The sequence below is a fragment of the Oryx dammah genome, unplaced genomic scaffold (assembly GCF_014754425.2).
Source record: "Oryx dammah isolate SB20612 unplaced genomic scaffold, SCBI_Odam_1.1 HiC_scaffold_12, whole genome shotgun sequence".
NCBI classification, from domain to species: Eukaryota; Metazoa; Chordata; class Mammalia; order Artiodactyla; family Bovidae; genus Oryx; species Oryx dammah.
Window position 1 is genome coordinate 45,668,696 of NW_024070196.1, and position 72,089 is coordinate 45,740,784.

Below are 72,089 nucleotides of genomic sequence, written 5' to 3' on the forward strand. Positions count from 1 at the left end.
TAGTTTTTCTTCACTTTCTGCCATAAGGCAAATTGTTTCGAGTACTTTACCTAATACCCAAAAACTATCCCATTTTCCTTCTAGTTTCTGAGCCAGGAGCTCTCTTCAGCCTTGTGTGTGTGCTGAGCTTTGTTCCCTCTCATCCTTCTGGGTGGTTCTTTCCCTGCCTTGGATGGTTCCCCACACATGCCCATGTAGGACTCTACCCTCTCATTCTAGCTGTTTCTTCTCCCTTGACCCCCAAGTCCACCTCCTCAATTTGAGGTCAGCTGGGCTCCTCCTCCTCAGCCTCCCTGGCCACAGCCTGGAAACTCTCTCCAGGCAGTAAACTGGCGTGTTTGAAGGGCTCATCTCATATGTTCTCTATCCTTCTGAGATCATTGTTTTTCACTGCTTGAAATTCAAAATCTTAAAAACCCACTGTTGTACCTATTTTGTCCAACTTTTCCTTTGTTTCAGGTGTCTGTGTAGAGGGGTGGGGGCAGAAATCCCATCTCTATCACTTTCTTTGAGACTCCTCAGTGCAGGGGATTCCCTGGTGGTCCAGTGGTTCAGACTCTGCCCTTCCATTGCAGGTGGTACAGGCCCAATCCCTGGTTGGGGAGCTCAATGTGGCCAAAACTAAAAAAAATAAAATAAGAAATAAAGTCTTCTCATTACACATAAATACATACTCTTTAAGCCACTTTTCAATTTTCTGTCATGTGCAATAGGGAAAAAAAATACCCAGGCAAATACAGCTACCCATCTTCAACTGTTACATTCCACTTTGTTAAAGTGTCTTCAGTCATGTCAACTGAAGATTCACCCAGCTAACCAAATATCTTTTTAAAATGTCAATACTTCTAGCAAGAGTGAAGAGCTATCAACTCTTCCTCATATGAATGCAAATGGTTTCTGACTGCTTCCCACCTGATAGCTGCCGAAGATTAGCCAGACCGAAAACAGAAAGTTGGTGTGTGGGGGGAAGAAAAGAAATGGTCTGAAATTTGGAGAGGGAGTAGAGTAAACTTTGGGAGAAAAACACACCTGGGTGGGAAGAAGGAAGAGCTTTGTTCTGTGCAGAAACATTGATGAAAAGTATTTAAAAGGAGAGCCCCAACATGCCCAATTATTAGGCTCCATCATATGAACCTGCCATTTTGTAGGTCAAAAGATAAGCTATTGGACTTCCGTGGTAGTCCAAAGGTTAAGACTTTGCACTTCCAATGCAGGTTTGCCCCCTAGTTGGAGAACTAAGATCCTACATGCTGCGTGTCACACCCCAAAAAATAACAATAAGATAAGCTATCAGTAACGCTGCACTGTGCAACAAAATACTTACTTCAAAACTTTGCAATGAGCAGACTGGCTTGCTGCTCCCAGGATGGAGAACAAAGGCTGGTACAGTTTAGCCATCCTGTGAGCCACTTTATTTAGTTATTCCCCCATGGTTCTGACATGGGGATAAAGGCATCAATGGAGCCTGGGGCAAAGCTCGGAAAGGGTGGTCAAGGGGTGCATTTGTGCAGAGACCTGAGTGTCAGAAAGGAGCCAGTCATGCATAAACCTTTCAGGCAAATGGGATGGAAAGAAGGGTAAGCGCTGCATGGGACAGAGAACGATGATGTGCCTGGAGCAATGAGGACAGTCAGTGCCGATTAACTGAAGAGCCAAGATAAGACTTCACATTTTATTCTCAGAGACATCAGACATCACCAGGAGTAACTAAGTCCCATGGTTTGCCCTCTTTCAAAAATAACTCTATGACCTGATTAAGTAAGACATTCCCTAACTAGGAAATTAACTCTGTATTTCTCATGCCCCTATTACATATGACCTGATATTTAAGGTTGGGTGAATATGAGACTTCTTTTCAGAAACAGAAATCTGCTCCCAAGTTGGAGAGTAACTCTCTTAGTTTAAATAAAGCAGAGAGAAAGACCCTCCTCTTCCTAGAATATGTCACTATTTAATGACCTATGAGACAGAGGCCAAACTTGACCACGGGCTCTTAAAAGATGAGAGCGTGTGGACTTGGACTTGTCTGGTGGCACAGTGGATAAGAATTCGCCTGCCAATGCAGGGGACATGGGTTTGATCCCTGATCCAGGAAGATTCCCGGGGCCTCGGAGCAATTAAGCCCATGGGCCACAACTACTGAGCCCACGCTCTGGGAGCCTGCATGCCACAACTGCCAAGCCCTCATGCCACAACTCCTGAAGCCCCTGTCCACAGCAAGAGAAGCCACCACAATGAGAAGCCCTCACACTGCCACCAAGAGTAGCCCCCACTCGTCGCAACTAGAGAAAACCCAAGCAAAGCAACAAAGACCCAGGGCAACCAAATATAAATCTATTAATTAAAAATTAAAAAAAAAGATGAGAGAGACAATGTGTGTATGTCAAACATTCTAGCAGAGAAACTGAGAATTTCAGAGAGAGTGCAGTCATGTACTGAGCAGATAACACTGCTCCGTTTCTTCTTTCTATTCATTTCTGAGAAGAGGAAGCTGCCTATTGCACCACACTCCTAAACTGCAGTACTGGGGGCGGGGGGGGGCGTTTCTATCTGCATCAAAAAGATCAGGTACCACAAGGACCACACTGATGACTTGTCTTCTCTAAAAGCCATTCAGATCTTCCCACATCAGCGCCCTCAACATTTCAAGACCACTTGACATTTAGGGCCTTAAGTACAAGGTCAAAGTCAGTAGACAAAATTCTGGTATAATTCCAGGCTAGAGAAAATAGGAAAGAATTCTCATTTCATTTTAAGAAGACAGCACACACAGGGAGCTGTATTCAATATCCTGTGATAAACCATAATGAAAAAGAATATATATATATCACCAACTCACTTTGCTATAGAACAGAAATTAATACAACACTGTAAATCAACTATACTTCAATAAAATAAAAATTTTAAATGGTAATTTTGGGAAGCAGTGGAGATGTTAACTAACTGCTGTGGTTATTGTTTTACCATACACACAAGAATCAAATCATCAAGTTGCAACCTTAAAATTACACCATGCTATGTATCAATTATATCTCATTAAAGCTGGAAAAAATGAAAACACTACCATCTGGGAACTGTTTAAAAATACCTCATAAATATTTAGAGTTAACACAAAATAAATTTGCACATTATATAGAAAGTGACAACTTTGAAACAAGAAGCAATGAAAACTAACGAAAGCATTAAACAAAAATATTTAGTTTAACACAGATGTAGAGAACAAATTTATGGGTACCAAGGTGGGGGAGGGGGGCTGAACTGGAAGGTTGGCAATGACATATATATATACTATTATGTATAAAATAGATAGCTAATGAGAACCTACTGATTATCACAGGGAACTCTACTCAGTGCTCTAAGATGACCCAAATGGGAAGGAAATCTAAAAAAAAAAGAGGGGATATATATGTATATATATAGCTGATTCATCTTGCTGTGTAGCAGAAACCAACATAACATTGTACAGTGATTATATTCCAGTAAAAATTACTTTAAATAAAAAAGTCTAACATAATTTTTAACTAATGAAAATTAATTTGTAAATGTCTAAGCTGAAGCTGAAGTTAAAGAAATTAGAAAAAGCTTTTAAAAATTCAAGGAAAGAAGAAAGGAATTAATAAAAAAGAAACGAAACTTTAAGAAACATACAAGTGTGAGAGCTATCTTAAAAATCCAAGAACTTATGCCTTTTAAATAATCTAAGAAAAATAAAAGCCTGCTCAAATGTAAAATAAGAAATGATAAAGGAGAATTAATTGCAGAGAAAGAAAATTAAAGAGAACTGGAGGGAATAATTTGTTTAAATCTATGCAAATAAGCTAGAAGAACTAAATGAAAAATTTATTGTTCAAAGAAAATGTAATCTAACAAAACTGCTTTCATAAGAATTGTTATTTTAGCTTAGAAAATGATGGGAAAATACCCTTAAACAACCTCCATTGAATATAGTTCCAGAGGATAAACCAATGCAACAGGGACTCTCTCATTCATTGCTGGCAGAATGCAAAATGGTATAGTACTGTAGAACACAGTCTGACCGTTTCTTACAAAATTAATCATCCTTTCATCATGAAATCCACCAATCACACTCCTTGGTATTTACCCAATTGTGTGTGTGCTCAATTGCTCAGTTGTGTCCAACTCTGCAACCCCATGGACTATAGCACGCAAGTTTCCTCTGTCTATGGGATTATCTCAGGCAAGAATACTGGAGTGGGTTACCATTGGTTCAATCCCTGGTCAGGGAACTAAAATCCCACAAGCCAAGAGGCACGTCCAAAATATATTTTTGTTAATTAAAAATGATGTCCTATTTGCCTCCTTAGTACAGTAGGCAGCACATCAGTCTCATAAAAAAAAGCTGTCCTCCAGTAGGTGGATGGATACTCTGTGGTCCATAGACAATGGAGTGTTATTCAGTGCCAAAAAGCAATGAGTCATCCACTCATGAAAAGACACGGAGGAGCCTTAAATGCTTATTACTAACTGAAAAAGCCAATCTGAAAAGACTGCCTGCTGTAGTTGCATTCTCACTGGTAGTAAGAGAACTGCAAATTAAAACCACGAGGAATCACCTTTTTTCACTGATCATAATGGCAAAATTACAAAAGTTGAATAACACACACAGTGTTACTGAAACTACAGGAGAACAAGAACTCAGTTTTGCCAGGGGGAATGTACCCTGGAAGAACCACTAGAGAAGGCAGGTAAGGAACAGCTATCAGAGTTAATCTGTGACCACAATTCCACCCCTAGGAATTTACTCTGCAGATATATATGCACACACACAAAATAACAAACACACAAGGATATACTTACTGCAGTGTTTGTCATAGTAAAATATCATAAACAACCCAGATATCTTCAACGGGAGACTAGTTAAAGAAATTCTGAGGAGTCTATACAGCTGCAGTGGGATGCAACTACTTAAAGAGACAGAGAGAGAGATCTTGGGATTGCCCTAGATGTCCAGCAGTTAGCACTCCATGCTTCTCTTACAGGGGCAAGCATTCAATCCCTGCTCAGGGGACTAAAATCCCACATGTCACACTATGTGGCCGAGAAAGAGAGGGTGAGAGAGAGATATCCATACCCAATGTGAAGAGATCTCCTAGTCATATTGGTAGGTGGGAAAAGGGCAGACACATATTGTGTAAGTAACCTAACTTTTGTGTTTTTCAACAGTAGAAAGATAACAGTATATATTATGTGTTTATAAAAACAAATCATGGGAGGTTAGATAAGACACCAAAGGGCATGGCAACCCACTCCAATATTCCTGCCTGGAGAATCCCGTGGACAGCAAGCCTGGCATGGAGCTTCAAAGAGTCAGACACGACTGATGTGACTTAGCACAAATCTGTTATCCCCTGGGGTGAGGCAGAAAAGGCCAGGATGGGGAGTTTTCACTAGGATGCCTTTTAATGTGGCTTGATTTTTGGACCAAATAAATGCATTATACTTGCCTTGTTCAAATCATTAAAGGTATTAACAGTTCATTAAGTTTGTATACACCCTGTACGGTATATGGAACATTATCCTACCAGTTTGTCACCATTGGTTACTGGGTAGGAGGAGGATGGAAGGAAAAAAATGGTCATCCTGTTTTAAAGTGCCAGAGAAAACGAACATGTAGTGACATGAACCATGAGGCCAGGAAAAGTGCTTGTCTCAGACCATGTGACTTCAGATGGCATATATGTATATGTACATATATACAGTCTTATTTTTATATAATTAACATCTACTATTGTGTAATCATTTTTCATTTTATAGAAAATGTTCAACAAGTCAAAAATATAATTTCTCAAAAAGAAAAACCAAGCAAGATTTTACATCACAGAAAGAAATCTTTAGCCCTTCTTTACAAGAAAAATCTGCATATCAGAAATGCGGATGTTTTCTTTTAAAAAGAGAATTTTTGTTTTATCCTAGAAGACACTTTATCATATTCTAAGGTACAAATAACACACTCCAAATTCAGTTGTATTTATGTCTTATCCTGTACTTTTTTTAGTATCAGTTCAGTTGCTCTTTACGACCCCATGGACTGCAGCACACAAGGCCTCCCTCTCCATCACCAACTCCCGGAGTTTACTCAAACTCATGTCCATTGAGTCAGTGATGCCATCCAACCATCTCATCCTCTGTCGTCCCCTTTTCCTCCCACCTTCAATCTTTCCCAGCATCAGGGTCTTTTCAAATGAGTCAGTTCTTTGCATCAGGTGGCCGAAGTATTGGAGTTTCAGCTTCAATATCAGTCCTTCCAATGAATAAACAGGACTGATTTCCTTTAGGACGGACTGGTTGGATATCCTTGCAGTCCAAGGGACTCTCAAGAGTCTTCTCCAACACCACAGTTCAAAAGCATCACTTCTTTGGTGCCCAGCCTTCTTTATAGACCAACTCTCACATCCATGCATGACTACTGGTAAAACCATCTAGCCTTGACTAGATGGACCTTTGTTGGCAAAGTGATGTCTCTGCTTTTCAATATTTTTTCTAGGTTGGTCATAAGTTTTCTTCCAAGGAGTAAGCATCTTTTAGTTTCATGGCTGCAGTCACCATCTGCAGTGATTTTAGAGCCCCCAAAAATAAAGTCTCTCACTGTTTCCACTGTTTCCCCATCCATTTGCCATGAAGCGATGGAACCAGATGCCATGATTTTAGTTTTCTGAATGTTGAGCTTTAAGCCAACTTTTTCACTCTCCTCTTTCACTTTCATCAAGAAGCTCTTTAGCTTTTCTTCACTTTCTGCCATAAGGGTGGTGTCATCTGCATATCTGATGAGTACGTTTTTACTCTCTTAAAAAGAAATCCTCAGGACTAGTATGCTTGACATTGTTTCAAGGTTCAAAAACATTATTGAGATACTTATGTGGTCATGAAATAATGTCTACTGTGAAACAATGGTTTATAAATGCACTCATTAATTCTTAAGACTAGATGATGCTTGATAGGGTTCATTAAATGATTCCCTTAACTTTTTTGTATGTTTGGAAATTTTTCCAAAATAGAAAAGGTTAAAATTTTACAATATAAAATGAGTTAGTAGATGTACGGGCTTCTAGGGTGGCTCAGCTGGTAAAGAATCTGCCTGCAATGTCAGAGACCCCAGTTCATGATTCCTGGGTTGGGAAGTTCCCCCAGAGAAGGGAGAGGCTACCCTCTCCAGTATTCCTGGGCTCCCCTGGTATTCTTGGGCTTCAGACAGTAAAGAACCCCCCTGCAATGCGAGAGACCTGGGTTCGATCCCTGGGTTGGGAAGATCCCCTGGAGGAGGGCATGGCAACCCACACCAGTATTCTTGCATGGAGAATCCCCATGGACAGAGGAGGCTGGCAGGCTACAGTCCATGGGGTCGCAAAGAGTCAGAGATGACTGAGCAACTAAGCACTGCACAGCACAGTTGATGAAAATGATTCAGGAGTAAAATTGCTGAGATGTATTCCAGCTCTGTGTGATTTGAGAATCACGAGGAAAATTCACTGTGCTCTTCTTACATCAGCAGTTCTCTTAAAAAGAAAGTAATTTCTCACAGTTTTCCCTGAAGTCTAAGAGACACGATACTTTTGCTTTCTTTCATAAGAATAAAATTTTTAATGGATGACAAATAAGTATATGTCGATTCTTGTCATTGTGGGAACTAAACTGCATTATGAAATGTTCGGGAAAACTTGTACAGTGTGAGGACATGGTGAATTGCAGTCTTTCTCTTTGTCAGGCTGGCCGCTCCTACCCTTACGGTAACCATCGCAACCCAGATGATTGGTGAGAATGGAAGAAAGAAATCAATTCTACAGAGGAAAAAATTGGGGTCCATAGTCTTCTTGTGGTCTGAGCCTCCGTCTCTTTCACTCAAAAGTACTTTCTGTTTTCCACTTCCCCAAATCACTTTCTGCGCAAAATGACTTACAGTAAAGGCCTATGAAATCAGTCAATAATATAAATTGGCAAGGAACAGTGGCAAAGTTGAGAATGTTCATTGTGTATTATGACTCAAAATTAAGCAGACATTGCACAGCAAAGGAAATTGTCAACAAATTGAAAAGACAACCTACAGAAGGGAAGAACATATTTGCTAACAATGCAACTGACAAAGGATTAATTTCCAAAATATACAAGTAGCTCTAAAACTCATATATTGAAAACAATCTAATCAAAAATGGGCAGAAGACCTAAAGAGACATTTCTCCAAAGGAGAGCTACAGATGGCCAACAGGCATATGAGAAAATGCTCACCATCACTAATAATTAGAGAAACGCACATCAAAGCTACAATGAGATATCACCTCACACTGGCAGAAGGGCCATCATCAAAAGTCTACAAATAGTAAATGTTGGAGAGGGAGTGGAAAAAAGGGAACCCTCCTACACTGTTGGTGGGAGTGTAAATTTGTGAAACCACCTTGGAGAGCAGTATGAAGGTTCCTTTAAAAACTAAAAGTAGTTACCATATGATCCAGCAATCCCACTCCAGGGCATACATCCAGAGAAAACTTCAATTTGAAAAAAACACATGCACTGCACCCATACAGCGTTCACAGCGGCACTATTTACAATCACCAAGACATGTAAACAACCTAAGTGTCCATCCATAGATGAATGGATAAAGAAAGGCTTCACAGGTGGCCCAGTGGCAAAGAACCTGCCTGCCAGTGCAGGAGGTGCAAGAAACCTGGGCTCCATCCCTGGGCCGGGAAGATCCCCCAGAAGAGGAAATGGTCACCCACTCCAGTATGCTTGCCTGGAGAATCCCATGGACAGAGGAGCCTGGCGGGCTTACAGTCCACGGGGTCACAAAGATTTGGACACAGCTGAACGACTGAGCACACACACACATCCCAGGTGGTTCTGTGGTTAAGAATCCGCCTGTCACTGCAGGAGACGTGGGTTCAGTACCTTATCCGGGAGGATACCACACGCCAAGGAGCAACTAGGCCTGTGCGCTGTAACTACTGAGCCCACATGCAAAACTACTGAAGCCCGAGCACTCTGGAGCCCATACTCTGCAGCAAGAGAAGCCACTGCAATGAGAAGCCCATGCACCGCACCTAGAAAGGGGCTCGTACAGCAAGGAAGGCTCAGCGCAGCCAAAAATAAATAAATATTTTTATAATTTAGATATAAAAAAAGAATCTGACAGAATTTGACCTGCTAAAATTACAGAAGAGAAATCAACAGGGGTGATAAGTGCTCCAGAAGGGAATGAAAGACTAATCAAGGTCTTGGATATTTTTACCAAAAAAAAATTATGACTACGCTGTGAAAATTAGTGTGAATTGAAGTATGGACTATAACTACCATATAGATTGTATTCCTCCTGAATTAACAGTCCATTTTTGGAGAATTTGCACATAATTTCAATTACAAACTCAGTGGCATTAAATAGAAAATCTGTCATAATTTTGAAGTTCATTTTTCAAAATAAAGTCCTAATCATTTTTCACTCTTCACTCTGAAATGTTGATCCTTGTTTTAAATAGATTTATTTCAAGTGATTACTTTTAATACTTATCATCCTCAGACGATGAGGGCATAAATCAAAGAGCTTTATTAAATTAGAGTACTTTAAGGATTTCATATTACCAAATATTTGGTGATTTAATCATAAAAGGATCACTAACCAGCAAAATCTGCATCTTTCTCCACATCTCAGTGATAATATTGATAACAAAATCACCACTCCAAGCCTGTCCCCTTCAAACTCATACAATATCTCAGTTGTCTGACATAAAAAGCCAGATTTGATTTGGATTTCAAGGTCAGGCCAGGCCCCACGTGCTTAACCTACACAAATACCTTTTCCTCTGTGCTGGCTTCTTGTTAAAATAAAAGATAAAGGGACTTCCCTGGCAGCCACGCGGTTAAGACTCTGCACTGCCAATGCAGGGGGACATGAGTTCATTCACTGGGTGAGGAACTATGATCCCACATGCGACGCAGTGCAGCCAAAAAGATTTTTAAAAATAAAAGAAAAAGTCCTAAAATAAAGTTGAGAGTCCCACTATTTCAAACTCGTCTCAATTTCTATAAAATTAAAATGACAAGAAATTTAAAAACCTGAAGATCTACAGATTTCTATGTTGCATGAAGTGAAGCGAAGTGAAGTCACTCAGTCGTGTCCGACTCTTTGCGACCCCGTGGACTGTAGCCTGCCAGGCTTCTCTGTCCATGGGATCCTCCAGGCAAGAATACTGGAGTGGGACGCCATTTCCTTCTCCAGGGGATCTTCCCAACCCAGGGATCAAACCTGGGTCTCCTGCATTGCAGGCAGACACTTTATCCTCTGGGCCACCTATGTTGCATAAACACTGTATAAATTGAGTGAAAAAATACTGAGTCCTCTCCAGACACACATATACACACACTCATACACACAATCACACATACACACAACACACACATTCATATACACTCTCAAATGGAAGTACTGCTAAAGCAGATACATTTCCTGTCTCATTCACAGGTAATGATGATTTAAAACCATGAAGTATGACTTACAATAAGAATTCACAAATGCAGACACCTACAAACCCATTCTGGGGCTAGGTGCAAACAAATACGCATAAATTTGTTGGCAGCAGGAGCTGTGACAACCTGGAGAACCCATCCCATCCATGTGGGAATGGGGTGGCTCCAGATCTTTTCAGATCTGGAAGTGAAAATCTAAATTTGCATGCAAAATTTTACAAGATGTATACCTTTTACCAATGATTGTGGCCAAAACAGAATATATTGCCAGTAGGAACAAAAATGGATTAAGACCCCTAAAGAGAGAAATTTGGCAGTATCTAGCAGAATTGAATGTGCCTTTACCCTTTGACCCCCAAGCCCACTTCTAGTTCCCAGCTGCAAAAGTTCAAGAACTTAATATCCTCGAAAGACTTTCTTTCAAAACACAGGAATAACCCTCATGTCCATCAAAAGGGTCTGTGAATGCATCTTGCATTGCTATGTAACATAATATATACCTTGTTGTTTAGTCATTTGCGACCCCATGGACCGTAGCCCTCCAGGCTCCTCTGTCTGTGAGATTCTTGCCTCTTCCCAGGCAAGACTTCTGGAATGAGTTGCCTTTTCCTTCTCCAGGTTATCTTCCCAGATCAGGGCTCAAACCAGAGTCTCCTGCATTGGCAGGCACATTCTTTACCACTGAGCCATGTGGCAAGCCCGGTATATACCTATGCAGCGTAAAAATGAATGTGAACATCTACTGCTGTGGAGTGTGTCCAGGATACATTACTTATTTTATTTATTTTAATTTTGGCTGTGCTGGGTCTTTGTCGCCCCAAGGGCTCCTTGCAGCACGTAGAGGCTTCTCTATTGCAGCGCAAGGGCTCTAGACCACAGGGGCTCAGGAGTCGTGGTTTGAGGGCGTAGCTTCCCTGCAGCACATGGGATTTTAGTTCCTGAACCAGGGATTGAACCAGAGTCCCCTGGATTGCAAAGCAGATTTTTAACCACTGGACCATGAGGAAAGTCCCCAGAATATATTACTTCAAGTTCAGAAAAGTATATATAGTATGAAAACTTTTGTGTAAGGAAGGTAAAATATAAATTACATAGAACACACTCAAATACAACCATACACATACATGGGCTTAATTTATATATATATATATATATATATATATGTACATTTTTCTTTTCCAAAGAAACAGTGGAAGGGTAAACCAAAAACAAATAAACTAATTACCTGTGAGGAGGGCGATCAGCAGAAATAAATCTTGACTTCTCCATGTAACTTGGTTTTGGTTCTAGGTTTAGAACCATAAATGTTTCTTCCTCTTTTTTAAAAAAAAAAAAAGGCTTAAAAATCCTTTTCAAAACCTGAAATAAACAAACCTAACTCTGGACCAAGTTGATGGCATAACCAAGAAAAGAAGCATTATTTCAAGTGATTTTGAAACACTGTATTTTGACCCCATACTGTTAGTGGGAGAGAAAACACATACTCAGAAGGAACTTGTAAACTACATTCAGCGTGATTCTCGTAAGTGGTGATACTGGCAGTGGTATAAAGGATTAATTTAACATAGTTAGAAACCAAGATTTCAGCATAACAAGATGTAACTATAAAATCAAAGAAAAGTACATTCTAAATGTTTACTTGAAAATGAACTGATTTTTTTCCCTTTCAAAAAAGACTTATTTCCTATCTTTGTCAACTGAAAGGCTAGAAACAATGACAAATTAGTAACCACAAACAGTCCTAGCACCCAGATTCTGGGCTCCAAGAAACATCTCTCTAAGACTTCCTGGAGAAATCTCTGAGGTCTGAAGCAGGAAATGAATGGGAGAACCCTGAGATAGCTTGTTTCATCTCAAGCAAAACTGCTATTAAAAGAGAGAAGGGGGGCTTCCCTCGTGGTCCAGTGGTTACGATTCCGCGCTCCCACTGCAGGGGGCAAGGGTTCGACCCCTGTCTGAGAACTAAGGTCCCACATGCCATGCGGTGCAGCCACCCCCTCCAAAATAAATGTTTCTAATTCTTAAAAATTAAAATTTTTAAAAAGAGAGAAAAAGGTCCTATCAAAATGACACAGGGACTAACCTGATGGGGTCCCCACTGGACAAAGATAGTACAGTTTGACCATCAAAAACGAAAATAAGGGGTACTTCCCTGGCAGTCCCAGTGGTTAGGATTCCACACTTTCACTGCAGGGGGCACAGGTTTGATCCCTGATCAGGGAACTAAGATCCTGCTTGCTCTGCAGTCTAAATAAATAAATAAATCACAAATAAATAAATTCTTTATGGAACTTCTCTGTGGTCCAGTGGTTAAGACTTCTCCTTGCAAGGCAAGGAATGGATGTTCAATACCTGGTCAAGGAACTAAGGTTCCACATGCCATTAGGTATGGCAAAAAAGAAAAAAGAAAGTTATACAATCTACTGAAGCATACAAAATATATTAAAATATATATGTAGCTAAAAATACTGCAAAGAAAAGAAAATCTCATTGGTCACTTGTGTGGGTTGCTAGTGTCAGTCAAATCATTAGTTAGAAAATCGATAGAAGGCAGGACTCAGGTATTTATTCTGTTTATCCAACATGGGCCATGTTTTAGGACAACCAAACAGTAGATGGAGAAGGCAATGGCACCCCACTCCAGTACTCTTGCCTGGAAAATCCCATGGACAGAGGAGCCTGGTGGGCTGCAGTCCATGGGGTCGCCAAGAGTCAGACACAACTGAGCAACTTCACTTTCACTTTTCACTTTCATGCATTGGAGAAAGAAATGGCAACCCACTCCAGTGCTCTTGCCTGGAGAATCCCAGGGACGGGGGAGCCTGGTGGGCTGCCGTCTATGGGGTCACACAGAGTCGGACCCGACTGAAGCGACTTAGCAGCAGCAGCAGCAGTAGCAGCAAACAGTAGATGAAGAAAAGATATTCCTGATAAAGAGTCAGCCAACAGATGTAGAAGTGATAGAAAAATAGGAGACTGCCATTTTGTCATCTGAATGAACCAATGAATCCAGAACTCATCAACGACTGCTAAAGCCATCAGATCAGAGACTGAGGCAGAACCCTTATCAATTAGATTTTCATCACAGAAGTTTTCATACCTGTGCCAAGGCAGACTTCCAAAAACCATATCACAGTAAAAAAAATTAACCGTAATTCCTTCTGTTCATCAAATATATAATCGATGATAGAATTTTTTGGATTGTCTACCAAATACATGTTTTTTTAAGAGTTTGTCAAAATCCAGATCCAAACACGGACGACAGATCACTTCCTATTCATGTTGATCTTGAGTGTCTATTAAGCTACAATTTCTCCCCTCTTTTTTTCTAGAAGGAAGTTGTTCTGTTTGGTTTTCCATATTCTGGATTTTGCAGACTTGTTCTGAATAGTGTGATTTTTTAATATTTAGTTAGTTATTTGGCTGTGCCAGGTCTTAGTTGCAGCACGCAGGATCTAATTCCCTGACCATAGAGCAAACCTGGGCCCTCTGCACTGGAGCGTGGAATTTTAGCCACTGGACCATCAGAGAAGTCCCTGAAGAGTTTGATTTGACATATTTCTCTGATTCCATATTTCTATAAATTGGTGGTTACACTTAAGAGCTTGATTTGACTCTTGAAGCTTATCTTTTGGGCAGCAATATTTCACAGGTGGGACTTTGGATAATAATATTGGCCATAATGGCATAGTTTTACTCTGTCTCTCTGCATATAAAAACAGAGAAACTAGGGTAGCAAAAACAAAAAATATTACACCATCTCAAAAAAACAAAGAAACAAGAAACCAAGTGGGGGACAAACCACTGGTGTCTGGATGACCCATTTAGTACCAGCACCTCTGACAGAAAAAGGAAAAGAAAAGGCAACAGTGGAACTTCCCTGGTGGTCCAGTGACTAAGACTCCACACTCCCAGCACAGGAGGCCAGGTTTGATCCCTAGTCAGGGAACCAGATCCTGCATGCTGCAACTAAAGATCCCACAAGCCACAACTAAGACCTAGAGCAACCAAAAAAAAAAAAGGCAGCAGGGCCACTGCAGGGTCTGAAGCAGAATCCCAAAGCAGTCAACAAGCTCTTCACCGAGGAGCAGAAAGCTGGCCAGTTTGAGAGCAGCAACTGAGAGACATCCTACACGGTAGAAGGTGGTGCTTCAGGGACCACCAGAAGCTCGAGCATCTTTATCTCGTGAATACAGGAAATTAGCAAGCATCTAAGCTGGACATTCATACCCTTCAAACTCCATGTGTTGCAACCCTAACCCTCAGGGTGGCTGTATTTGGAGAAGGAGCCTACAGGAAGGCTTCTGAAAGTTCAGGACACTAAACTCCCAAAAAGAAGCGAGAGAAAGAGATTATGGTAGAAACTCATATAAGACAGTTTCTGAAAGCGAAAGAAGAAGATAAGTAAATAATGTACAATGAAATGATGCCAGAAAAATACCTCTAGAAAAGATTAAAACTATAACCTTAATATTTCAAAATGAGCAAAAATTATGAAAATAATGTAAGATATCAAATAAATAAATCTACCCCCAAAGAGAAGTTTGACGTTTCCTTTTTAAAAATTTTTATTTAAGTATAGCTGATTTACAATGTTGTGTTAATTTCTGCTGTACAGCAAAGTGATTCTGTTACACACACACACACACACATTTGTTTTCAGATTCTTTTCCATTATGGCTTATCACAGGATATTGAATATAATAGTTCCCTGTGCTACACAGTATATGACTTTGTTGTTCATCAGTCCTGTATATAATAGTTTACATCTGCTAACCCCAAACTCCCAATTCATCCCTCCCTCACTGCCCTCCCCCTTGGTAATCAGTCTGTTGTCTGTTTCATAGATATGTTCATTTGCATCGTATTTTAGATTCATATATAAGTGATATCATATTTGTCTTTCGCTTTCTGGCTTACTTCACTTAGTACGATAATCCCTAGGTCTATCCAAGTTACTGCAAATGGGACAATGCCTTTTTAAGACACAATGATTTTCATAAACTGCAAACAGATAACCCCCTGCCCATTTCTAAGGAAAAAAAAGGTTCAAACCATATATATACAAAAATGTTCATGCAGTTATAAAAAAAAATGTGAATATGTTGGTTCCTAGCAATTATTTGAAAAGTACATAGTCATTTTTAATACAATGTATGACAGGGTAAATGATCACCCCCAAAGCCATCCCGCACCTCTGACAGAACCCTAGATTTGTTCTGGATCTAAGTCAGTCCCATTTCTTTCCAAGTACCCTCTTTTGTATCTCCCACAGCAGAGCAAAAGGCTCTGAGGGACTCCACTTGTGTGCTCCAAACCCAGGCTCTGAATCAGCAGTGAGTCATAGGAACAGTGTTTCTAATGCCAGTGAGGGTGGGGACAGGAACATTGCTTCTGGAGTCACACATCAGGGGCAAAGGGTCTAGATGAAAGCCTAGAGGAAGTGATGGTCAGAGAAAGTGATGACTGAGGTGGGAACCAGAGAAGTTTTTTGGTTTTGTTCTGTTTTTTAAGTTTTATTATTTATTTATTTGCGGCTGCGCTTGGTCTTCGTTGCCGCGCGGGCTCTTCTCCAGTTTTCGTGCGTGGGGCTTACTCTCTAGTTGCTGTGTGTGGGCTTCTCATTTCAGTGTCTGCTTTTGTTCCTGAGCACAGGCTCTAGGCTCACAGGCTTCAGTACCTGCCGCACGAGCTCAGCAGTTGCAGCTCTAGAGCACAGGCCCAATAGTTGTGGCACGCCAGCTTAGTTGCTCCGGCATGTGGGATCTTCCCTGGCGAAGGATCGAACTTGTGTCTCCTGCATGGGCAGGTGGATTCTTTACGACTGAGCCACCAGCAAAGTCCTGGTTTTGGGCCGCACTACACTGTGTGCGGGATCTCACTTCCCTGACCAGGGAATGAACCTGCTCCTCCTGCAGTGGAAGCACAGTTTCAATCGTTGGGCCACCAGGGAAGTCCCAGGAACTAGAGTTTTAAGTCACCATTTTATGAGTAGTTCTGTGTTATAACAAAATTTACCTGCTAACACAATCCCATCCCATAAGTATAGGGGAAATCATGAAAACTCAGGGAACAAGACTCCTCAAATTTCCTAGCTACTCATTCTTCTTCAGTCTGCTCAGTGGAGAAGGAACAGGCCACCTCGGCCCCACTATTTAATTACTGGCAATTATTAATAAAAGGTACAAATACACCTGTAATGGCAAAACTACTGGCAAAAGGAAACTAGTGAGCTCCCCCCCTTTTTTTTTTTTTTTTTTTTTGCAATTTAAGCTTTCAACTTCCTATCCTCATGGCAGTTTTCTTTGATTTGCTCTACTTTTCTCCTAGATCTTCTCCCTATAAACCCAATCCCATCACCAGTCAATATTTTCTGAGCTCTGACCGGAGCATAACACAATATGAATATTTAAAAAGGAGGTAAAAGTATACATCTCACTTTGAGTATCTCTGGAATTCAAGTATCTCTAAAAACACAAAATATGAATTCACAGAACATGTGGCAGCAAGGAAACTATTTCATTAAATGTGTTTAATTCAGCAGGGACTATTATATGTGCATCTTGCATCACGTCAGACACTGGGGATACAAAGTTGAGGATAATATGGCAAAACAAATGCAAAAGATTCTTAAATTAATTTTTTATTTTCCACCCATCTGCAAAACTTGAAATTTAGAGGGACTTCCCTGGTGGTCCAGTGACTAAGACTCTGCCTTCCCGATGAAGGGGGCCTGGGTTTGACCCCGTCAGGGAACTAGATCCCACATGCTTCAACCAAGAAGTTGTATGCCCAAACTAAAGATCCCACATACTACAACTAAGGCCCAGTGCAGACAGACAACTTTTTAAGTTAAAATTTAGAAACATGAAAGTTTTAGTAGTACACGGAGATGAAAGGACATGTGAGTTCAGTGCATTTGCAAATAAGAGCCAGACTCATTCTGAAAACCAAAAGATGAGCAAAGAAACATAATCTGACCAAATGGAATAATGTGTCTGACAAAGGGATGGCCTGTCCATGCTGTGGGTTACTAGGTAATTATTGAAAGTGGCGTAAAACCACCTCATGTAGAAAAGCCCCTAGGAGAAAGTGGAAAACGGTCATGAAACATTATTATAGTATAATCCCACTCTTTGAGGAAACATTTGAAATATCAACAAAATGTTGACAACAGTTACCTCCAAAGAGTAAGTGGAAAATGTGGTGGCTGTGTATGTTTTAACTGTTTAAATCCCTAAACTTTTAATACAGAAAGTATGACATTTTTCCCTTTGGGGGAAATGAAAAAGCAAATGTTACTCACCCCCAGACTGCCCATCAGTTCACTTTACCAGTGTTGTCTAGAACACTCTTCCTAACAGTTTGGTTTCCCATTTTTCATGCCTGCTGCTGCTGCTGCTGCTGCTAAGTCACTTCAGTTGTGTCCGACTCTGTGCGACCCCATAGACGGCAGCCCAACAGGCTCCCCCGTCCCTGGGATTCTCCAGGCAAGAACACTGGAGTGAGTTGCCATTTCTTTCTCCAATGCATGAAAGTGAAAAGTGAAAGGGAAGTCGCTCAGTCGTGTCTGACTCTTCGCGACCCCATGGACTGCAGCCTACCAGGCTCCTCCGTCCATGGGATTTTCCAGGCAAGAGTACTGGAGTGGGTGCCATCGCCTTCTCCATTTCCATGCCTAGAAGACCACCATACATCAATCTCTCCTAACCAATAGCTGTGTCTGCAAACTAACCGGCCTTGAAGTCATAACTTCAAATAGGTTCAAGTGTCACCCTTACTGCTTGGGAAACACCTTAATTTTTCACCCCTTCCTCTTAAGAAGAAAACTTATTTACAAAGGATATGGAATTAACCTGTGTCCATTGACAGATGAATGAATAAGGAAAATGTAGTGTGTACACTACATATACATATATACAATGGAAAATTGTTTAGCCTTAAAAAAAGATGGAAATCCTGTCATTTACAACATTAATGAGCTGCAAGGACATTATGCTCAGTGAAGTAAGCCAAAGACAGAAAAACAAGTAGTATACGGCAATAGTCCTATGTGGAAGATAAAAAAGTTGAACTCAAAAGCGGAGTAAGAAGGTGGTTGCCAGGGTAAAGGAGTGGTGCAGGAGGGGGAGATGGAGAAGTGCTGGTCAAAGGGCACAAAGTTTCAGTTATGCTGGATAAATGAGGTCTGGAGACCCAAGGTACAGTATGGTGACTATACTTCTTAATACTGTATTAAGATTGAAATGTGCTAACAGAGTAATCTGAAATGTTACTAGACACAAAAAATAACTCTAAGGTGATGGATTTGTTGAATAGCTTGACTGTGTTAACCATTTCATATGGTGTATCAAAACATCACACAGCACACCATAAATACAATTTGTGTCAATTATGTTTCAGTGAAGTTAGGGAAAGAAAATGGTTAACAAAAAGATGCCTGGAATTCCTTGTGGATATTTACTATTTTCGCTGAGATGCTCCCTGTATGAACATGTTGTAACCATGTCGTCACCCTCCATTTTCTGAAATACTGCAGCAGAAAGTCGAGTGGACTTGAGTGGGGCAAGGCTGGATTGTCACAGGGCCCTGGGCACCCACTGCTGCTGCCAATAGAATTTCTAAAAGGCCACTCTGACCCTTCTCCAGTGGCTCTGTGTTGTGTTCTGAGTGTGGACTCTATGAACGGGCTTGAAAACCCCTATGAGCCTCCAGCCACCCTGCATCCTGGGCCTCCACTGCCCACTCTAGCCACATCCTCTGCCCTGGAGTTTTGCTCCCTTTGCCTCAAGTACTTTTCTCTCAGGATACCTTCAGATCACAGGCCTCCCTTCCAGGTCTCAGAGATTCTTGTCATGCTTTCAAGGCATTGTCTAAGCTTCCATCTTAACACTCACTACAGTCATGACATTTCTGCAGATGCCTGACTGCCCATTTCCCAAAATGAAAGCTGCAAGGCCAGCATTACACCCCAGGGCCTGGAGCCCAGAATCTAGGGAGTGAACTGCCCATGTTAGAAAGATACTGCTTATCTGGAATGGCATCTACTTTGCTTCTTAAAGGCAAGGAACTGAAAACTCAATGCAAGGATCTTCTTCCACCTAGGATCTAACAAATCTATCGTTTAACAGAAATGTCCTAATCTAACGACTCATATCTGGCAAAGTTCCTGACGGAGCACTTTCCCCACTCCTTTAAGGAAACAACCTGGAATAAATGGATAAAAGGTAATGCAAACTACAAATACCAAGAGGGAAATACTTCAATACCAGACTGTAATGGCATAAAATCCTCCCTGCCACTTCCCACCCCATTCCCAACAATCCCACCCCTCATCTCCAACCCCTGAATTCCTTTCCTCCTCAGGGATGAGAGATTTAAGACACTCAAGTGAGCAAGATGGGGTTTCCCTGGTGGCTCAGATGGTAAAGAATCCACCTGCAATGATGGAGACTGGGGTTCAATCCCTGGGTTGGAAAAGATCCCCTGGAAGGCATGGCAACCCACATTATTCCTGCCTGGAGAATTCCCATGGTCGGAGTAACCTGGCGTGCTACAGTCCCTGGGGTTGCAGAGTTAAACACGACTGAGCAACTAAGCACAGCACAGCACAGCACAGCACAGCAAGACATAATCCTTGCCCTCACGACAATTAGACTAGTAAGAGAGACTATGTCAAATGCAAATTTACTGTTCTGACCAGAGCTGAGGCAGCTCAGGGACACGGCCACAGCAGGGACCCTTCTTGCTGTTCACCTGAGTAGGGTCTGACTCTGCAATCCTATCAACTGCAGTACACCAGGCTTCTTTCACCATCACCCACTTTGCTCAAACTCACATCCATTAAGTCAGTGATGCTATCCAACCATCTCACCCTGTCATCCACTTCTCCTGCCCTCAACCTTTCCCAGCATTACTGTCTTTTCCAGCGAGTTGGCTCTTCACATCAGGCGGCCAAAGTGTTCAGTCCTTCCAATGAATATTCAGGGTTGATTTCCTTTAGGATTGACTGGTTTGATCTTGCAGTCCAAGGGACTCTTTTCAAGAGTCCTCCACAATTCAAATCTGTCAAGGGACACTTGAGCCAATTTAACACCCCATGAGTGAGCTATAAAGGAACTGCGGCACTAATCAAGTATACTTCAGTAGGTACAGGTTCTGGAAACAAACTAAAGCCTGGAATGACAGGGACCTAGCAGGCAAAGCTGCCAAGGCTAACTCAGAGCCCTAACTAGAGAAAAGATACAAACAGCCAGGGTCTTTTCATCCCCCTAACAGCTTTAAGTTTGCAGGTCAACACACACAGCATTTTGTTAGCAGTGCTTGCCTGACACATGATTTTAGGATGAGTCCCAAGTTGTTCTACCAAGGAGGATTGCCTGCAGCCCCAACACAAGTGAAGGCATCTTCAAAAGGCATGGCCAGTTTCAGATGTACAACTAGCAAGTCAAACCAATTTTAACCCATGTGCTCATTACTATTTCTTGAAGTCATTTTTTCTTTGCAAAAAACAAATTCTCACTATGAGAATCTGATGCACAAGATCAGCCAGAAAATTGGTCTTTGCAAGTCTAACGCATTTTTGGAAATCTCTGCCCTTTCCTAGATACTCTGAGATCAACAGGACCAAAAGGGTTTCTTAAAAATTGGCCAAGACACATCACAAAACTGCTTTCAGAAACACTTCATGTTTACTTTTACCAGTTTTGTTTTAATAAGCTAATACCAACTTGGCTTTCAATTGCAGGCTCCTCCCATTACACACCAGATTTGAAATTGAAGGGAAAATTTCCCCATTTGTGTGAACTAGACAGAGAAATGCATTCCCCACAAAGTAATTAACACCAGATGATCCAGAAAATCCAGGCAAAGTAGAAGCAATATATTTTGCAATTTTCTTCCAAGAATGACTCAAATTCTCTCCCACCTCCAAGTAGCTCCCAAAATCTTACTGTTACATTTAGGCTTCAGAGTGTTAGTCATACTGGCATTCTACATAAGGTTACAAATACATATCCCTCATGTATCTCAATGAAGATTTCATCTGATCATGGAAACTTTCTATCTGTTAAAGTCTGGTTTTGAACTGAATATAGCATAGCATATACATCAATTCAAATCTGTAAGTCAATCTATTAATATTTATTCAATATTTTAACAAATTAAAATGTATCCAATTTTATCCTTTAGTCTGTTTTTCCATATACTTAAAAGGGATTCTTCCCTACTTTTAGGTAGCAAAGTAATCATTTAAGAATAATTGGACATCTAAAGAACTTTGGTAAACTGAACTATAGTACAGTAGTACTTACAAGAGGAAAATAGCTCGTCTTGATTTCTAATTGCTACAGTATGGTGTCAGTGAGATCAAACTCAGGCAAGACAGACCCAATTCATGTTTACATGTGAAACCATACAAGTTAAGTGGTTAATCTACTCAAAGTCTGGCAGTCTGTTCACATCATTGAGAGGCTTACCTAAGACCTACTTTTCTGCTGCATCATCCTGAGGTGTTCTTGCACCACCCAGAAAAATTCTTTGGGGAGAGAAAAATCATCAAAGCTGTGATATATCCATTGAAATCCTTAATCTTTGATAACCTTTAAAGCTTGGGAGTACTTAACAGCAGCTAAACATGGAACATCTTCTAGAATGCCAACTTTACATTAAAAATGTAACATCAAAAAACAAAAAAGTAAATGCACAATTATATTCATATTTAACAGATGAGATGTCCCTCAAGTTCCTGCAACCATCTGTATGATGTCACTGGACTTTGACAAGCTCTACATTAGAAAATGGTTACTTCTACCATAAAATGCAAATATAATTAAAGTATCTGTTTAAAACATCTGAAACAGGTACCACCTTTGACAGGTCACATAAATCTCATCCCTAGGTGACACTACCTAAGCCCAAAGGCAGGTGGGGTGTTATTTTAGCCTAACTATTGATAGTATTTACACCTCTTATCAAATACAATACTGTTGACTTGTCATTACATTTGTGTGAAATGATTCAAGTATACAGAAAATTAGAAGCATTTAACCTAACTGACTTCAAGTTAAGTGGTAATAGCAAAGGCAATTCAAATAGTAACATGGCACAGCTTTCCCTGGTAGCGGTTTTAAAATGCTCATTTAAACAAGGGATGAGTTCACTTGCTTAGATATTTGAAATACAACTTTATTCTGATTCTAAACGAAAAGGAATGGGAATGACAGTAACAAACAAGATTCCACCCCTCAATATTGTCATGTGACTATAGCAGTCTTATATTTGAAACTCAAGGAGGAAACAACTGTGTTCCAAAACACCTAAATATGCAGGTCCAAAAAATGAAGGTATTTTTTTTTAAACTGCCACATTCACTCCAAAGCCCATCCATCTCCTTCAGCATCCAAAGATTAAGCACATGTTCTGCTTAGCTATATAATAAAGTGGCAAACACGCTGCACCACTGACATCACAGGACAGTTGCCTATAAAACTAGACTTCTGACGCTGGGCCCCAGCTTCACTTTCTCACAGGTCATCATCTTCATCCGGGAGAGCAGTTGTCTGAGCAACCTAGACAAAGAGATGGAAATGTTACAATGCTCCAGATGAAAAGCACCAGGAATCTAAAAGCACTCATCGCTGAGACATAAACACCATACCTCTAAATCGTGCTCGTACTGTGCTGCCAAGGCTGGGTCCATGACCACCTCTGGCGGGGCAAGAGCAGGCATGGCGACAAACTCCAAGTTAGGGTCTCCAATCAGTTTTCTAGCAAGCCAGAGGAAGGGCTTTTCAAAGTTGTAGTTACTTTTGGCAGAAATGTCATAGTACTGTTTAAAAGAATGGTAAATTAATTTTAAAAACCCACACATCAGAAACATCAATAAATCACTTTAATGGACTAACATCATAATTTTAACTAAAGGATTATAATTCTATAAGCTTTAAAAAACTTACCTGAAGATTCTTCTTTCGGTGGAAGACAATTGACTTTGCCTTAACCTTTCTGTCCTTAATATCCACTTTGTTGCCACACAACACAATTGGGATGTTCTCACACACTCGTACCAGATCTCTATGCCAGTTAGGCACATTCTTGTAAGTAACTCTTGATGTTACGTCAAACATTATAATGGCACACTGAGCTGAAAGAAAGATTTACAGTGATCAGTACATGCCTACAAATTTACTACATCAAGAAAAATGCTTACCATATTTATCTTTCCATCTGCAATACTTCAAAAACTGTCTCAGCCTCAGAATGTATCTAAAGTCGATCAATGATAAACCACCATTTCAGAATTCACCTCCCATATTCTGAATATCTAGAAATCTATCCTTTGAAAAACACAGCCATGATAAAGCTGGTAAGCAAAATATATTATGGATTTTTAACTAACGAATTTGGGGCTAGGGAAGGGAGAAGACCCTTGCATTTATACGTACTCAAGTAAAAGCAAAAGACATGGAAAGATTCCCAACAATTTTCATCAAATGAGCAAGAGTGTTAGATGAGTATTTTCTGTGCAACTTTTTTGCTCGGTATAACAAGCATTTGTTTCCTTTGCCTTTTTAAATATAAAATCAAGCATAAAAAAAAAAAACAACCTCTGCAAAACCTAGTACAATTAAAGAAATTGTTGTAACAAGTTTTTGAGAGGTCTTACAACAGCATTTTACAAGATACAAAGCCTAACTCCTCTGGCCCAGTATCAAATGGGTCGTTGTTGTCTTAGTCTCTAAGTGATGTCTGACTCTTTTGCAACCCCATGGACTAGCCCACCAGGATCCTCTGTCCATGGGAACTCCCAGGCAAGAAAACTGGACTGGTTTGCCATTTCCTTCCTGACCCAGGGATGGAACTTGTGTCTCCTGCATTGGCAAGAGAGTCCTTTACGACTAAGCCACCAAGGAAGCACATCAAATGGTTCACTATCTTTTTAATGGAGTGCACAAGAAATAATTATTGACAATCACCAAAACATATGCCCAAACATAAACTCTCAAATACTGAAGCTGTAGCAACAACTGTCTGTTGCTTATTATCTTCAAGTTAAGAGCCTCAACTTAAACTATACAGTGTATTTCAAAACAGTGCCAATCATGACACAAGCATGCAATCAATCAAATGGCACAAGACAACTTTCACAAAATTTTCTTCCCCTCAAATGGTCAACTCCCTGGAGTCAGTACATGTTTTGAACTGAAATGAATCACACAATTTCCAAATCAGTCAGTATTACCAACGTCTTTACCTGAGAAGATCTATTCCTAAGTAACCTTGGAGACTAAGGTACAAATCCTCTCAAAAACTTGTTACAAATCAGATACCTACCTTGTATATAATAACCATCTCTCAGTCCACCAAATTTCTCCTGACCAGCTGTATCCCATACATTGAACTTAATAGGTCCTCTGTTGGTATGGAACACAAGAGGATGGACCTCAACACCCAAGGTAGCTGGAACACAGGAACTGCAAGTTAGTCAAAGAACTCAAACATTTTACACACATGTCCACAAATGGTTCCCCCCACATACCTACATACTTCTTCTCAAATTCACCAGTCAGATGACGCTTCACGAATGTAGTTTTTCCAGTACCACCATCACCAACCAAAACAAGCTGTCGGAAACCAAATTTTTGAAATAAACACCAAAACATGTAACACTTCAGGACCCCAGGATTATGACGCTGTTAAGATTTTCTGGACAATTTAACTTACACAACAGAAGTTTATGTACTACCTAAGTACATTTACAACAAAGACTCTTAATCAAGCGGCCCTGTCCCATCTAACGAACGACTCCAATCAGCGAAACTTTCTGAGCCCTGCTTCCCTGTCCGCAGGGTGGGGCCAGCACCCCCATCTCGTTATCGGGGGACCGAAGGCACTGCCGCAGCACGAGCACGTTGGCTGACGAAGCAGGCCGTCCGCACGCACTTGCGGTCATAAAGGAGATACGGCAAGTAAGACGGTCTGGAACAGAGTGCCCCCCAAAACTGCCTCTCCTTCAGAGCCCTTCGGGTTCACTGCAGCACACCCCCAACTCACGAGCGTTACCTACTTTGAACTGAACTTGGGGTTCTCCTTGGGCAGCCATCGCGATGTTACTGCGAGCAAAGGAGAAAGAAATAAGGCCCGCTGCACGGTGGCGCGGGCCGGGGGCCGCATGGCCAGACCCGCCCCACGTGCCCAGGCCCACAAAGGCCTCCACCGAGGAGCCCGGCCGCCCGCACCCGACCTCGTACTCCCAGTACACACACATGAGGGTGGGCGGGGGCCGAGAGTGCGATGGCGATGGTGGCATCGCTCTCCGGCCGGACTCCGCGGCCGCCAGATCGTGGCGCGCACCCGCTCGAAGCGGAGACCGGGCGGAGCGGAGGCCCGCTCGGCGTGGAGGCAGACGCACGGAAAGCGCCTGGTCACCGCCAGCGGCCAGGCCGCGCCGTCCTGTCCGCCCCACGGCCGCCCTTCGGCCCTCCGCCCGGCCGCATCTCCCCTCCTCCCAAGCGGCCGGTACGCCGGCCACCCCTCCGCACCGACAGTCCGCCCGACCCACCGCAGCTCGCGTCCCGGCGCCCTCACGGCCTCCGCGGCAGGGGAAAGAGGAGAACTCTCCGCCCAGAGGACTCGCTAAACCGCCTCCTCATGGCCGCCTCCCGCCGCTGCCTAGACCCCCCAACACCCGCCCCCGCCCCAGCCCCACGGCCCCCGCCCCGGCCCCGCTACCTTCCAGAAGCGTCTCCGCGCCCGTCTGACTGAGGGCTGGAAAGATGGCGGAAGCGCAATTCAAATGCCCGGAGACGCAGCCGACGCCGGCGCGCGCCGAGAGAGGGCGGGGCAACGGCGCCGCGCCGCTCCCACGTGGCCCGACGCGCGCGCGCACGCAGGCCGCCCAGGCTTCGGCGGCCTCACCCGTCGGCCTGGCGCGTAAGGGAAAGGCTCTCGGCGCACTGAGCGAGGGAGGCAACGCGGTCGCGCGCACGCACGCCGGCCCACGAGGCCATGTGCGCCAGCCCGGGGGCGGGTTCGCGCGCGCGCATGCGCGGACTGCGACGCGGCGCGCCCTGCTGCCACCGCGGGAACAGAACTGGGAGGAGAGGCCGAGGCCCCCTTGGGCGGGAAACTCGCGGGGTGGCCCACACAAAGGCCCTGCCCCCGCGTACAAACACGGCACGCAGGCCCGGGGCGGGCGCCATGTTGGGGTGCGGGTCGCTCCATCCCGGCGCCCCCGTATCAGGCTGGAACTTACCAGAAGTAGAAAGCCAATCACCTTTTCTTTAGGACATCTAAGTGGTCAGCAGCTTTTGTGGCCTTATTCTGCAAAAAGGATAATGAAATTTAGTGTGTCCAACCTTTCAGCTCTTTTCATCTTAGTAACAAACAGGGATGCAATCAATGACTAGGTTCCAGACGCTAACAGGGATAAGGCTATCAAGCGTCCAGACAACTGACCACGCATAAAACTTAACAATTTGCTGGGGCCACCTCTCATCTTCGTCAGAAATAGGAAGTGAGACTACCTCAAGTTCAACAAGTATGGGTTTATTAACATTCCTTTGCATTCAGCAAGATGGCTGAATGCAGTCCTCCAATCTCACAGCGTAAATATAAGGCCAGCTTTTGGCATTTGTCTGGATAGCCACAGATTCTTTTCCTTTTTTAAAGGATGTGAGGCACAACCTGATGACTATAGTTAATGCTAGAGTTTATTTATTTGTTTATTTCATGCTGCAGCCTCCAAAATAAATAACTCTTAGTTCCCACCAAGGGATTGAACCCCTACCCCCTGCATTTGAAGAGCAGAAGCTTAACCACTGGACCAGCAGGGAAGTCCCACCCACAGATATGTTTTTTTAAGGTATAAAATTTTTAAATTCATTTAGTTTTTAATTGAAGGATAATTGCTTTACAATATTGTGTTGGTTTTTGCCATAATCATCATGAACCAACCATAGATATACATATATTCTGTCCCCCTTCAATCTCCCTCGCACCTCCCATCCCATCCCACCCCACCTTCTAGGTTGTCACGGAGCCAGGGTGTGAGTTCCCTGAGTCATACTGCAAATTCCCACTGGCTATCTGTTTTACATATGGTGTGTATATGTTTCCATGCTACTCTCTCCATTCGTCCCTGGCTCTCTTCTTCCAACTCCCCCCATTCCGTGTGGATGAGTCTGTTCTCTATGCCATCTGCAGATTCTTTTTTTATTATTATTAATTTATTTTTTATTGAAGGATAATTGTTTTACAGATTTTTGTTGTTCAGTATCAAACCTCAACATGAATCAGCCCAGATTCTTAAACTACCTTGTTGGTTCCCCACCCGCCCCCACCTCCGCTCCTCCCCAACCAAGCATCCATGGCTGACAGTAAAAGCAGGCAGCTAATGGCCCCATCAGGATAGTTAAGTTCCCCAGAAAAGATTCCCCCATGGGGACTCTTCCCAGAGCAAAGAGAACCCAAATGACCAAGGAGATAGCCACGTAGTACTGAGCACGTTTGCTAGCAGGTCTGCTGGGAATCTAAGTGACGCAAATTGGGCACAACACATCTGAGAACCTGCCTGCTGGGAACTCAAATCCAAGTGCCCCCAAGGACCCTCAGAACCTGCTGCTGGTGGGCATATAGATTGGTTTGGCCACTTGGGAGGATACAAGCTGGTAAAACACACATAAATGTCCATGGCTTTATTTCCATTTTTAGGGAGATGTCCTAGACTTCAGTTCACACACATGCCCAAAGAAACAAGTATCAGGAGGCTCACTGAAACGTTTTCTGTAATTGTTGTTGTCTAGTTGCTCAGTCGTGGCTGATTCTTTGAGACCCCATGTACTGCAGCACACCAGGCTTCCCTGTCCTTCACCATGTCCCAGAACTTGCTCAAACTCATGTGCAACGAGTTGGTGATGCCATCCAACCATCTCATCCTTTGTCATCCTCTTCTCTTCCTGCCTTTGCTCTTTCCCAGCATCAGGGTCTTTTCCAACATGTCGGCTCTTTGCATCAGGTGGCCACAGATTGGAGCTTCAGCTTTAGCATCAGTCCCTCCAATGAATATCCAGGATTGATTTCCTTTAGGATTGACTGATTTGATCTTGCAGTCCAAGGGACTCTCAAGAGTCTTTCTCTCTTATAATAACAAAAGATGAAACTTAAGTATGTGTCCATCAATAGGAAAATTTATAAATAAAATATATCTGTACTATGGGTTTACTGTACAGAAAGTCATTGAATCAACAGGGTTAGGTAGATCTCAAAAAGCTAATGCTAAGAAAAGCAAGTTGAAGGAAGATGTGATGATAGCTATATAAAGTCTTTATTTAATTTTATAGAGGCTATACATATATATTATAACATTGTTTAGGTAAGTTTTTTACAAACACATAAACCATTAGCTCTTGGACATATGTACATTAGTTTTTTATTTTATTTTTTTAATTGACTGCAAGGATATAGACCGAGTTCCAATGGCTATTGCTTCATAGTGGTAAAAAGGAATATAATGGAATTTGGCCAGAGAGGTCAAAGAAGATTTTAACTTTATTTACAGTGTTCTATTTTTTCTTTCTAAAAAGTGATTGAAACAAGTATAAAAGCCTATTAACCATTATATAATTCTGGGTGGTGAGAACATCATGTTTATACCTTTTGTTATTAAAAAAAAAAAAAAAACTTCTGACAAAAAAGCTAAAGGGAAGTTTGCCAAACCAGGAGTATTAGCTCTTCTTGAACTCGCCACCTAGACAGAGTTCCCAGGTGATTTGTTTGTTTGCATTTTACAGAGGTACTTTCTTGTCTTGGTCACCCAGTGTGGATTGCAAGCCCATGCTTAACCTCCAGTTAATTGTTGTCAATACAAAATTGCTGTCAAACACAAAAAAAAAAGTTACAAAAACCATACAAGAAATTTCAGCATCTATTACCTCTGGTTTCCCCAGATGTTAATATTGTTTAGTTGATCATTTGTCTTTATCATCCTAACCTTCTATCAGTGTGTGTGTGTATATATATATATATATCGTACATACATGATTTTTCTATAGATTATATATGTATATATGTATGTATATATATATATATGATTTTTTTCCACTGCAATGTTTGAGAGTAAATAGCACACAGAACACCCCTCTATGTCTATTGTTTAGAACCTCAGGATGGGACTTCCCTGGTGGTCCAGGATACAACTCTGCACTCCTAATACAGGGGGCCCAGGTCCTGGTCAGGGAACTATAGATTCTGCATGCTGCAGTTAAGACCCAATGCAGTCAAATAAATACATAAATAAATATAAGCAAATAGATAAATATGCCTGCTTTCTCCTCAGAAGGCAGGCTGTAGTTTAAAAAACAAAACTAAAGGATATTCTGTTATATAACTGCTGCACACTTAGCAAAATTAGTAAATTCAGATTGTTACAATTCTATTATCTAATGTACAGGACTTAATTGGCACTTGTCTCCCTCCTGCCCTTACCTAGTACAGTACCCTTCAGGATCACACATTATGTTGACCTGTCCAGTCTCTTTTTAACTGAAATATAGTTGATTTACAATATCGTGTTAATTTCTGCTGTACAACAAAGTGATCCCATATATATATATATATATATATATATATATTCTTTTCCATTATGATTTATCATAGGATATGGACTATAGTTCTCTGTGCTTACAGTTGGACCTTGTTTTGCACATATGTGTGTGTGTTTTGTTTTTGTTTTGGCCATGCCACACGGCTTGCAGGATCTTAGTTTCCTAATCAGGGATTGACGCTGGGCCTTCAGCAGTGAAAGCCCACAGTCCTAATCACTAGATTCCAGGGAATTCCCCAGATGGACCTTGTTGTTGATCCATTCCAACCTCCCACTCCATCCATCCCCCAGCCCCCTTCCCCTTGGCTGCCACCAGTCTGTTCTCTGTGTGCGGGACTCTGTTTCCATTTCATGGATATGTTCATTTGTGTCCTATTTTAGATTCCACTTGTAAGTGATTTCACATGGTATCTGTCTCTCTTTCTGTCTAGTCTCTTTTAATCTAGGGCAGTACCTTCCTCTTTGTCTCTTGCTGGGTATTTAATAGTCCGGTTACTTTGTAGACTCCCTCCATTTGGATGTGTCTCATATTCCCTCAGGACTAAGATTCAGGGTATGCAGTTTGGGTCAGGACACCCTAGCAGTGATGCTATGTTCTTCCCAGTGCATCCTATCAAGAGGTACAGAACAATCTTCTGAAAACATCAGACCATCCTTCTCCCTTCTTAATCTCTGTAACCCTTTCTTATCTGTTATACTCAGATACATGAAGTACATGGCCAGGCCCTATATGACCTAAGTTGTGCCTACCCCTCTAGCCCATCTCAAGCCTGTCATTGTAATCCCACAATAGCCACACAAACCTTTCAGAACCTTATCTTGGCCAAGTTCATTCCTACCCCAGGGCCTTTGCACTTACTCATCCTCTGCCTAAAATGCTCTGTCTCCACATCTTTGCCTGACTGGTTCATTCTTACTCTTCAGGTCACAGCTCAAATGTCACCTCCAAGAGGCCCACTCTGATCACCCTTTCAAATGAGGTCCCACCACACCAGCCATTCCCCATCTCAGGCACTGTTCTATTTTCCCCAGAACACTTACCACTACTGAAAATACCTTGCTTAATTATTCACATGCTTGCTTTTCTAAAAATCTTCCTTTCCCTCACTAGAATAAGCTAAGTTCCTCATTTGTCACCATATTCCAGGCATGTTACATAGTGACTGGCACTGAATGGGAACATAGTAAATATTTGTTGAATTATTGAGTGCTCTGAATTCTATCTGAATACAGAGTCATCAGAAACAGCAGCGTTATAATGTAATAAAAATAATAGTAACATAAATGTAAAACTTCAGTTCAGTCGCTCAGTTGTCTCCAACTCTTTGCGACCCCATGAATTGCAGCACTCCAGGCCTCCCTGTCCATCACCAACTCCCAGAGTTCACCCAAACTCATGTCCATCGAGTCGGTGATGCCTTCTAGCCATCTCATCCTCTGTTGTCCCCTTCTCCCGTCCCCAATCCCTTCCAGCATCAGAATCGTTTCTAATGAGTCAACTCTTCGCATGAGGTGGCCAGAGTATTGGAGTTTCAGCTTTAGCATCAGTCCTTCCAAAGAACACCCAGGACTGATCTCCTTTAGAATGGACTGGTTGGATCTCCTTGCAGTCCAAGGGACTCTCAAGAGTCTTCTCCAACACCACAGTTCAAAAGCATCAATTCTTCGGCTCTCAGCTTTCTTCACAGTCCAACTCTCACATCCATACATGACCACTGGAAAAACCATAGCCTTGACTAGATGGACCTTTGTTGGCAAAGTAGTGTCTCTGCTTTTGAATATGCTATCTAGGTTGGTCATAACTTTTCTTCCAAGGAGTAAGTGTCTTTTAATTTAATGGCTGCAGTCAACATCTGCAGTGATTTGGGAGCTCCCAAAAATAAAGTCAGCCACTGTTTCCACTGTTTCCCCATCTATTTCCCATGAAGTGATGGGACCAGATGCCATGATCTTCGTTTTCTGAATGTTGAGCTTTAAGCCAACATTTTCACTCTCCTCTTTCACTTTCATCAAGAGGCTTTTTAGTTCTTCTTCACTTTCTTCCATAACGGTGGTGTCATCTGCATATCTGAGGTTATTGATATTTCTCCTGGCAATCTTTATTCCAGCTTGTGCTTCTTCCAGCCCAGCATTTCTCATGATGTACTCTGCATATAAGTTAAATAAGCAGGGTGACAATATACTGCCTTGACATACTCCTTTTCCTATTTGGAACCAGTGTGTTGTTTCATGTCCAGTTCTAACTGTTGCTTCCTAATCTGCATATAGGTTTCTCAAGAGGCAGGTCAGGTGGTCTGGTATTCCCATATCTTTCAGAATTTCCCACAGTTAATTGTGATCCACACAGTCAAAGGCTTTGGCATAGTAAATAAAGCAGAAATAGATGTTTTCCTGGAACTCTCTTCCTTTTCCCATGATCCAGCAGATGATGGCAATTTGATCTCTGGTTCCTCTGCCTGTTCTAAAACCAGCTTAAACATCTGAGAGTTCACGGTTCACGTATAGCTGAAGCCTGGCTTGAAGAGTCAATCCCTGGTCAGGGAACTGAAATCCCAAAATCTGAGTGGTCAAAAAAAAAAAAAAAGTGATGGTTTTAAAATAAGTCCACAATCCTTTGATACTCCTCCTTTCAAAAGCTTAAACTAATTCCCCTTTCCTGGAGTTTGGGCCCAGCTTAGTGACTCACTTCTAGCTGAACTTAGTGACTCACTTCTCACCAATGCAGGGTGTCACAATAGACAGTGTAACCTGACTTAACTCACTGAGGCTCTGTGGCTTCCACCTTGCTGTCTGGGGACACTCACTCTGGAGGAAGACAGTCGCCACATCTGGAGACACGCACGACCCTATGGGGGCTTCCCATAGGTGGCTTCTCATGGTGGCTCAGTGGTCAAGAATCCACCTGTCAATGCAGGAGGCACAGGGTAGGTGGATTTGATCTTTGGGTGAAGAAGATCCCCTAGAGAAGGAAATGGCGACCCACTCCAGTATTCTTGCTTTGGAAGTCCCATGAACAGCAGAGCCTGACGGGCTATATAGTCCATGGGGATCACAAAGAGTCAGACACGACTTCGTGACTAAACAACAGTGCTGTGGACAGATACATGTGACAAGGAGTTGAGCGTCCCTGCAAAGAGCTGGTCGGAACTTGCTGGCCTGTAAGGGAGCCATCAGGGGAGTGGATCTTTCAGCCCCAGTCAGGGCTATGTCTTACCTGCAATTTCTTGAGCCTTAGATCAGAACCCCCCAGTGAAATCACTCCTGAATTCCTGGAAACTGTGTGAGATAGTACTGTGCATTGTTGCTTCAAGCTATTAACTTCTAGGGCAATTTGCTCTGCCGTGGTAGATAACTAATACAAAATGTGAGGACTGTTCATGTATAAATCCAGACAGCTGGTTTCTTTTGAACATCAAGATAGGAAAGCACTGGGCCTGACTTCTTGTATGGCCGCACCAATTGGAGGTAAATACCACCACTCTCCACGGATGCAGTGGGCGTTGACATTTGTCTCGGATCCTGCCATTCCCCATCATGTCTCAGACTTGAGGCCTGGGGTCACTTGTCTTCTGACACCAAGCCTGCACTATTCACTGAATGATCTGCTGGTACCTTGACATGTTTGAATTCACAACCTCTCATTTATCACTTTTTTTTTTTTTGCCACACTGAGGCATGCAGAATCTTAGTTCCCTGACCGGGGATGGAACCTGCAACTCCTGCAGTGGAAGTGCAGAATCTTAACCACTGGACCACCAGGGAAGTTCCCACAACCTCTCATTCAGTGAGTCTAAGACAGTGATAAGCAAATACCCAGATTCATTCACTCATTTAGCTGATATTTATTGAGCACCACGAGGGATCAGGCACTCCCTGAGGACAGGAGCAGTGAACAATACAGACCCAAAGGATCCGGGGTTCATGGAGTTTTCATCCTAGAAGGCAGAAACAGGACATGTGAGAAACTATATGTCAAGTAGTGAGACGTGTGATGTGATCACTGCTCGAGTGAGATATAATATCTATCAATGTCTGTCCATCCATCCATCCATTCATCTATTTCTCTCTATATATGTATATTATTACATATATATATATATTTTAAGGAAATATACAATTTTGCTTATTTATTTAGTTTTGGCTGTGCTGAGTCTTTGTTGCTGTGCCAGTTGTTCTCTAGTTGTAGCAAACTGTGGCTACTCTTGGTTGCAGGGCACGGGCTTCTCATTGCAGTGACTTCTCTGGTTGCAGAGCATGGGTTCTACAGCATGAGGGCTTCAGTAGTTCCGGTGCACAGGCTCAGTTGCTCCTTGGCACATGGGATCTTCTTGGATCAGGGACAGAACCCGTGTTTCCTGCATTGACAAGCAGTTTCTTTACCACTGAGCCACCAGGATTGCCCAATAGATAGATAGATAGAGAGAGAGAGAGAGATACTTAGATCTCTCAGTATGTATATTTAGATCTCTAGGTATTTATATTTACCTCTAGATACTGATGAGCAGGTAAAGAAGACATGGATGCCAGAGAAAGGGGGTAGCAGTGAGGCAGCGTGACTGACAGGCCTTTCCTAAGACAGCGACATTTGAGAGGAAGCCGAAGAAGGTAAGGGAAGGAACCACAGAGATGTTTGTGGGAAGGGAATTCCTGGGGAGGGCGTTGAAGGCGGAGGCGCTGAGGTGGAGGCCCACTTGGTGCTGTCAGGGCAGCCAGCAGACAAGAGGCTGGAGGAGACCAGCTCAGAGAGAACAGGAGGGGCTCACCCTTGATGGTATTTCTGTGTAAATTCAGGGTCTCCACAGGAGTGCAAAGGGGCCTCTTGTGCCAGGAATAATGGTGGTTTCTTGCAAGGAGAACTTTAAAAGCTGCCTTTTGGCAGTCCACAGTAGGACAGAGCCCTGTCTGTGAAGAAGGCTTTTATTTTGTGTCCCATGTCACTTTAGGAGGGTGTAGTCTGAGGAAGGAGGATAGAAAATGCTGAAAGAAAACAGAAGTGTATAGAAGGACATAACAGAGCTTCTCAGGAGCTGAGACAGGCCTGGGACATTTTAGGCCTATCTATCTATCTATCTATCCATTTTATCTATCTGATCTATCTGTCCATCTATTTTATCTATCTATCTATCCATTCACATCCACCTATTTCTCTCTCTCTAGATCTCTAAGTATTTATATCTAGCTCTAGATATAGGTAGATATCTAGTATCTATTATATACAGTTGGCCATGAACAACACGGGTTTGAGCTGCATAGATAACGTTTATACACAACTTTTTTTCAATAGTAAAAGCTGCAACCATGTGTTATCACTTATATGTGGAATCTAAAATATGACCCACATGAATTTATCTACGAAACAGAAACAGACTCAGACATAGGGAACAGACTTGGGGTTGCCAAGGGGGAGGGGGTGGGGGGGACAGCTTGGGAGTTTGGGAATTAGCAGATGCAAACTATTACATATAAAATAGATAAACAACAGGGTCCTACTGTATAGCCCTGGGAACTACATTCAATATCCTGTGATAAACCAGAATGGAAGCGAATATGAGAAGGTGTATGTGTATATGTGTCACTGGATCACTTTGTTGTACAGTGAACATTAACATAACATTGTGAATCAACTGTGCAGCATAAAATTTTAAAAAAGTGCAGTGCTACGTGAATCCACAGATACGGAGGAACCATGGAAATGGAGGATTATGCAAGTTACACTTAGGATCTTCTACTTCGTAGAGGGTGGGTGACCCGAATCTCCACTTTGTTCAAGGGTCAATTGTATATATGTATACACACACACACACACACACACACACATACACATGTATAGTATCGTATCTATACAGTATCTATATCTATGCATGCGTACATGCTAAGCTGCTTTAGTCGTGTCGACTCTTTGTGATCCTATGGACCATAGCCTGCCAGGCTCGCCTGTCCATGGGATTCCCCAAGCAGGAATACTGGAGTGGGGTACCATACCCTCCTGCAGGGTATCTTCCTGACCCAGGGATCAAACCTGCATTTCTTGTATCTCCTGCATTGGCAGGCAGGTTCTTTACCACTAGTGCCACCTGGGAAGCCCCATCTATATCTATACATTTACACATGTGGATATATAGGAATATAATTTTTAAAATGCATATGAAAAATTCTAGCATATATGCTTTCCAGCATATATTTAACAGTATATATATTTAAAATTTCAGTACTTTTTTTTGGTTTTAAAAATTGTAGTACTTTTTAAACGTTTTATTTATTTAGTTATTTTTGGCCGCGCTGAGTCTTTGTTGCTGCATGCAGGCTTTCTCTAGTTGCACAAAGCGGGGACTACCCTTCATTGAGGTGGTCAGGTTTCCCCTTGTGATTACTTCTCTTGTTTTGGAGCGTGAGCTCAGCAGTTGTGGCGCACGGGCTTAGTTGCCCCACAGCATGTGGGATCTTTCTGGGTCAGCGATCAAACCTGTGTCCCCTGCACATTGGCAGGTGGATTCTTCCCTGGACCACCAGGGAAGCCTGTGGTACATTTTGAGTACTTACTTTGAACAAACTAAGTCTTATAAGACAGAGTAATCACTAATGTAGCATTCCTGTGCTATTTATAAGATAACTACAGAGTGTATGGATTTCCTAGGGCTGCTATAACAAAATATCAACTAGGTGCCTAAAATGAACAGAAATGTAGTCTCTCACGGTTCTGGAAGCCTGAAATCAAGGTGCTGACAGGACTGTGCTCTCTGGAGCTTCCAGGGGAGACTCCATTCCAGGCTCTTGTCTTGGCTACTGGTACTGCTGGCATCTTTGGGGTCCCTCCATTTGCAGATGCAGCCCTGGCACCATGTGGCATCATCCCTGTGTCCCTGCCTGCCTGTGTGTCTGTGTCCTCATCTCCTCCTCTGATAAGGACCCACCCTAGGCCTCCTCTTGAATACATCTGCAAAATGTCTTTGAATACGTCTGCAAAAACCCTGTTTCCAAATAAGTTCATATTCACAGGTACAGGGGTTAGGCATACCTTTCTTGGAGTGGGGCACAATTCAATCCTTAACATAGAGTTTATAAAACATTGTGAATGTGTAGTGTGCTTTGGGGAATAGATCAGTGCAGGGGTTAATAGTCAGCTACCTGTAAGTTTAGATTTATTTTCTTTTTGTTTTAATAGACTGTAATTTTATTTCTCATCTTTTTTTATTATTAAAAACATAAACCTTATTTTCCTTAAGCAAACATGAACTGTCTTGTATATTAGCATTTTATAGATTGGTGAACATAAATATCAGTTTTAATTTTTTAAAAACATTTTCTTTTTATAGAGAATATCTCAGGTGGCACCAAATATATTTATTAATAGTCCAAAATCTCTTTAGTTTCTCTGTAAGAGGAACTTAGTGTTCAGTAATTAATGTTTCAAAATCTTATTTTATTTGGAAATGACCTAGCTATTTAATAAACTTTTATCATCATTTAGTTTAGTACAACCCTAGAAATTTAAGTTACTCCAGTCTTCAGAGGTTATTTTGGATAGACATTTCTAAACTATAATTATTTTTAATAGAGTTTATCTAAAAGTTTTCATCTCATTTATATATATTTATATATATAAACAGTTGCTTTCTTTGTTGACAAATTTAGTTTACCTTAAACCTAGGCACGATAAAAGTATTACACAATGTTGATGACTTAAGACATGTCTTAAGTAGATTAGCAAACAAACATGTGAAATGAAAAATATTCAAACAAACATTAATGTTAGATATTTAATATTTAATATTTTTCATTTCACATGAACCTGAATTTAAATAGAGTTCATTTATAAATTAACCTCATATTATCCAAAAACAAAGACACACACTGAGACACAGATAAATTTAGACAGAGAGAGATCTCATAGTTTTCCACTTGAAATTTAAAATGTCACTTTGCCCCTTCTTTTTTTTTTTCTTGGTTTGAGTTCTACCAATTTGTTCATGGCTGGAGTCCCAGATAGAGTGGTCTGTGTGTCCCAAAGACATGATAAGAGTTAACTTCAGGTTTTTCCCCAGGCCTGTTTTTGTTTCTCAAGCAGAATTGGAGCTCCAAAAAAGTATTTTAACGAGCCAACTTTTTCCTAATTGCACGTGCAAGAACAGGTTTTGTAATCTCAAAAAAGATTTTATTTTAAACAGTTTTCTCCGGAGTCTAAAGAATATCATGGGCATTCAGTGTCAAAATGTCATCTCTCTTTTTTGTAGTCATAGTTTCATAGTTAAAAATTAAACTAGAGAATGTTCAAATTGGTTCTGATGACAGGGGTAGCCTGGCTGATAAGATGTTGTCCCAGCAGGGATTGTCTCTCTGGGGAGGTGAGGTCTTCTTTTAAAATAAAGAAAGCCTGTCCTTTAACCTCTATTTTCTCCCAGGCTCTTGTGCAGTGTCACCTCACCTGTTCCGTAGCCTCATCTTCCATAAGGACTTGATCTTGAGTTCTCCCCCAGTCTCCACTGTCTATCAGTTGATCTAAAGAAATGGAGATTTGCCTGGCTTGGTCATGAGCCACCGTAATCAAATGGGAACCCTCAGGTCGTCCCTGCTCTATTCCCAAGGTAAAAGGAGAATTTACTCCACAATTCAAACAGCTTGCTTAAGTTCCTTTAGTGTTTTGAAGGGGATCTGTTTGTGTACAGCCTCATACACCCCATTGGGATTATCAGGATCTGTCCCAGGAGCTATCCGTTCATGTATTGTCACTGGAATGCCATAGTCCTAGCCTCCAAGTCACCCTCCTGTCGAGCCTGACAAATACCTTTCTGAAGGGTTGACAGAACTGCTGTCTGTCCTAAGGAAGGAGAAGCCTGAGCCGCGCCAGTGGTTAAGACAGGAGAAAGAGGAAAAGGAAGCAGAGGAAATTGTCTTCCCTAAGCAAAGGCACAGAAGGAACTGCAACTTTTAGAGCCTCCTGTGTTTTTTTCTACCCCCTCCACCTCTGCATATTCAGGTCCTCCCTTTGATGGGGTTTCAGGTTCATCCTTATTTCCTTTTGAGCTTTCTGAGGTCTGAAGAGGTTCTAAAATAGATTTTATCAGTGCCCAAGTTGACCAGATAGATACAGGCAAGGGCACTTCTTTGCAAAGAAGTTTCTCTGATTCACTATCTACCTTCTCCCATGTTCCTAAATCTAAGTACCAGGAGAAGGGAACCACGAGCAATGTTTCTCAATGGTTTATAAAAGCTCCAATAGCCGGCCCTCATTTATTTTTGTTCCCCTCACTTTCAGAACCTGCCTTAAGAGCCATATATATGGCCAGTATTGTTCCGAGCTATCTGAATTTCCCATGCTTAACCCCCGTTTCAGTGCCTGAGAGAGTATTACTTACCGCAGAGGGGGATTTTCAGAGGCCTTACCCGACTCATCTTCAGAACCTTATGCCAATATTTCAGCTTCAGTTTCCCTTAATATTTTAGCTTCAGTTTTGCTTGATATTTCAACTTCAGTTTAGCTCTTGGCGATCGTTCGCTTTCAAGCCCCATGTTGGGCGCCACTTCCTGTGGCCAGCAGAGCAGGTAGAGATTGAAAGTGGTCGATGCACAGTTTGGGGAAAAGAAACTAGAGACAGAATTAAAGTTTTAAAGATGGGACCAGGAGACTCAAGACCTCTCGGATCAAGAGCCCTGTTTCTCGGACCCGCATCACTTTTATTTAGTGTCTTGGCAAGCAGAAAGTATCTGTTGTGTTACGATGACATCAGCCTTCTGTGCCCTCAGTCACATCTCCCATTTTATTGATTACTTTAAACTATTTCTGTTATTTTCTTCTACAAGGGGTATCACCTAGCTGAAGGTCATAGACCTGCATATGCCTTGGAAAAACATCTTGGTGTGTGCACAAGCAGCATTCTGAATTTGCGCTGACCTGGCATTCCAAGGTCCACACTATGTTTTTCCTTAGCTTAGCATGGCATGAAGACTGACTGATCAACCTGATATACTTTTATTTGGGTTATGCTGTATTTCTATATTTTGCTTTTATTCTTTTCCCATGGTGATTTTCTCGTGGCTTAGCCAGAGCAACAGGGGGCTATTAACCCCTGCAAATCAGCTTGGGGCACAAGCTCAGGGGTGTGTGATGAGTGTTTTCTTCTACTGATGCTGACAGCATATATCAAGACTGCCTGGATGTATCCTCCTCACCCGGATGGAAGCTGGGGAAGGAGCAGGACTCTGTGTCTTCCTACATCACTCTCTGTCTTACACAATAGTCATGACACGGGTAAATCTCAGATTGTTCAAATCTCCCACTCCTAATAGTCATTTGTTTTTAAGCTTTTTCCCCACTGAAACAATGCGGCAGTTAATATCCTTAGACATATCTCTTTACATCCTGGGGCTCTTGTTGTTATGGAACTTTTCATTTTATTAAAGATCAATTATTTTTGGTTGTGCTGGGTCTTCACTGCTATGTGGGCTTGTCTCTAGTTGTGGCGCGCGGGAGCTACTCCCTAGTTGCTCTAATTCTCATTGCAGTGGTTTCTTTGGTTGTGGAGTGCAGGCTCTAGGGTGTGGGCTCAGTAATAGTGGCGTGTGGGCTTAGCTGTCCTGTGGCATGTGGGATCTGGGAGTGGAACCTGCATCCCCTGCACTGACAGGCAGATTCTTTACCACTGAGCTACCAGGGAAGCCCTGTTTTATTTTATGTATTTTGGTTGTGTTTGCAGCTTGTAGGATCTTAGTTCCCCAACCAGGGATTGAAATCAGGCGCTCAGGAATGAAAGTGTGGAGTCCTAACTGGAATCCTAACTGTTGGGCCACCTGTTATGGAACTGGAGAGTCCTCAAGAGGAATTGCTAGGTCAAAGGAATGTGTATTTTCTATTTTCCCTAGAAGTTGGCAACATAGTGTTGAACTGTAGTTTTCATTTGTTTTTCCTGATTATTAGTGATATGCATATCTTTTTCATCCTCATGTGCCATTTTAGCCTTATAGTTCAAAATGTGTCTCCTCAGGAGTAATCTGATGATAGCATTACAAGTTTTGTCTTTTTTTCTCTTGGATAATATCCATATGAAATGTTCTGAGTCATGATCTGTGACATATTTCATCCTATTTCCTTTCCATTCACATAAGCGAATATATTAAATAACTCTTTGAAGTATAAGCCAAGAGTATGCATAGTAGGCAGAATAATGGCCCCAGAGATGTCCATGTGCTGATTCCAGGAACCTACTGTGATGATGTTAGATGAAACTTTGCAGGTATGATCAATGATAGGGACCTTGAGATGGAGAGACCATCCAGATGGGCCTCCTCTGATCACAGGAGTCCAACAAAGTGGAGAACTGGCTGAGGTCAGAGTAAAACCTGTGATAGTAGAAGACAGGTCAGAGCGATGTGACATTGCTGGTTTTGAAGATAGAGGAAGGGGCTGTGAACCAAGGAGTGTGGGCGCCTCTAAGAAATGGAAAAAGATTCTCTCTTAGCATCTCCAGAAAATGCTGATTTTAGCCCAGTGAGATGCGTAGCCCCTGTGGCCATAAAATAACAAGTCTGTGTTATTTTAAACCACAAATATTGTGGTAATTTGTTAGGGCAGCCGTAGGATTCGAAAACAATATGGGACATCATAAGCCTGTTTCCAGATACTGTATTCAGCTCCATTTTTTAAAGGGTAGCCTGTTTCTAAACTTTGCATAATGATAAATTAAATGAGGCTGTTGCAATTCCAAATACCTTAAAAGATTCATCCTCATTTAAATGTACATCCTAAGGACCTCCCTGGTGGTCCAGTGGCTAAGACTCCACACTCCCAATGCAGGGGGCACGGGTTTGATCCCTGGTCAGGGAACTAGATCTTGCATGCTGCAACTGAGAATTGGTGCAGCCAAACAAGTAAAAATACATATATAAAAATTGTACATTCTGTGTCTGGGTTAGGAGAAGACTAAGTGAATTCTAGCCCAGTCTTTAACTCATGATCAGATGGTCAAGTGACAGTGATTTTTGAGAGATCTGAATATGAATGGATTTTTTAAATGTCCCCTACTATTTCCTTGTTCTTGTTGTTCAGTCACTAAGTTATTTCTAACTCTTTGCAACCCCATGGATTGCACCACACCAGGCTTCCCTGTCTCCCAGAGTTTGCTCAAACTCATGTCCATTGAGTCAGTGACGCCATCCAACCATCTCGTCCTCTGTCATGCCCTTCTCCTCCTGCCCTCAGTCTTTCTCAGCATCAGGATCTTTTCCAATTTCCTTAAGTCAAATAAAAATAAATTAACTTAGAATCAGAGAATTTTAAAATAGGCAGGAGCCTTGCTAAGGTAAAATTCAAACTCTGTTGCTGACCAGAAATTCACTAACCTATAATTTGCCATAAGTTGCCCACTGGAATAATAAAGTTGACTTTTGAATGAATACACATATTAAGAAAATTTTGCAGCATAAGTTTTTCGACCAATATTTATTACACACCTCCTATGTGCTGGGCCCTGTTCCAGGTGCTGGAGAGTATTACTGGGCAAAGTGGGCAAAAATCCCTGCCCTCAGTGGAGCAGACATTTTGGAGGAGAAAGACAGAAATAGAACACAAAATAAGTACGTCGCATATGACAAAGTTGGTCAGAGGGTTGCTGGTGTTAAGAAAGAAAAAAAAAACAAGGTAAGAGGGTTCAGAGTGAGAGGAAGAGGGTGGTAATTTTTAACAGGGAGAGATACTCCTGAAGAGTGTCACTGGACCAAAGTCCTCTATTATTATTATTATTTATTTATTTTTGGCTGTGGTTGGTCTTTTTTGCTGTATGGTCCTTTCTCTAGTTGTATTGAGCTGCGGCTACTCTCTAGTTGCTGTACATGGGCTTCTCATTGCAGTGGCTCCTTTTGTCGCAGAGCACTGGCTCTAGGGCCCCCAGGCCTCAGTATTTGTGGCATTTGGGCTCGACAGTTCTGATTTCCGGGTTCTAGAGAGCAGCCTCAATAGTTGTGGAGCAGGAGCTTAGTTGCCCCTCAGCACGTGGGATCTCCCCAGATCAGGGATCGAGCCCATGTCTCCTGTATTGACAGGTGGATTCTTTACCACTGAGCCACTAGGGAAGCCCCTGGACCAAAGTCTCAAAGGAAGTAAGGGACAAAGCTATACAATTTCTGTGGGAAGAGCATTCAGACAAGAACAGTCAGTGCAAAGGCCCTGAGGTGGAACGTGTCTGGCCCAGGAGTCAGTGGAAGGAAGAGTGGAGGGAAATAGGCTCTGGAGGTATTAGAGAATGATCAGTTAGGGCAGGACCCTGCAGGCCACTCTAAGAACTTTGGTTTATATTCCCAGTGAGTAAATAATATATATATATATATATATAATAAATTATCCCACAAAACTGCACATCATGTTACCAATGTGCTATAACCTCTGGAGTGTGGGCTTAAACTTCAGAATTAAAGAATCAAGGCTACTGCAAGCAACCATCTCTTTTCTTCCATTTTTTAAAAAAATTTTATTTATTTACTTTTGGCTGCACTGGGTCTTCATTGTGGCACATGGACTTAGTTACTCCATGGCATGTGGGATCTTACTTCCCTAGCCAGGAATCGAGCCCATGTCTCCATGTCTCCTCCTCTAGAGAGGCTGCTCTCTAGAACCCGGAAACTGCAACTGCCGAGCCCAAATGCCGCAAATACTGAGGCCCGGGGACCCTAGAGCCAGTGCTCTGCGACAAAAGAAGCCACTGCAATGAGAAGCCCATGAGAAGGTGGATTCTTAGCCACTGAACTGCCAGGGAAGTCTGAAGCAACCATTTCTGACTGATGTATCAGGTGTGAAAAGTAAAACCAATGGTCTAGATGAGAATCTAGGTTGCATAGGCTTCTATTGTTGACATAACAGAAAAAGATTGGAGGCAATGTGTTGGAGCCTTAACTGGGAGTCTCTGGCCTAAGAATTGTTACATGTTTCCTACTGTGACTTCAGGAGGCATTCAGTCCTGTATTAGCTCTGTATAGACTCTTCTTAGACATCCTGGAGTGTGAAGTTAAGTGAGCCTTATAGGAAACATTGCTACCAATAAAGCTAGTGGAGGTGATGGAATTCCAGCTAAGCTGTTTAAAATCCTAAAAGATGATGCTATTAACATGCTGCAGTCAGTATGTCAGCAAATTTGGAAAACCCAGCAGTGGCCACAGGACTGGAAAAGTCAGTCTTCATCCCAGTTTCAAAGAAGGGTAGTGCTAAAGAATGTTCAAACTACTGAACAACTGTGCTCACTTCCCAAGCTAGTGACATTATATTCTAAATCCTTCAAGCTAGGGTTCAGCAGTATTGAATCAAGAACTTCCAGATGTACAAGCTGGATTTAGAAAAGGCAGAGGAACCAGAGATCAAATTGACATTTGTTGGATCATAGAGAAAGCAAGGGAATTCTAGAAAAACATCTACTTCTGTTTTCTTGACTACGCTAAAGCCTTTGTGTGGATCACAACAAACTGTGGAAAATTCTTAAAGAGATAGGAATACCAGACCATCTTACCCGTCTCTCAAGAAATCTGTATGTGGGTCAAGAAGCAACAGTTAGAACCTTACATGGAACAACTGACTAGTTCAAAATTGGGAAAGGAGTATGACAAGGCTGTAGATTGTCACTCTGTTTACTTAACTTAAATGCAGAGTACATCTTGCAAAATGCCAGGCTGGATAAAGCACAAGCTGAAATTGCGAGGAGAGGATTGCCAGGAGAAACGTTAACAACCTTAGATATTCCAATGATACCACCCTAATGGCAGAAAGTGAAGAGAAACTAAAGAAACTTCTGATGAAGGTTAAAGAGGAGAGTGAAAAAACCAGCTTAAAACTCAGTATTAAAAAAGTAAGATCATAGTATCTGGTCCCATCACTTCATGGCAAATAGAAGGTGAAAAAGTAGAAGCATGACAGCTTTTCTCTTCTTGCACTCTAAAACCACTGCAGGTGGTGACTGCAGCCATGAAATTAGAAGATACTTGATTACTGGAAGGAAGGCTATGACAAATATAGACAGCATATTAAAAAGCAAAGACATCACCTTGCTGACAAAGGTCCATATAGTCAAGGCAATGGTCTTTCCAGTAGTCATGTACGGATGGAGAGTTGGACCATAAGGAAGGCAGAGCACAAAAGTATTGATGCCTATGGTGCTGGAGAATACTCTTGAGAGTCCCTTGGACAACAAGGAGATCAAACCAGTCAGTCCTAAAGGAAATCAATCCTGTATACTCATTGGAAGGACTGATGCTAAAGTTCCAATCATTTGGTCTCTTGATGCAAAGAGTCGACTTATTGGGAAAGACCCTGATACTGAGAAAGACTGAAGGCAAAGGAGAAGAGGGTGACAGAGGATGAGATGGTTGGATGGCATCACTGATTCAATGGACATGAACTTGGGCAAACTCTGGGAGATAATGAGGAACAGGGAAGCCTGGCATGCTACAGTCCATGAGATTGCAAAAAGTCAGACAAGACTTAGCAACTGAACAGCAAACAACAGGCTTTTCTACTCTGTGGTGAATAAATGTATGATTTATTTGTTCAGTATATGTCAACCCAAAACATAGATATGTGAGTAGAGAAGACAAATACAAAGATCAATGTGTTATCATCCTTGCCTACTTATTCTTTCATTCATTTACTTGTAACAGTCCTTGAAAAGGGATATATGAAAAATATGCCCTGTCCTCCAGAAGCTAAATTTTTAATTTAATTTTAAATTAAAGAAAAAATTTAAAATATTTATTTATTTGTCTGTCCCAGTCTTAGTTCCCCCATCCATCCTGGGTGGTTAATACTAAGTAATCAGATTCTCTTTCCTGGGAATATAGGTCTCTTTCAATCTTGAATAGTAGGTATTTTGAACCCACTACTGTGGCCTAACTGATATTTCAACCCCAGAAATATCCAACTGCATTTGTATGTACGTAATAGGGACAAAAGTGATGAATTATATATTAGTAGTCACACTTTCATTCCTTCCCTGGCAGGATAAGAAAGTTCTGGTTGACAATTCAACATTATCCAGCTGCTCTCTCCATATTACATGTTTTGGAATAATCTGTTGTGGGAGGGGGAGGAAAAGGTAAGGTCAGTACTTGTATGCATGCTAAGTTGCTTCAGTTGTGTTAGACTCTTTGCAGCCCTATGGACCATAGCCTACCAGGCTCCTCTGTCCCTGGGATTCTCCAGTCAAGAATACTGGAGTGGGTTGCCAGGCCTTCCTCCAGTGAATCTTCCCAACTTAGGCCAGTACTTATTGGAGAGAAATTAACAACAATGGTAGATGGAAAGAAAGTGCCCTGGTGGGGAAGTTTAGGGTGTGATGAGCAAGAAAGATGATATTCTGGGAACTTTAAGGTATAAAGGGCTCCCCTGGTGGCTCAGTGGTAAAGAATACCCCTGCCAAAGCAGGAGACATCAGTTCAACCCCTGGGTTGGAAAGATCCACTGGAAGAGGAAATGGCAGCCCTACTCCAGTATTCTTGCTTGGAAAATCTCCTGGACAGAGGAGCCTGGCAGGCTATAGTCCATGGGGTCACACAGAGTTGGATACAACTGAGCACAGTTGTAAGGGTTTAAAGCACAGTAGAAAGGGTTTAAAGAGAGATCTTGGGAGTTACAAATGAGACCTCATCTAATATTCTTAGAAATAACTTAATAAAGACTGGAATCGGTTTTAATTGCCTTGACTGTGGGACTCCATTTTTCCAAGTGAAATACCACAGAGACTGGATGTTTAGATGCCACATTCGGAATCCAGGGAACATTTATGGATAAACACGTTTAATCAAAATTGTCCTGACATCAGTAAGTATTCATTTTAACAAAGTGTCTTCCAGAGGGAACTGTGTTAGCGCAATTCAATGCCTTAATTAGTGTTCTACACAGTGCAACTGAAGGATCCCCATGTCTTCCTTTTTCACTTCTTGATAATGAGTTTATCTTCACTGGAATCGAGTGGCATGGAGTGGATTATTCAGCCACCCAGAAACCTTCATCTTTCTACAGGCTTGTTCATCAGACCTCCCTCTGCCAGTGATTTTGTGCCAGGCATTTCTGGTCTCGGGCGGGTCACATGACTGGGTTTGACCTGTCACAGCCGCAAAGTCACCTGACTTGTGATGGGTTGGGAGGTAGGCAAATAAACCCAGCTGAGTGAGAGTTGGACTATAAAGAAAGCTGAGCACTGAAGAATTGATGCTTTTGAACTGTGGTGTTAGAGAAGACTCTTGAGGGTCCCTTGGACTGCAAGGAGATCAAACTAGTCAATCCTAAAGGAAATCAGTCCTAAATATTCATTGCAAGGACTGATGCTGAAGCTGAAACTCCAATACTTTGGCCACCTGATGTGAAGAACTGACTCATTGGAAAAGACCCTGATGCTGGGAAAAATTGAGGGCAGGAGGAGAAGGGGAAGACAGATGATGAGATGGTTGGATAGCATCACTGACTCAATGGACATGAGTTTGAGTAAGCTCCGGGAGTTAGTGATGCACAGGGAAGCCTGGTGTGCTGCATTCCATGGGATCGCAAAGTCAGACACAACTGAGCTACTGAACTGAACTGATTCAATCAGAGTGAAGTTCGGGAATGAAGCTGCAACCCAGAAAAGGTGCTGTTTCTTTTCCCTGGGACTGAGTCTGGCTCCTGGCTCAGCCAGACACCAATGCAGAGGAATCACCTGAGAGATGAAAAATGAGCTCTGATGGTTGAGTACCTGTTTCAGACCTGCCTGTCTGAGTTAATACTCCAACCTGACTGAGAAAGATCAGTTCTTTCCTTTGTACTTTTCACTGTCAAGATTTTATTCATTAATCAATAACTCTTTAGTTAGTATAAAACATTTCTCTATTACAGCTATTGTCATTGGAAAGTATGGGTGTGTGTGCAGATCAGTTCAGTCAGTTCAGTCGTACAGGTGTGCCTGACTCTTTATGACTCCATGGACTGAAGCATGTCAGGCTTACCTGTCCATCACCAACTCCTGGAGCTTGCTCCAACTCATGTCCATTGAGTTGGTGATGTCATCCAACCAGCTCATCCTCTGTCATTCCCTTCTCCTCCTGCCTTCAATCTTTCCTAGCATCAGGGCCTTTTCTGAGGACTCAGTTCTTCACATCAGGTGGTCAAGTATTGGAGTTTCAGCTTCAGCATCTGTCCTTGCAATGAATATTTAGGACTGATTTCCTTTCTGTCCAAGAGACTCTCAAGAGTCTTCTCCAATACCACAGTGCAAAAGCATCAATTATTTGGTGCTGAGCCTTCTTTATGGTCCAACTCTCACATCCATACATGACTACTGGAAAAACCATAGCTCTGACTATATGGACTTTTGTTGGCAAAGTAATGTCTCTGCTTTTAATACGCTGTCTAGGTTTGCATAGCTTTGCTTCCAAGGAGCAAGTGTCTTTTAATTTCATGGCTGCAGTCACTATCTGCAGTGATTTTGGAGCACAAGAAAATAAAGTCTCTCACTGTTTTCGTTGTTTCCCCATCTATTTCCCATGAAGTGATGGGACTGGATGCCAGTCTTAGTTTTTTGAATGTTGAGTTTTAAGCCAGCTTTTTCACTCTCCTTTTTGACTTTATTCAAGAGGCTCTTTAGTTCCTCTTTGCTTTCTGCTATAAGGGTGGTGTCATCTGCATATCTGGGCTTCCCTGATAGCTCAGGTGGTAAAGAATCTGCCTGCAATGCAGGAGACCTGGGTTCTATCCCAGGGTTGGGAAGATCCTCTGGAGAAGGGAAAGGCTACCCACTCCAGTATTCTGGTCTGGAGAATTCCATGGACTATATAGTCCACGGGGTTGCAAAGAGTTGGACACAACTGAGTGGAAGGACACTTTCACTGTCATTTGCGTATCTGAGGTAACTGATACTTCTCCTGGAAATCTTGATTCCAGCTTGTGCTTCATCTAGCCCAGCATTTCGCATGATGTACTCTGCATAGAAGTTAAATATGCAGGGTGACAATATACAGCCTTATTGTACTCCTTTCCCAATTTGGAACCAGTCCATTGTTCCGTGTCCGGTTCTAAGTGTTGTTTCTTGACCTGCGTACACATTTCTCAGGAGGCAGGTAAGGTGGTCTGGTATGTCCATCTCTTTAAGAATTTTCCACAGTTTGTAGTGATCCACATAGTCAAAGGATTTGGCTTAGTCAATAAAGCAGAAATAGATGTTTTTCTGGAATTCTTTTGCTTTTTCTATGATCCAATGGATGTTAGCAATTTGATCTCTGGTTCCTCTGCCTTTTCTAAAGTGTGTGTAAATAATTTTTACTCCATGCAGTTTCTTCAGGCTGATTTTGCACATCTAAAGTCTGTTAAGATTTGATGCTTTCATCAGTTTTTGAAATAGAGCAAATTTTGCAGTATTCACTTTTAGGAAGTTAATTTTATGTTAATGATTCTTTTTCCCCAAACCTAAATTCGTGGGTATTTTTTTTTTTAGCTGTTACTAACCAGATATAACTTTTCAGTTTTTAAAATTTGTAACAAATCTTACCATGTGTAGTTTAGATTTTTTATTACGTTAATTATTTCTAAGAGTAATAAGCCTAAGTTGATCAAACACACGTCATTCATACTTATTGTTTGCAATTAAGAGGGCCAATGAATAGGGCAAATCAGTTTCTCGAGGCATAGTGGGGTCAAGATGAGAAAGTCACACACAGCCTTTCAACTTGAAAGCAGCCTTATCACCACTTTACAGGCAGGAAAACTGAGTCTTTGAGAGGTTAGTCTTTTTGTTCTGGAAACCTAAAACAATAAGACCACCAGTTATTTTACCAGCAAAATGGGTTTATTCCCGAGCAGCAAAGAATTTCTACTTGCAAGATGCAAATATGGCAAACTACAAACAAGTCTGGTAAAACAAAAGAAAGAAAATTCTTACAGGGGAGAAGGGGCACCTGGGAGGGGTTTTTGTGAACAAAAAGTCCATGGGAAGAAACTAAGAATTTGAAATACAGTGGCTTTCATTGACTGAATTGTGCTGGTCTCTCATTGACTGAGTTGTTGCCAGGCCAAGAGAAAAAACTTTCTCTTGCTGGCGGTAGTAATGTCACTTCCCATAGGAGATGCAAGCAAGGTACCATCTCTTCCTTCTGGGATCTGTATTGACAATGAGTGAGAGCTCCCCCTCTGGCCTCTTGACTCCATTTTAGTGAGGTCTCCCTTTACATATCTTCACAGTCCAAAGTCACACATAGTAAGTAGCAGAACTGGGATTCAAAGCCAGGTCTCAACATCTATTTTTACTATTATTTTACTGAAGTATAGTTTATTTACAATATTGTGTTAATTTCTAACACATAGAAAAGTGGTTCAGTTATACACACACACATTCTTTTTCATATTCTTTTCCATTGTCACAGGATATTGAATATAGTTCCCTGTGCCATACAGTAGATCCCTGTTGTTTATCCATTCTATATATAACGGTTTGCATCTGCTAATTCCAAATTCCCAAGCCATCCTTCTCTCAACCCCTCTCCCTTTGGCAACCACAAGTTTGTTTTCTACGTGAGTCTGTTTCTGATTTGTAGATAAGTTCGCTTGTGTCATTTTAGATTCCACATATAAGCTATGTCATTTGGTATTTGTCTTTCTCTTTCTGACTTGCTTCACTTAGCATGATAGTCTCCAGGTCCATCCATGTTGCTGCAAATGGCATTATTTCATTCTTTTTTATGACTGAATAGTATTCCATTGCATACATGTATCACGTCTTCTTTATCCATTCATCTGTTGTTGGACATTTAGGTGGTTTCCATGTCTTCACTACTGTAAATAGTGCTGCTATGAACATTGAGGTACATGTGTCTTTTTGAATTATATTTTTTGGACATCTATTATTTTATTTTACAAATTATGTATTGAGTGCCTCCAACTTGCCAGAAATTTTGTAGGGATTGGAGCCACAAGACAATGGTAAACAAGAAAGACTAAAGCCCCTATTCCCTAAGACCTTGTATTTTAAAAGTAACCTAACTCCTAACCTGTAATCTGTCTATTTTAACTCTCTTAGCAATATATTAGGGCTTTTTTATTCTACGTGAAGAAACTGAAAAAGATTTCATTGGCTCATGAAAGTCCTGGAGTGTGCTTGTTTCAGGAACTGCTTGACAGAAGAGCTCAAATGGTGTGTACAGGACCAAGTGTTTTTTGTCTAGCATCTCTCAATTTTACTTCCTTTATATTAACCTCATTCTCAGAAAATCTCTGTACAATTGCCCACTCTTCCCCCTGCCAACACCTTGTTTTAATTGCTTAGTCAAAATGGAAAATTTTTGTTCAATCCATATCCATCAATTTAGTGATTTTGATTTAAATTATGAAAAACATGTCAAATTCATAAATTAAGAAGAGACAAGTTTGCCTCTAGTTCACCCAAGTTTGAAAAGTGAAGTCGCTCAGTCATGTCCAACTCTTTGTGACCCCATAGACTGTAGCCCTTCAGATGCCTCTGTTCATGGAATTTTTCAGGCAAGAATACTGGAGTGAGTTGCCATTTCCTACTCCTAGGATCACCCCACTTCATAGGTACCAGCTAATCTGGAGTCTTAGATCAACCAGGAGGGCAATTAATCAATCAATCAAGCTTGTGCAATGGAGCCCCAATAAAAACTCAGAATTTGGTAGCCTGGGTGAACTTTGCTTGTTGGCAACTTCATGTATTCTGACACCCATCAGTGTTGTGAAAGTAATGCGTCTGGACTATCCAAGGAGAATACATCAGAAGCTTCACATTTGGTACAGCCAGGATGTCCTCCTCCCTGCCCCCTCGCCCCACCACCAAGCATGTCTGCCCTTTGCTGACATTAATCTGTATCCATCCCCTGTGTTAAACCTCAACTGTAAGCACTGCAGTTTTCAGTGAATTCTGTGAGTCCCTCCAGTGAGTTACTGAACTTGTAGTTGGTGTCAGAAGTCAGAGCGGTCTTGGAGACTGTTCCCGCTAACTTTTTTTGGCCTAAACTCTGGTGCCTGCCATGACCTCTATCTGATGTAGCCCTTTCTCTCTCAGCCCTTCTCCAAGTCCATGCCTCATTTTCTTATTTATTTGTCCACTTCTGTATTGTCTGTTTCTCACACGAGAACTGCATCCCAAGGCCTGAGTCTCTGCATAATACCATTTCATGCCATTTTAAATTACATTCTTTAAGTTATATTAGTTAATCATTATGGGTCTTCAGTTCAGTTCAGTCAGCTCAGTCGTGTCCAACTCTTTGCGATCCCATGGACTGCAGCACACCAGGCTTCCCTTGTCCATCACCAAATCCCAGAGCTTGCTCAAACTCATGTCCATGGAGTCAGTGATGTCATCCAACCATCTCATCATCTGTCTTCCCCTTCTCCTCCTGCCTTCAATCTTGCCCAGCATCAGGGTCTTTTCCAATGAGTCACTTCTTCACATTAGGTGGCCAAAGTATTGGAGCTTCAACTTCAGCATCAGTCCTTGGAATGAATATTCAGAACTGATTTTAGGATTGACTAGGCCTTGGTCACACAAAAAAGGATAAGAATCCGTAAAAGTGTGTTAGTCACTCATTCCTGTCCGACTCTTTGCGACCTCATGGACTGTTGCTCCTCAGGCTCCTCTGTCCATGGAATTCCCCAGGCAAGAATACTTGAGTGGGTTGCCATTCCCTCCTCCAGGGGATCTTCCCGACCCAGGGCTTGAATGCTCTCCAGCAAGGCAGGCAGGAGCCACCAGGGAAGCCCCAAGAATCCTTGAAGAGATGGTCTTTATTCGGAATATGCATCTGCAAAGCGGCACTTAAGCCATCTCCATACACTTGCTAAATTCGTCACCAAATTTTCCACGAATTTTTAAAGTAAATCAAATGAGTGTGAAAACACAAAACCAAAAGCAAATCAAGAAGAGCAAAAGTCATATCTAACCGACCAGGATAAGAGACCGCCCCTTCGCGGCCAGCCCCGCCTCTCCTCAGCAGGCCCCGCCCCTCCCCTTTCAGTCAGGCTCCAATCCTTCCCCCACCAGATCGCGTCTGTTCCTCTGCCGCGCCTTTTGGGCGGGCCCCTTCTCTCCCCGATAGTCCCCGCTCTCCCAAGCTAGGCCCCGCCCCTCCTCGGCGGACCCCGCCCCTTGGGTCTCGGCATTCCCTCAGGAAGGCTCCCGCTGTCTGCGTGGGTCTGGGCGCGGCGCGGGCCGGGCATGCGCAGAGCGCGAGGGCGCGGTTGCCGTGGCAGCGCCGGCCGAGGGGAGGGCGACAGGCGGGCTGAGGCGGCGGCGGGGACACCGAGAGCCCGCGGCCAGCCGGAGGCGGCGCCGGGCAGGCCTGAGCAGCGGGGCGCGTCGCCCCGCCCGTGGGGATGCGGGACCGGCTGCCGGACCTGACCGCGGTGAGCCGCGGGCGGGCGAGCTGGAGTGTAGCGGTTCGGGCCGGGAGCCCTGGGGGCGCGGAGATGGGCGGGGGCGGGGAGGTGCGGGGCTGGGCTGGGGGCTCAGGGTGCGGGGTCACAGAGTGAGCGAGGAAGGGGAGTCCAGATCCCGGGGCTCAGGCCGGGCGGGGCGGCTTCTGTGCGGGGTTGGAGGGGGCGCACGGCTTCCCCAGCCCGCAGCACCACCGTCCCACCATCTCCCCAACGCCCCGAAGGCACTCTTCTGCCCTAGCTTCTGCACTGGGCGTTGGGCAGGGAATAGCTTTTGAGCCGGCGTCTCGGGGCCCGGCCAGGCCTCGAACCTCCTTTTCTGAGCTGGGCTCTGCTGCTGCTTCAGGTGACTTCCTTCCCTAGAGGCTGTCCATTCCTTCGCCTGGTTTAAATCCTTGCAGAGCACTTATCAGGACCAGAAATTACGTGTTGAATTATGGTCTATTTCATCCTAGTATGCGTCAGCTCCCTGAGAGCAGGGACTTGTCCCCTTGTTCCCTGTCTTATATCTGGGGTTTTGGGTGGGACCCCGCGCGCAGTAGAAGCTCAGTGGATAGGTGGGAACGGATGCATCTGATGCCACATGCCAGTGGACGCCTTGCCGGACTGGATGCTGGAAGGGAGCGGTGAGGCAGGTACAGAGGGGCGCCTTTTGTTTCCCCTGTATATAGTTTGCTTTGTGTTTGTTTACTCCCAGTAAACCCCGCTGGTGGAGTACATAGGTGCTCAGCAATTTACCAATAACTTTAGTAAGAGAACAGTGTTTTGTTCCCTTAGGAATGGGAGTCGTGTTTGATGCATTCCACAGACAATACTGTGAATGAGATGAGGACATTGAAACGGTAGTGGTTTATAGAATGTAGAAGAGTTGAAACATTTGAGGTGAACAGAATTAATTCTGACTTTTTTCTTGAAAAATACAAGTACTAAAATAGAGTTGAATGTTTATATTTCGTTTCCCAGTACTCTGAACAGCCTCAGAACAGAGCAAGGCCCACTGCACTAAAGCATCCATTTAATGTAATGAATTAACTCACTCCTTGGCTTCTAGAATGGATCCAGCCCTGTCCCAGGCTTAGGAGGTAGAATAGTCCCTCAGATTCTGTTGGCCAGATGAGGAATCTTAGTTCAGGGAAGCAATGAATTATGCATTCTTCAGATTATGGAAATTATGCTTTTACACTCTTTCCCAGAAAGTTTCTTCATAGTGATTTTTCTTTCCTTCCCTTTTTATTAACGGTTAGATATTTTGACGTTGGTGTTCACAGGTTAGCAACATGTTAAATGGCAAATTGCTGTTCTGTTATCACACTCAATGGAGTATCATTCCTTGTTAGAAGCTCAGATATTTGTTAAGTGAAGAAGACTGTATCATGAAAGAATAGACAAATTTAGGAATATTGGAGAACAGTAGAAAATACGTGTTAGTGGAATATGTGAGAAGCTTTTCTTGACTTGTTTAGCAAAAAAAAGCAAAAAAAACAAAAATAAGGCAGTTCTTTTATCACTCTTAAGTGTATGTGTATTTCAGCTCTTATGGCAGTAGTGTTGGTAAGAACATGTTTTAATGTAGAATTCTAGAGGAAGAAGTGATCTTTTCTGATCCAGTACCATGTTGCTGTAGATGAAGATTAAGCAGCTGTAGGGCAAATTAGGGATGTATCTATGTCTGGAGTTGTTGAATCTTGGGCAGAAAATTTCTGAACCTCTCAAAACCCTCAGTTTTCCCGTATACAAAATGAGGATAATAAGATTTTTTTGTGTGTACTCTTATGGAAGAAGTGCTGAATCATAAAATTATCTCCTGTGTGTGACACTCTGGGAGCAGGTGGGAGAGAGAATAATACTTTGTAATTACAAGTGCTATTAATATGTATTAGTTTTTAAAATGTTTTCAAGCAGTTATAAAAAGCAACCTTCTCCCTGGCATATTAACTCAAAATTGAATCTGACATACTCAAAGTTTAACTTTTAATATTTATAAACTCATCTGAAAATTATCAGCTATCAAAGCTAATTTTTTTTTTTTTTCAGGAAATGTGTCTTTTCCAGGTAGCTCTTGGAGTAGTAAAATGACCTTTCACAACCATGTTTCTAAGTGGCTGGTGTTTTTTCCTAGGCAAACATGAATATTTAATTTTACTAGTTAAAATGCCTGTGTTGTCCACATTGACAAAATGTTCTTGATGCCTTCTAGAAGTTTCCTTTATTAGCTGTTAGTGATTCCTTGTGAGAAAAAGATTCCCACTGATAACTACTCGGAAAGGACTTAAAAGTTAGTTTGTCCAATACAGTTTGTCAAATACAGGTTTAGCTGCTTCTAAGTAAGAATTCTCTTTTTGAGCAGCCAGTTAGTTCATTTGGGTGCAGAAGGTTTGAGTGACTTGCCCATGGTTTCCTAAACTCTAAATCCAGAAGGATGTTTCTGGTTTTTAAAAAAATGAAAGGACCACCCATTCAGTAGATTCTGAGCACCGGATCTCTGTGAGGTTATGTGCTAAGTGCAGAGGGCACAGAAATGAACTGGGTGTGTGCTGTGAATGTGCACAGCCGGGTAAGGAAGAGTGCAGAAGCAGAAGGAAATACATTTAGGAAGTAAGTCAAAGTGGAATTGCCGTCCTTCGAGATAATAACCCCAAATATATTTTGTAATATATTTAAAAATGTTTGTGAATGCAAAAGACTATTTACGGTAGTTAAAAACAGAAAAATTGCAAATTTCAGCTGTGGGAATTTGCAGAGTAATAGACGTAAACACACGTACTTAGATGGTATTCATTAGTAGACATGATAAAATTACATTTTTTAAGAAAAATTATATTGAAATGTAGTTGATTTACAATTTTCTATTTCTGCTGGACAACAAAGTGATTCAGTTATATATATATATTTTTTTTTTTTCATAATCTTTTCTATTAGGGTTTTCACAGGGTATTAAATATAATTCCCAGTCTATACAGTAGGACTTTATTTATTGAGAAAATTACTATTTTTAATACTTGGGTTCATGGTGATGAATTGCACGTAAAATTTTTTAAAGGGCAAGAGAAGCTGCCTGCATATTTTTAATGTTCTGTTTTGGCAGCTCAGATGGGGACACAGAGTACAGGTTGTTACGTGGTAAAGATTCAGGTTCCAACTTAAAAAGTAAAAACATTTTTTTCTAAGTATGTCATTGAAATTTAAAATACTGAGAATTTCATAATACATGTGTACTTTAATATATGAATTGTCTATAGTATTTGAATACGTTTATAGTTGAGGATTTCATGATTTACTGAATCCGGTGTCATTGTACAGACAGTTGGGCTCCCACAGCTGGGATCTTTGCAACCCAGAGCTCTAGTTTCTCTGTGTGTAGGCAAGGATAGGTTGCATTTCCTCCTCCAGGGAATCCTCCCAACCCCAGGGATCGAGCCCGTGTCTCTTGCATCTCCTGCACTGGCAGGCAGATTCTTGACCACTGCGCCTCCTGGGAAGCCCTTGATATTTCTCTGGGAACCACAATAAATACTGTTTGTATACAAAATAAAAAAGCAAAGTCTCCACATTTCCACAGGTTAATTACTTCTTGTTTTTAATTTCAAGTCTGTTCATTCTGAATATAAGGGTTGGAGCACCCAAGAGAGAACCAGCATCTCACTCTGGCAGGTCCCCTGGTCCAGTCCACTGTTCCCATGTGCCCTCCTCTCTGGGTCCTCGTGAGCTACTCACTTTGTATGTCTCTTGCCCCCTCCCCTTTTCTGGCCCCACGTTTTCTTTTGGCCTCATTGCAAGCACCGCTACCAGGAAGTCTTCCCTCTTGTGTCCCCCGTGACCTCCTGTCCCTGCCCATCTGAACACACAGGTGGTGCTGTTTTCTGCACCCTCCCGCAGACTCTGCACCTTTCCAGGTTTGCTCTGAGGGCTCAGGACTCTGCATGGAGCACCTGCCAGGTGTGGTTTGAGTGTCTTTGCGTCTGAGCACACCCATGGTTAGTTAGGAAAATGCAGATGACAATGGACTCTGTTGTCTTCAGGCTCTTTGGGTCGCAAGGGACAGAAGCCCCTTCGCTAAAACAGAAAAGGGAGATTGATGCAATGGTAGAATGGGGCTTCAGACTCAACAGCGGGATGTGCTGTCAGACCTCACGAGGGGATGGAACCAGGGGCTAGCGAGCAACCAAGACTGCCTCTGTCCTCCGGTCCTGCCCATTGTGCTGCTTCATGCTGTGTGTGTCTGTGTCTTTGTTTCCTGGTTTCCCTGTCCTTCTGTATGCGCTTTCTCTTCTCTCCATCCCCACCTCCATCTCATCTCTCTGCCCTTCATTCATTCCTTTAGCTGGTCTCAACTGAGTGACTGCTACGTGCCAGGCACTGTTTCAGGCCTAAGTTGCAACAAGACCCTTGAAGTCCTTGCTCCCCTGAAACGTGTCCTGGGGGGAGGGGACAAGGAACAGTTAAGTCAGTGAGCAGTAACTGCTGGGGAGGATATAACACGATGAGTGGGTATGGGTTGGCTGCTTTGGGCTGGATGATCAGGGGTCTTGATCAGGGAGGTCTCTGAGCTGAGATGTGATGAGAAGTAGCCAGCTGGGTACAAGCTGGGCAGGGGACATGGCCAGCCACGGCTCTGCTATGAAGGACAGAAGGATGATGAGTTTGATAGTGGTGAGCGAAAATGAGAGATGAGGAAAAATCTTAAAACATGTCTTTGAGAGGAAAAAAACCAGAAGCATTTACACAGTACAATGTTATTTATGTAAAGTGTAAGGACCTGTAGTATTTATAATATTAATAATGGAGATAAATATGAAGTGAAAATGTGAAACATGAAACAGTAATATTCTACCTAGGGCATAAAACTATAACTGATTATATAAAAATATGGGAAAGAATTGATACTTACATCTGGCAACATGATTACCAACTGGCCAGCTTCAAGCTTTTACCTATTTTTAATTATAAGTATTCTTTTTTTTTCTTTAGCTGAAGTAATTTTGAAAAATTACCATATTCTAGCAATAAAGCTGTTGCCACCATTGGGCATATTTCAAGATAATTGTTTCTCCACAATTAGCATTTGCATGGAAGGCCCTAGTGTACATGTATATGGAGAATAACATGGAGAAAAATTCAGTATCTTATCCAACTTTGGATTCTTTTAGTTTGCGATAATTCAGCTTCTGAATTATCTCAACAGAGAGCATTCCAGTGACAGATAATTCATCTTTGTTAAATAGTTTCTAAACAGGGAAGCTCCTTACTGTCTCTTCCTCATAATACTTTTCACAGAGAGAATTGTATTTTAATATAATGTTCCTTTTAAGGAGAATTCTTTTAAAATTTAACAGAAATGGAATGTTGATATTTGGGTGCTTGTCTTGCACTTTGACACTTTGGAAATCAAGTTGGAGGCTGTTTCCACTGCTCTTAGTGAATGCCACGAATCATTTTGTTATTTACGATAAGTACACTGTTATAAACAACAGCTATTGTACAGGGAATACACCATCTCAGCTGGAAAGATGGAACATGGGCTTCATGGACATGGGGGGGTGTGATTGTATAGCTTAAATAGCATTGTTAGGTAGTCATTTTTTGTTTTTTTTTTTTTAGTGAATGGCAAAGCTAAGATAGTATTATTGGGTCTATTTTCTCATGTCTAATAGTTTGGAGAATTCTAGATAAACCTAAGAAATATAAGTAGGAAATAGGCTTTACTCCAACATAAAATAAAAAGTTAAAAAAGAAAAAATGTCTTCACAACTGATTTTATATGTTTTATCTTTTTGTGACATAAGAATACCATGCCCTAACAAATAGAAATAATTTTAGTAATCTCTAATCTGCAAAAATTGTGTTAAAATTGCACACAGTGTCATTGTTTTGCTGACTTTTCTCTAAGGCACTGAAACATAATAGTAAAACCAGTAGCCCCCCCCCCAACCCCCCACCAAAAAAAGGAAGGAAAAAAGACAGTAGAGGAAACAGATTCCAGTCATTGGCTCCCTCTTGGTCTGCAGGTAGAGAAATGAACGATTTACCAGCAAGTGAATGACTGTGAATAGAGATCACTCGTGGTGACATGTGGGTCTCAGCATCCAGAAAGAGTTGAGTTTTTTTGGTGGTTGGTTGTTTATTCACTGCCTCCTGCAAGGAGAGTGGTCCATGTATAATGTAAAAGGACTGACTTCCCTCATGGAGAGTGTCGTGTTGGACATCGTCTGCCCTGAGCCAGAAATAACTAAGTTTCTGGAGCGGGTAGAGTAGGGAGCTTAGGTTCTTGGCTGTGTCACACATGGCAGGCAGCCTGTGTGTGGGCTTTGCCACAAGATGGTGCAGTGCTGCTGGGCTGAGGGTGCGGGGAGCGTGCAGGTGAAGTGAGACAGTCTGTGAACTGACCACTGTGGAACCCATGCAGTGGATTCATCAAGGGCTCCCTATATTATTCCTTCTACTTTTGTACGTGTTTTGTCATTTTCCACAACAAAAAGTAAGACTGACCAAACACTGAGGCCTCTGAGAACCTCGAGTAGCTGTCAGAGGGGTGAGATGGGTGCCCTCCGCCCCAGGAAAGCCACGGTAGGGACAGGTGGGTTGTCATCACTCACCCTCTGGGCCACAAGGGAATCCCAGCCCTGCTCAGCCACGTTCAAGTTCATTCTCTACCCTTCTCCCATTCTTATTTGGTGAATTCATGGGGACTTAATTTAGTTCACTCCAGTGTCCCTGGCCCCATGAACGTCCCCCGCCCGCATCTGAGAAGTCAGCTATGGGGGGACAGTGACATGCAGGGACATTCAAAGAGGACATGATTGTGAAGGCCAGGGAAGCTGCCCCGGGAGCTCAGAAGGGAGCCTGGGAGCCAGGCTGTGCCTGGAGGACCTACGTGAAATCCCCTCCTCCAGGAGGAGGTCCCTGGTATGTGGTCAAGAGCGAGGGCTTCTGGAGTCAGATGGATAAGGTGGTCTCAGCTCTGAGTGTCCAGGGCAGCCCCTCACCCCTCCTGCCTTAGCTGCTTCTCGCAGAGTTGGGGGAGCTGGTGTGGAAGGCATTTTAAGTTTCCTGGTGCTCCTGCCATTGGTGAGTCAACACAGTTGTGGGTTTGTGAGGTCAAACCCTCCTGGTTCTCAGAGAGGCTTGAAGCTGTGAGCACGGCGCTCAGCTGTCCCGGGGTATTCTGTGTGTGAAACAGGGGAGCTCGCAGGCCTCAGGTGGTGCTGGAGGACCAACACAGCAGCAAGTCCTCCTGCTGCCCCAGTGCCCTGGCCCGTGACGCTCGTTAACAGCCCTCTTTCACTTCAAATGATGCGGGAACCTGGAGAAGAGCTCTGAGCCATTGGCGGGTTTGCCTGAACATTACTTTTATTGCAGTTAGCTGATGCTGATCTGCCTTTTAAGTGCTCTTTTACTGGGAATTAAGAGCATGGACCTGAAGTGATTTTAAAAGCCTTTATTGGTATTTGCACACCCTGTGAAATCACATGCCTTATGAAGCCTCAAGTGGGCAGTTTTCCTGAAGCCCCACCTTTGGAGGAGGAAACGGATGTCATCTTCACTTTACAGACCAGGAGACAGACTAGGAGAAGTTGGTAGTGCCGAGCTGGTAAGCAGGTTAGAAGCCAGACGTGCGACTCCCAAGACGGTATTCTTCCCTCTAGACGAGACTGTCTGCTTGGGTCCAGATCGATGTCTTAGTTAGTTAGCACAGTTGGTTAAAGAGGATCGGGTCGGCACGCTTCAGTCCTTGGTGTTCGTGTGTCCTTGGGCCCTCATGACAGAAGACCACAGGTGGGGTCACAGACGTGCTGTCACGTCTGGGCCTGGAGGCCAGAAGCCTGAAGTCAGGATGTCGCAGGGCCACGCTCCCCCGAACCTGGGGGCCGTCCTGCCTTGCTGCTCATGTCTTCCGGGAGTGGCGGCACTCCTTGGCTCTCTTTGGCTCATAGACTGTTCACCACCCTCTCTGCCTTGCTTGCCACGTGGCCGCCTCCCCTGTGTCTCTGACTCTTACAAGGACAGAGTCATGTGGGGTTAAGGGCCCATCCTGCTCCAGCATGACCTCATCTTAGCTAATTCCATCTTCCCAGACCCTTTCTCCAAGTACGGGTCCTGGGGGTTTGCAACATTTATTTTTAGGGGGACAGTTCAACCCATAATACCTGCCCTGTTAGCAGAGCACAAATGCAACATTCTCAGTAGCAGCGCTGCCTAATTGTGGGCATCTTCCTCCATGACTGGAGTCATGTGAGAGCAGGGTGGTGGCTCAAAGTAAGGGCCCTGCTGGGGAAACCACTCCAGGCAGATGCCCTGGAGAGTCAGTGTAAACAGAAGCAACGTTGTGGAGAGAGCTCGGCCCACAGCTCTGAGAGGCGCCCGCTGACCCCCTCCTGCAGCTCGGAGAGCTTCTCCCAGAATCCTGTGGAGGTGGGTCTGCTTTTCCCTCGAGACCGCCCCCCGGCTGTCCAGTGTGTGTGTCACCTGGTGATAAAATACTCTTTATGGCTCTCATAAAAACCCCTTGTCTGAGGGAGCTCGTGCCTCTCTATCTTGGAGAAGCACATTTCTTCTCCCTTTGCCCTCGTAGATTGTCTTATCTGCACCCAGAAGTGGCCCCAGGGCAAGGGAGGTGCGGAAGCCTTCCATGGGGTGGTGAGAGATTATTGAAGTTTAGGCCAGGTCGATTTGCCTCAGCAGGGGCCCTGGAAGCTGCAGAGGGAGGCTGCATCGTGTTTTCTTACCACATTTATTACATTTGGCAGATTTTTCTTAACTAAATGTAGTGGAATTTTGTTTCCATGTTATTCCTGGTTTCAGATCAGTAAAGCTACACTTAAAACTTTTAGTGCTTAAAGACTCTGATTTTCCTGAGGGTACAGAATTCCTGAAATCTGAGGCTGCCTCAGCTTTCGAAGTTAGAGCTGAGCTGGCCACCCAGCGTGCCCTCAGGGAGATGCTTCCAAACAGTTTCCTCCTCTGTATGCTGCCAGGCGTCTTTGCTTTCTCCTCTCGAATCCACAGCTCTCACTGGTAGTTGCTGTGGCACATGTTCTTGACAAATACTGTGTGACTCGGATGCCAGGTCCTGGGGTCTGACATTGTCTTCTCTCCCCTGTAGCTGTAAACAGAGGTTGCTTTCTTCCCAATACAGTAAGTTCCCTACATACAAACGAGTTCCGTTCTGAGAGCATGTTCACAAGTCCGGTTTGTTTGTAAGTCCAACAAAGTTAGCTTAGGTACCTAACTAACACAATCGGCTATATAGTACTGTAGCGTGAAGTGAAGTGAAATGAAGTGAAGTGAAAGCCACTTAGTTGGGTCCGACTCTTGGCGACCCCCATGGACTATACAGTCCATGGAATTCTCCAGGCCAGAATTCTGGAGTGGGTAGCCATTCCCTTCTCCAGGGGATCTTCCCAACCCAGGGATCGAACCCAGGTCTCCTGCATTGCAGGCAGATTCTTTACCAACTGAGCCACAAGGGAAGCCCCGCACACAGATAATACATAGAAAACAAACATAGAAAATTAAACATTTAAAATCTTACAGTACCTTGAGAAGTATAGTAGTATAGTACAACAGCTGGCAAACAGGACTGGCATCGAGTGAACAGGCAAGAAGAGTTCCTGACTGGAGTGGGGAGTGGAGGTGGGAGATGGTGGAGCTGAAGGATCGTCAGCAAGAGGAGACGGAGGGCCAGCTGCAGTTTCACTCACACCTGACGTTGATGACACTGGTCTCTTGCTGGCTTCAATTCTTCCACCCTCTCAAAAAAGCAGTCCAGTGATGTCTGGGTAGGAGTTCTTTTTTTCTCGTCATACCAGTTACCAACTATATCATCGCTGCTTTTGCACTTGCTTCCAGACATCCTGGGCTTGAAATAAAACTGCATGACTATACAGTAAAGTATACAAAAGCACAACCACTTGTAGAGGATGTACACACGAGACAATGTATACCAGACTTGCGAACTTACGTGATTGGACATGGGAATGTACGTTCACGTCTTTGAAAGCTTGCACCTTGAAGATTTCATGTGTAGGGGACTTATTGCAAAGACTTTTCACTGTTTCATTCTTTTGCCTCCCTTGAGGGGTGGGTTAGGGTTACAATGTGATGAGGTTCTGGATGTTCTAGGGTAGTCTCAAGTCACGGAATGCCCCACTTTGGCCCCACTCAGCCAGAGACCCAGCCCTCCAGGCGGTCCTGATGTCTCTCAAGTGTGAGAACCCTTGGCCTAGAACATCTCTTCGATGTTATTTTAAACTGATGGCACCTGATTTGTAAAGTACAGTGTCATCCTGGCCTTTCCCAGTGGTGGGCTGCTCTCTTCCTCAGTGTTCCTTTGTTGTTCAGTCACTAAATTGTGTCCAACTCTGTAATCCCCTGGACTGCAGCACGCCAGGTTTCCCTGTCCTTCACCATCTCCCAGAGTTTGCTCAAACTCTTAGCATTGAGTCGGTGATGCCATCCAAGCATCTCATCCTTTCTTGCTCCCTTCTCCTCATGCCCTCAATCTTTCCCAGCATCAGGGTCTTTTCCAATGAGCTGGCTCTTCATATCAGGTGGCCAAAGTATTGGAACTTCAGCTGCAGCATCAGTCCTTCCAAAGAACATTCAGGGTTGATTTCCTTTAGGATTGACTGGTTTGATCTTGCAGTCCAAGGGACTGTCAAGAGTCTCCTCCAGTTCCACAGTTCACTCAGGTCTTCCTCCCTGAGTCTTTCTTTAGTAAAATGTTTATTGATTATACGAGTGTGGCCATAACTTGGAATTACTTACTTAGGGAAAAATGATAAATACCAGCTAACATATGTGAAAGTTCTTTGAAAATTATTACCTAATCTAGAAAAGTTGGGCACAAAAGTCTGGAAAAGAGGGTTACAGAGGATGAGATGGCTGGAAGATGTCACCGATTCTGTGGACCTGAACTTGGGCAAATTCTGGGAGATGGTAGAGACAGAGAAGCCTGGCGTGCTGCAGTCCATGGGGTCGCAAAGGGTCGGACACGACTGAGCGACTAAACGACAACAACTAGAAAAGTTAACTAGTGGTGTCAGTATTTTTAATCTTTATAGACAGTGTGCAGTGTAAGCAGATTCACTTGTGGAAGATAAACCTGGCCTCTGTTACATGGACGTTCTCAGTGAGAATGAACGATCGATCCTCTGGTGCTCAGTTCTCGGAGATCCAGCCATTGATTCCCCCTGACGTGGCTGCTTCTCCGGGCCGATTGGCTGTGTGCGCCTGCCCTGACTGTGGCCTGGTGGATGTCACGGCCTTGGTGGGTGGCGGGCTTCTTAGGCTTTGGTGCTTTTAGTGAGCTGAGATCGTGTAGGTACCCAGCTGCTCTTGTCTTTCAATTCGCCGTTGGTGCCTCTGTGAAAACTTTTAAAACCAAATTTTACATTTCGTATTTTTCCATTTCAGTGTAGGAAAAATGATGATGGGGACACAACTGTTGTTGTTGAAAAGGACCATTTTATGGATGATTTCTTCCATCAGGTAAGAGTCATTTCGTGAAAGCCAGTCTGTCATTTTTCTTTAAACATAATTAAATTAATGTAACTGTGCATTTGTCGTATTTGAAATAATACCAAAACTAAATATTTTTAAAAGTTGACATTTGAATGACAAAAAGTGCTGTAGAATTTTTAGTGCTATTAGCACATTTGTTGCTGTTGAGCCCTTCTTCCTGGTGACTTACTTGGGGGCGGGGGGCTAGGGTGGGTGAGAATGGTGACTGTGGGTGCTGAGGGCCTCTGAGGAGACTAAAGCCCATGGGCTGGGGGTGGTCAGCAAGGTGGGCCTGCTGCTCACGGGCTCATGCTGGGAGAAGGTACCTCCTCCAAACACAGGGTCCCTTGGGGAGGTCCTGCCGCACCCATGGCCAGCAGGGTCCTCCAGACGAAGGGAGACTGGGTCGTGGGAGTGGAAGGCCTGGTGGCGCTGATGTCCCTCAGCTGGCAGTCAGGCGTGCACAGTATACGCAAGGAGGCTTCTCTCGCCCTTCTGTAGAATGGCAGTGAGTCCTATGTATATCAAAGGGCTCGCTCATAATGTGTATTTTCTAAAACCTTTGATTAAATGTTAAATTCTTCTCCTGAGAACTTTCCCATATATCAAAGCATGAGTCTTTGGGTCATATGGGACTTTGCTCACTCCTGAGAGATCTTATCCTTGAGCAAAGATATGATTGTGGCAACTCTGCTCTGCCTTGGTTAGCCTGGCCTTTCTCTGGACTGTCCGTACAGAGGCGAAGCCTCTGGACCTGTGCCCTTGGGTCTTCTCTCGAACCTGTCTGTCTTCCAGACTTCCCCCTAAGGCCTTTCCCTCTCCCTCTCAACTCCCCAGGGTTTTTTCTAGAATTTAAACATGACAAGACCAATGAAATAGCCGTTCACTGCTCTAAGTCATAGTTGATCAAATTTTGCATAATTTCAAATTTTTGAAATTGAGTCTGAGGAACAGATATTTTGACTTTGTTAGGCATTAAGAAAAGAAACATGGTCAGTATATAATTTTTTAACAATGAAAACTTCATTTGCAAGGACTTGTTTTGATTATGCTGAATCTAGTCTAAGAGTTTCAGTTGATTGTTAAATCTGTTGGCAGTGTAAACTGCTCTATCAATACATGGATTTGAAAATATGTAATATGTTAATTAAAAATGTGTTACAAGTTACCAAGTTTCCAGCCAGAATTTATTGAATACGTAGTTCATTGGGTTTCAAATATATTTATGTTAGTTCCTAGTCTTTTCTAATTGAAAAAAACATGAAATTAAATCATTATCTATAGGAGCTTACTTTACTGGACTTAAGTTACTGGATTTCTGGATTTCACTTTGCAAACAAGACGCTTTTCATCCTGATTAGTTTACCGGCCCACTTTGTAAAATCATTATTTCTCTGATTTTACCCCTTTTACCTGGATGCTTAATTCTTCCATGTCAGTTCTCCAGAAAAACCCATATTTTTAATTTTAAGAATCTTTTAGCAGAAAATGTTGTATTTTACAGAAGAATTAAGATCACTGTGTCATTAAGCTGTAGTAATTTAGCACTAATCTGTTTTGGCTGCAGGTGTTAGAGATGCATACAAAAACAGGTGAGTGGTGTGAGGGAGGTTTGAGAGCCATTGATTCTAACTTAAGTTCCAGTTTCATTTGTTAAATAGTTGACTTATTTTGCAGTTAACGTCTGTGAAATGACTTTTTTTTTTTGGCTGTGCCATGCCGCATGTGGGATCTTAGTTCCCCAACCCAGTACTGAACCTGTGTGCACTGCAGTGGAAGCCTGAGGTCTTACCCACTGGATCACCAGGGACATCCTGAAATGACTTCTGAAACAAATAGAGAAGCAAATGATGTTTGTTAATCCAAGCTCTTTCTTTAGAGAATGACATTTAGATCTTAAGTATCACATAGAATATTGCAAAAGATAGGAATTTTGCGCGTGACCAGTATTGGTTAAAACTAAAATAATGCTGTAATAGGTGGCCAGGAGATCTCCTTTTTGTGAAAGTAGTTTGTGGTTGTCTGAGAGAGCCCATGTGGTGTAATTCATAGGCGTAAATGGGCCTGGCGCCACCGTTAGGATGGCACTTCCCTCCTGGTACCAAGTTGGTGGCTCAGCAGTTTCCTTTTCTTTTTGGGCCACACTGGTGCTTCTGTTGCACAGATAATGTTAGTGTGTGTACTGTAGAACTTTCCAAGAGGCAAAGGAGTATCTTTTCTACTTTGTGACAGATGCATTTTACTGACTTTACTTCAGAAATGGTGCTTTAAAAATGGCTAACCGAAATGTAAATCTGTGCACTAAAACCACAAAATCATTTGTGCTTAAGCCTGTGTGATAAAAGTAGCAAAAAATTTAAAAAGGTTCTGTTGTAATTTTTTGTGTGGTTTTTACCTGATTAATAAAATTAAATTATAAGTATGTGAAGTTCTGTAGAAATCATGTATAGATGGAAATAACACTCAGGACCAATGAAATAGCCGTTCACTGCTCTATGAAAGCAGAATTCTGTGTCAGACTGTCATCTGATATGCCGCTTTTCAAAATGTGCTGTGGGGCTTGGACCCAGTGTCCCTGGGATCCCTGAGACCCTTCCAAGGAGTTCGTGTGGCTGAAACAATTTTCGTTAGAATATGAAGATGTTCACCTCTTTCCTCTCCCTCTGTCATGAATGGCCATGGGGGTGGGGCAGTTTTCAGAGGCCACATCCCAACAGACTGAACACAGAAACAGGCATCAGAATCAAGGTGCCTTCCATTAAGCTAGAAGCTAGGTTTGCAGAGAAATGCAAATCACTGCTCTTACTGTCACTGATTTTGAGGGAAAATACTGCTTTTTTCCATAAAAGTATGTTATTTATGTTAGCATGTATTTTTTGTTTCCTGCTGCTGCAGTAACAAATTGCCACAAGTACAGTAGTTTTAACAGATCATGCATTTATCGTCTCACAGTTCCAGAGGTCAGAAGTCTGGAATGAGCTGTTTGGGGCGCACGTCAGGGTGCTTGCAGGGTTGTATCCTCCTATAGACTCGAGGGAATATCTGCGTTCTTGCTGTTCCAGCTTCTGGAGCCTCCTCCATTCTTGGCTCATGGCCCCTTCTTCCATCTAAAGTACATCTCTGCTTGTTTCTAAATTTGATCTCATTGCTTCCGTTTTATAAGGACTCTTGTGGTTACTTTGGATATTCAGATAATCCAGGATAATTGCACCTCTCGACCCTTAACTAACCACACCTGCCAAGTGCCTTTTGCCCGGTAAGGTCACGTGCAGAGGATTAAGATGTGGACGTCCACCACAGCATGTCATGGGTTTGTGATGAGTGTAGTAAGAGAATTCATACATGTTAAAGGTGTATTTCCACTGTGGTACTTAGATCGGAAGGAGCTGCAGCCTACATGAGCCAAAGCAGACATCTCACCTCTCCACAGAGAGGTGTGTCCCCGTTGCTCAGAAATCAGGATGACGAGAGAGGACCCACTCCTACGAGAGGCTTCGCCCCACCCCCGTCTTCATCTGCTTGTCTTCTCACCTCTCACCTCGAGAGGGGTCCTTTTTAAGTTTTGAGACATCGCAGCGTTACTTCCTATAAATGTTAACATCTGCCCATTATTCTGTTTGTTTTGGCTTTTTTCATCATTGTTAACACGTATATACAGTACTCTGCAACTCGTAGGTATTTTTTTCCCCCGTGATTTTAACTGGGTAATATATGTAATATATCCTGAGTATCTTTTTATGTTTTTGTTATAGTTCCATAATGTAACTTAAAAAGCCTCCTTTTGCTGGGCTTTAGGATTTTCCTAATCTTTTTTTTTTTTAATATGACCATTTTTTAAGTCTTTATTGAATTTGTTACAATATCGTTTCTGTTTTATGTTTCGGTTTTTTGGCCATGAGGCATGTGGGGTCTTAGCTCCCTGACCAGGGATTGAAACACTTCCTACATTGGAAGGGGGAGTCTTAACCACTGGACTGCCAGGGGAATCTCCCGGAGGTTTTAAGTATAGAAAATGTGCTTAGTTTCCTGGGGCTACACATGTTTCATGGCTTGAAACAGCGCAGATTCATCCTCTTTGTTTCTGAAGGCAAGACATCCACCCTGGTTCCACTGGGATGAACCATGGTGTCGGCAGGATCGCACGCGCTCCTGGGAGGCTCCCTGGAGAACCGGCCTCTCCAGCTCCCGAGCTGCGTCCCTGTCCTCTTCCCACCCCCCACCTTCTTCCAGGCCAGCAGCAGAGCATCTTGCTTCACTGGGTCATGTGGCCTTCTTCTGTAGCCACAGCTTCCTCTGTTCCCCCTTTCAAGTACACTTGAGATGGTGTTGGGGGTCCACCTGGAGGATCCAGGATCATCCGTCTCCCCATCTCAGGATCCTTTGTTTAGGTCACATCTGTAGTTTCTTTTGCCATATAAGGTAACCAACAGAGGTCACAGGGGGTTAGGGCCTGGACATTTTGGGGGGACAGTATTCATGCTGCCACCGTTGTTAAGAATCCTTCTGGACAAATCTTTCTAATGAGTACATTGCATTTTGAAGCAAGTGTTGAATAGATAATCTGAGGCAAAAAATAATGACTAAGAAGGCTTGGTCTTACCAGCTGTCCACACCTCCCCACATGAGAGTGTTATTGCTGGCTTGGCCTACAGAGGGAGTTCCCTTTTTGACTGTGCAGAGAACTGGTGCTCATAGCATATGCTTCTATAATAGTTGCCACTGTTTGTGGCAATACTGGGTCGTGATTGTAAAACTTCTTATAGCCAACTAGGTTTTCCTGGGGATTGATACTGCCTTATTTCCCTTTATTTTGAAAGTTTTTAATTTTATATGTTTCACTTTTTAAAATATTTTATCCTATATATATATATATATATATAGGAGCATAGATGATTAACAATGTTGTGCTTGTTTTAGGTGGACAGCAAAGGGACTCAGCCATATACATACATATATCCATTTCCCTTTATTTTTTTGAGTGGTGAAAGGTTATTATTTCTTTATGTGGTACTTATTCACTTATTTCCCTCTTTTATCCTTCCCTTTTTAGGTGATGAAAAGCAAATCTGAATTTGCCACAGTGGTGATGACTTTTTCTCTCTCTCCTAGGTCGAGGAGATCAGAAACGGTATAGCGAAAATAGCTCAGTATGTCGAAGAAGTGAAGAAAAACCACAGCATCATTCTTTCTGCACCAAACCCAGAAGGAAGTAAGTTGTTGGTTTTAAAAAGAAGTGTGCCTGTCTGTCTGATCTGCCTGTCTTGCTGTCCATAACACAAGCCTTAGCCCAGGAACATGTGAGCTTAAGCTGGAAGCCTGTAAAAAGTGCTGGAGGCTGGCAGCCCACCCTCTCTATTCTCGTGTCTGGTCTGGGTAAGCCAAGGCCTCGGTGTGTGTTTTTTTTTTTTTATAGCTTCCATGGGATCTGCTGTTCAGCTTGGGTGAGGACAACTGATGCATGACAGCCATGAGAATACACAGACGTGACTTTGTAGAACTTTGGGACCACGTCAGTGATTGATGGGGTCTCCAGTTCAGTTCAGTTCAGTCACTTAGTCATGTCTGATTGTTTGCGACCCCACGAATCGCAGCACGCCAGGCCTCTCTGTCCACCACCAACTCCCAGAGTTTACCCAGACTCATGTCTATCGAGTCGGTGATGCCATCCAGCCATCTCATCCTCTGTCATCCCCTTCTCCTCCTGCCCCCAATCCCTCCCAGCATCAGGATCTTTTCCAGTGAGTCAGCTCTTCGCATGAGGTGGCCAGAGTATTGGAGTTTCAGCTTCAGCATCAGTCCTTCCAGTGAACACCCAGGACTGATCTCCTTCAGAATGGACTGGTTGGATCTTCTTGCAGTCCAAGGGACTCTCAAGAGTCTTCTCCAACACCATGGTTCAAAAGCATCAATTCTTTGGCGCTCAGCTTTCTTCACAGTCCCAACTTTCACATCCATACATGACCCTTGGAAAACCATAGCCTTGACTAGATGGACCTTTGTTGGCAAAGTAGTGTCTCTGCTTTTGAATATGCTATCTAGGTTGGTCGTAACTTTCCTTCCAAGGACTAAGCATCTTTTAATTTCATGGCTGCAATCACCATCTTCAGTGATTTTGGAGCCCAAAAAAGTAAAATCTGACACTGTTTCCACTGTTTCCCCATCTATTTCCCATTAAGTGATGGGACCAGGTGCCATGATGTTCGTTTTCTGAATGTTGAGCTGTAAGCCAACTTTTTCACTCTCCTCTTTGACTTTCATCAAGAGGCTTTTTAGTTCTTCTTCACTTTCTGCCATAAGGGTGGTGTCATCTGCATATCTGAGGTTATTGATATTTCTCCCAGCAGTCTTGATTCCAGCTTGTGTTTCTTCCAGTCCAGCGTTTCTCATGATGTACTCTACATAGAAGTTAAATAAGCAGGGTGACAATATACAGCCTTGATGTACTCCTTTTCCTATTTGGAACCAGTCTGTTGTTCCATGTCCAGTTCTAACTGTTGCTTCCTGACCTGCATATAGGTTTCTCAAGAGTCAGGTCAGGTGGTCTGGTATTCCCGTCTCTTTCAGACTTTTTCCAGTTTATAGAGACCCACACAGTCAAAGGATTTGGCATAGTCAATAAAGCAGAAATAGATGCTTTTCTGGAATTCTCTTGCTCTTTTGATGATCCAGTGGATGTTGGCAATTTGATGTTTGGTTCCTCTGCCTTTTGTAAAACCAGCTTGAACACCTGGAAGTTCACGGTTCACGTGTTGCTGAAGCCTGGCTTGGAGAACTTTGAGCATCACTTTCCTAGCATGTGAGATGAGTAGAGCCGTGCTATGTTCACACTAAACAGTAGTGATAGAATTTTGTGTTTAGATGAAAGTTAACGAGAGGTTGATCTGGAAAACAATAGCAGGATGGAGCAGTTTTAAAGATGAAGAACAGAGCAAGAGGTGGTTTTACGTCTTCAGCAAAGGCTTTTGTGTAGAGTGTACTGTTCTCAGTGTCTGTGGAGGGCGGCAGAACAGGTGATTTAAAATGAACTGAACATCACAGTGTTGGCAGCTTTAAGGAAGTATTTTCTTGAGCTGCAGTGATACATTTTGAAAACTTTAAAGGTAAATGGATCTGGATAAGACAGAAGACTGCTAA

At 42.7% G+C, this 72,089-nt stretch overlaps 2 protein-coding genes across 5 annotated transcripts in view; one reads left to right on the forward strand and one right to left on the reverse strand.

Annotated features, from left to right (window-relative positions):
• Positions 1-21,345: 21,345 nt before the first annotated feature.
• On the reverse strand, positions 21,346-26,356 carry RAN (RAN, member RAS oncogene family). The gene is made up of 7 exons (XM_040251589.1): positions 26,206-26,356; positions 25,541-25,586; positions 25,013-25,097; positions 24,808-24,933; positions 23,430-23,617; positions 23,132-23,302; positions 21,346-23,042 (listed from the first exon to the last, which is right to left on the reverse strand). The coding sequence occupies exons 2-7, from the start codon at positions 25,574-25,576 to the stop codon at positions 22,998-23,000; spliced, it is 651 nt and encodes a 216-aa protein (XP_040107523.1). The 5' UTR covers positions 25,577-25,586; positions 26,206-26,356; the 3' UTR covers positions 21,346-22,997.
• Positions 26,357-53,277: 26,921 nt separating this feature from the next.
• Positions 53,278-72,089, forward strand: part of STX2 (syntaxin 2) — a 65,859-nt gene continuing 47,047 nt past the window's right edge. For 3 of the 4 annotated variants that reach the window (XM_040251591.1, XM_040251592.1, XM_040251594.1), the window contains exons 1-3: positions 53,282-53,426; positions 64,869-64,943; positions 70,065-70,164. In XM_040251591.1, the coding sequence (XP_040107525.1) occupies positions 53,397-53,426; positions 64,869-64,943; positions 70,065-70,164 (205 nt within the window). In that variant the 5' untranslated portion in view covers positions 53,282-53,396. Of the gene's footprint in view, positions 53,427-64,868; positions 64,944-70,064; positions 70,165-72,089 lie in introns of all 4 variants that reach the window. The other variant, XM_040251593.1, reaches the window with a different exon arrangement.

Coding starts and splice junctions, on each gene's coding strand:
- RAN (XM_040251589.1), bottom strand. CDS start 25,576: ATGGCTGCCCAAGGAGAACCCCAAGTTCAGTTCAAA. Junction 25,098..25,540: donor AACCCCAAGTTCAGTTCAAA/GTAGGTAACGCT, acceptor GGTTTCCGACAG/CTTGTTTTGGTTGGTGATGG. Junction 24,934..25,012: donor ATTTGAGAAGAAGTATGTAG/GTATGTGGGGGG, acceptor CCTGTGTTCCAG/CTACCTTGGGTGTTGAGGTC.